Source organism: Ochotona curzoniae, unplaced genomic scaffold (genome assembly GCF_017591425.1).
Source record: "Ochotona curzoniae isolate NIBS_2020 unplaced genomic scaffold, NIBS_Ocur_1.0 contig_4072, whole genome shotgun sequence".
Lineage (NCBI taxonomy): Eukaryota > Metazoa > Chordata > Mammalia > Lagomorpha > Ochotonidae > Ochotona > Ochotona curzoniae.
In genome coordinates, this window is record NW_024466112.1 from 1 (window position 1) to 59140 (window position 59140).

General features: G+C 46.1%; 2 protein-coding genes across 3 annotated transcripts; both read right to left on the bottom strand.

Annotated features, from left to right (window-relative positions):
- Nucleotides 1-9016: 9016 nt before the first annotated feature.
- LOC121159190 (SLAM family member 9-like) lies at nucleotides 9017-18781 on the bottom strand. The gene is made up of 5 exons (XM_040984172.1): nucleotides 18681-18781; nucleotides 13724-14107; nucleotides 12025-12321; nucleotides 10877-11019; nucleotides 9017-10314 (listed from the first exon to the last, which is right to left on the bottom strand). The coding sequence occupies exons 1-5, from the start codon at nucleotides 18751-18753 to the stop codon at nucleotides 10255-10257; spliced, it is 957 nt and encodes a 318-aa protein (XP_040840106.1). The 5' UTR covers nucleotides 18754-18781; the 3' UTR covers nucleotides 9017-10254.
- A 23136-nt stretch (nucleotides 18782-41917) lies between these two features.
- Nucleotides 41918-55300, bottom strand: LOC121159189 (SLAM family member 8-like). Of its 2 annotated transcripts, XM_040984170.1 has the most exons (6): nucleotides 55175-55300; nucleotides 50091-50474; nucleotides 48074-48370; nucleotides 43529-43666; nucleotides 43248-43336; nucleotides 41918-42976 (listed from the first exon to the last, which is right to left on the bottom strand). In XM_040984170.1, the coding sequence occupies exons 1-6, from the start codon at nucleotides 55245-55247 to the stop codon at nucleotides 42884-42886; spliced, it is 1074 nt and encodes a 357-aa protein (XP_040840104.1). In that variant the 5' UTR covers nucleotides 55248-55300; the 3' UTR covers nucleotides 41918-42883. The 2 variants fall into 2 exon arrangements, with proteins under 2 accessions (XP_040840104.1, XP_040840105.1); XM_040984171.1 differs by lacking the exon at nucleotides 43529-43666.
- Nucleotides 55301-59140: the final 3840 nt, after the last annotated feature.

The following is a 59140-nucleotide window of genomic DNA, read 5'->3' on the forward strand; positions in this document are numbered from 1 at the left end:
ACACAGCTCTGCTGCGTTAAGACAACACTACTCACAATTTTTTAAAACAGTGAAAAAAAATAAGTACAGAAATGAAGTAACCACAATGCTATAAAGAAAATTATTAGTGTTTCAAAAGCCCCAGTTTTCAAATGTTATAATTTCTTCTCATAAAACACTGGGGTGATTATCCCCACTTATGGGTCTCTGCTCTGCTGACTGCTGGTAGTGGCACACACTGTGATCAGAGACAAATGCACACTCACAGCACTGCCTGGTGAGATCTGCACAGCAGGCCTAGGACACGTTCCTGGGCAAAAGCAGCAGGAGCTGTGCCAGAGCACAAACAGGGGCAGTCACTTACCATAAACAGAGAGCTGGAAAAATTGATTATATAATAATCCTGATGTGTGTCTGACCTGAGCCTGGTACTGCCCGCTGTCTTGGGAGATCAAACTCTCAATCATAAAGGAAGTGACATTGGGCACTTGAATCCTCCCTTTGAACTTGTCCTGAAGGCCAAGCCATTTGTGAGAATCTGGCCCACTATTGACATGCAGGAAGAATCTGTACTCTGACCCAGAACTAAAGAGCCAAGAGATCTCCTCCAGCATCTCTTCTGACTTCGGGATCACATGGAACCACACGGAACCAGCTCGCATCCCCTTCACAGGAGAGTGGACACCACCAGGATCCACAACTCCAGAGCCTTGAGCTTCAGGACTGTTGGCTAAGGTGCTGCAGATACCTAGGGAATTGGAAAGAGAAAAGGAGAGCATTTTATCAGCAAGAATACATGTGAGAAGCAGAATTTTTTTTCTAACCAAAACCTCTAAACATTTCCTTCATTGTGGAAGGCACATGTCATGGGTGCAGATTTCCCAGCATATACTGAGTGCATCATTGCAGAAGTCCATTTGTGAAACAGCCTCAATGATCTCTTATTCCTCACAGACTATACTTCGATATAATCCCCTCCCTGGAGACTGGCTGCACCAAGGGATGTGTGAATATTGCAAACAGAGCTACAGAGGTACAAGACTGAGACTTTGTGTCTCCCTTGCACCTTCTTTTTCCTTCTGGCTTTGAGGAGCAGCTGACATGTGATGACCCAGAATGGGTTCCATGTGGGAGGAACTGAATGCAGCCTCAGGTCAACAGGTGGTGAGGAACTGATAGATGTTCTTTGTTATGAACTGTCCATAAACACAGCTGTGGGAGCAAGCATGGCCACTGGACCTAAGTGCTTACTAAAGGTAAGGCTCAGAGAAGTAGCTTCTCTTTCAGTGAGGAAGGAGGGCAACTGGACTTACTATAGACAAGTTTGCAAACTCCTCCTGGAAGGGCACTATCCTGATGGATTTTAATTGGTAGTGGGTCAAAACAGAGCCTGTGTTTCTCTCTACCTGCAATATGAAAAAGGAATATTGAGAAAAGGCTAGTGTTTCCTCTAACCAGTCAGAAACTAAGTGAGTCTGACTGAGTCTTTTATTGGCTGCCTTTGCCAGACAAAGCCTGTGGCAAGCTTTGGTCCACAAACTCCCTTGCAAATCAAATTTTCACACAGTAGGGGGAGCAATGACGTCCTTCACCAGTGGGGCTGAGGAAAACAGACCCTGAAGCCGCCCTCAGACAGAGGCAGAGAAGGAGAAGAGCAGGTGGAGGAACAGAAAGAGGAAGAATCATCTTGCTGTGGAGGACAGAGAAAGGGACCACAGCAAGAACCAGGGGCCTCTTTTCCCAAGGGATCCCACACAGGCTCAGCAGCACCATGCAAACATGGGGCACTGAGCTGGTGGCCACGAAGAATGGCCTTACCAGGTTTACCTCTCTGCCTAGTATGAGATTTTAGCAGCCTTAGCCAGTGTCACACTCTAGTTACCAAGGAGGAATTAAACAATCCGCTATAAGACTAAAGTACACTCTGCACATTAGGAGTGATGCTGGCTCAGTAACTTCTAATGATTCTTGGTAATACTGCCAAACAGATCAAAACCTAGTCTGAATATACGTACTCCATGGCAGTAACTTTTCATTTATAATCACAATGAATTCACACTGGCTAGTCGCAAAAGCAGGCTTTATATTTGTGCACACTCACTTGAAGATTACTTTCTTTAGAACATGATTGTCCACAAACTCTGTATGTGGAAAAAAAAAAAAACTATTGGCAAGTTTAAGGAAGTCACTCCTGGAAATAGACCAGGTCCTAGATAAAGGAAAAATGGTTGCTCCCAATTGGTCCCTGTAACAAAGACCATGGGACCCTAAGTGCACATCACCCATGTCAAACACATCTGGTGATTATCAGGCACAGCTCAGCCCAGGCAGCAGTGTTTCTCCTGATTGCCTCATGGGCCTTAGGGTCATTTTTTTCCTCACAAGGCAGAGTTAAGAACTCATTTGAATTCTGCATGAGGTTTCTAAGGGGCTGAAGTAATCACAAGCAGGTAGAGCCACCACCTGATACACAGAATACTATACAAGCAATGGTTTCAGTCCTGGCTCCTCTATTTCCCAATAAGCTCCCTGTTAATGTGCCTGAAAAAGGAGTAGAGGATGGCCTAAGTGTGTGGCCTTGGCACCCATGTGGAAAACCCAGAAGAAGCTACTGGTTCCTGGTCTTGGATTGGCCCAGCTGCAGCCAAAGCAGCCATCTAAGGATTTTAAAAGACTCTCTCTCTCTCTTTCTCTATTTTCTTTCAACCTCTCTCCCTTTGTTAAATTTGCCCTTGCAATAAGTAAATTATCTTTAAAAAGAAAAGAAATGTCTGATACAAAGAACATAAACACAAAGAGCGATGAATCACTCCAGGCTGCTCCAAATAGCTGAGACTAACAGATCCTATGTGTGTACCAAGGTGAAATGACCTGATGGGTGTCATGCACACCTCTTGCCAGCCCAGCTGGAGCTTCTCTTAAATGTTTTGCAGCCTCTTAAGGAGCAGCTCAAGTCTTGTATATGTCATCAATATCATATGCACCCCTGGCTGGGACAGACTTTCACTTTGTTCATTTGGGCTGCACTCTAATTTGGTCCTCTCTACTTTTCACCTGTCCATTTTGTCCACCCCATTTCCATATGATCCCAGAGTCCATTTTCACCATCTCCTGTTTCCTTCCCCATTTTCAACATATTCATCAACACGTCAGTGAAGGGCTCTTACCTCTTGGAAGCTGCTTCTCCCCTTAGAAAGTTAAACAATTTATAGTGTACAGTTTCATAAATCTTTTTCACAAGATCACCTACTTTCACATGGAGGAAATTGGAATCTTCTCCCAAAAACTGGTAATTGTTTGTTATGCACCACTGTACCTATGGCACAGACTCACTGCAGAGTGTTCAGCCATCCCTCTGCACAGTCCCCTGTGTTCTCAGGGTTTTATCTGGCCCACACATGACATAGCCTGCTTTGAACTGAGGACCCGTGCCACAGTTGCATTACATGGTGGGGAGAGTTATTACCAAGGGAAATTAAGGGCACCCCTGTCCTATGCATTATAAAATTAAAGAAAAATTTTGCAGCATTTTCAGGTGAAACAGACACTGAAGCAGAATAAAAACTGGGTAAGCAGTTATAAGAAAAACCTGAGAACTTCAGGCTACTCCCCTACTCCCACCAGCATGAGCTGATGGGAGCAGACCCCCCCAAACCTTCCACTTTCCTCCATGCCAGAGGCACCTCCTCAACTCCCACACCAGCACAGCTGCAGAGGACATCAGGAATCCCTGAGTTCATCCTAGGGAACCCTGCACATGCCTTTCCCCAGGAGCAGGCTTCCTAGTCAGTCCTTGTTCTCTACAGCTGATTCCACCTCCACCTGGTCATGTAGCACAGGAGACCTCATAGTCTGAGAAAAAGTCCCCTCTAAAGCCCAGGGCACTGGCTCCACACCACACCCTACCACCCACAAACACCATCTTCCTCCTTCCCATTTATGTCCACTCTGGGTAGATGCACCTGTCAGTTAATACACTGCAGGTTTTTTTTTTTCTTTTCGTTCTCCACACTACCAGTACCAAGAGCACTACAGGACTCAAGAGGCCCAACAAACTGCCCTCCCCACCTCCCTGTTTCCTTTCCAGTGAACCCAGCACTCACTGAGGAGGGGACTGAGACATGCCAAGAACCCCAAGGCCCAGTAGAGAACAGGGGCTTCTAAGCAAATCCCCATAGCTGCTCCTGCCGGCTGTACATCTGCAGAGAAAGCATCAGCAAAGGAAGAGGCAAGGGAACAGGAAAAACTATGCTCACAGAGCCTATTTGCTCTTCCGCAACCAAGGGGCGGAGCTCAGCAAGTTAGAGTGACAGATCTTGCAGGCACCCCACCCCCAAGTTGGAGGCAGAACAAAAGTGAGTGTGCACTGACCTGAGTCCATGCTGACCTCTCAGACAAGTCCCTCCCTGCGGACACAGCCAGCGTTGTACACGCACACGACACTATCTTATCACTTGCACTTACCTCCTTCCTGGGCTGACATCCCACCTTGCTCTCTATCTTAAAGGGATCTGAATCCTCCATTGTCCAGCATATCAATACTCTGCATGATATCCACATGTAGTAACGTGATAATCATTTTGCTTATCAGATCAACTGTAGAAATATTGTAGTTCTCTGTTCAAAGAACCCATGTGCAGAAGCCTAATGTCACAACTCATTACCTGCCTCATTTATCTCATTTCACATCAAGTAGATATTGCATCATCCCACTATATCACTATAGGACAAGCATAGTACAATACAATACCTAGAGAAAGATATGCCATCCACAAAATTTTTATGATACTGCCTTGCAATACTTGTTTTATTTTATTATGTAATTATTTTCAAACCCTTCTTGTGCCTAATTTAGAAGTTTTATTTTTTCATATGTATACACAGGGAAAATGAAGCATACATCTCCATGGGCTATGACAGTATCTGTAATTCCACACATCCACAAGAGATCCTGAGATGCATCCACTATAGATAAGAGCTCATAACGTTATGAGTTCATGCACTATGAAAATCTCTTCATGTATTTAAAGACTGAATTAAACATATCAATACATGTTAAACTTAGTATGAGGAAGGAGAAAAAGAATTAAGTAAGGACTACACTAATGTTTTATTACCAGAACAAATAAAGGAATAGAGATGACATTTGTTGAAATGGGAAGCTGTGTAGGCTGCAATTTAAGAAGTTGCATCTTAAACATGATAACTTGAAGTGGCCTGTTACACATCCCATTGGATAGTTTAAGTAAATGATTGGCTATTCACAATATGTAGTCCAGAGAATGGATCCAATCCAAAAACTTCAGAGGAAGCAACGCAGGAGTTTGCAACCATGGAATGACACACATCTATGTATGCTTATTGATGCCATAATACAGCAATACCAGTGCTCAACTATAATACTACAAAAATTTTTACTCTATAGTTCCGAAATTTACACTTTTGCTTTAAATATGGTTGATATAAAATAAAGGAGGCTTAAAGCTATTTTGGCCCTAATGGAGAAAATATAGAAGAGCCCAGGTAATGCTGTTGCTAGAATTTATAATGTTGTCCTTGTTCTCTTGTCAACAAGGGCTTTTCCAGGCTGCTGCCTGAGGCCACTCTTCTGTAAATTCCAAATATCCATCCCACCTCCATTATTTTCCTACTCAAGATCCAGAACCCAACTCCTTTAGTAGAGTCAGCACCTCTGCAATGTACCCATGTTAGAGCTCATGTGCTCACCAAGATCCACATCAATGACCCAGACGATTAACTTTGTTCACAGATAGGCAAGTCCTCTGTGGGAAGGCATCTGGAGTCACAGCAACACCAGAGGAAGAGCCTTCAACATGCAGCCATGAGGGTCCTGAGAGGGCAGCTTGGGAATGGCAGGAGGGAGTAATAGGCCTGGGCAGCTGGAGGAGCTGTGGCCATCAGCTCCAGTTAAGGCAGACCAGGACAGCTAGGCTTGGACAAGACCAAGAAAAGGCAGGGCCTACAGGCTTTAGGCTCAAAGTGCAGACCTCAGGAGTACTGAAATCTGCTTCTGATTATTGGATGTTTCTCACAGTACATCCTGGGCTATGCACATTGCTATGTGCAGTAAGCTTGGGCTCCTTGTATTGATCTCCACCCTGAGAATGCAAGACAGAAAGTAAATGCAGCAGTGGAGGGACAGAGAGGCCTCAGGTGACCTGCACAGAAAAAAACAGCAATTGATATGACTATAAATTTCCCCTCAAAGAATTAGGTAGCAATGGTGAATCCCCTTAGTTAAAACTGCTGGTAATACATAACTGTGAAAAGAGGTGGTTATATAAAAAGCAGATGACTGGGAAGCCCAGAGCTAGTCCTTCAGAGACAAATGAGCGTCCAGCTCTCACCGCATTCTTGCCTTCCTGATTCTCCTGCTTCATCAGCTATGCACAGTGGATGCCACCATCATCAACTCCTTGTGCAAGTCTGCATGTCACACAAAGATTAATCATTGGCTCTGTTCCTGGGAGACTGTGAACCCCAAGATTATGTTCACTCATACCATATCCTCTTCTGGGCCTGCTCCCTGTCAGCACAATGAAGCTCTAAGGACCTCAGAGAGGCGGGGAACTATCATAACACAAGAAAAGTGGGGCAACCTGCCTTTTCCAATGTCTTCTTCGTCTCTTGATTTTGACATGTCTGCTAAAAGAGTAGTCTAGTTATCAGGATCAGCAGCACAACCAGAATACCCTCCAGAAGAATTCCATGAAACTAGCAATGAAATGGCAGTGCAAGTCTGTTTGCATCACACAGAATGAATAAGGAAAGGATGAAGCAGGAGAGAAGCTGAGGTACCCATTGCACAGAGCATATTAAAGAGCAAGCAGGCAGAGAAGTTGGAAGGAGCCTAGTTCAGTGGCTGACATGGGAGGAGCATGGAAAAACCATTCACCAATCGCCAAGTTCCTGTTTGATGTCAGGGGAGCTGAGAACCAAATTCAAAGCTTGAAGACAAATATATGGAGTCAGCAAGAAATAAGACATGAACCATAGTCACCAGTTGTTCATAATGGATGAGTCAGGAGGCTGTCTTCCTTATTTACACAGAAATCATTGCAAGCTTCTGCACAGATATTTGATTGTTCTAATTTTTACTTCTTGGTTAAGAAGGTGTTTTCAAAGATAATTCTGAAACATACCATGATCATTTCACTTCAAAGCAAGCCATTATTTATTCTGGGCTCTAGCCAGGAAATCTTCGGCCAGCAGTTACATCTTAATCAGTAATACACTCCTACTACATTTTTATTTCTACAACCTATTTATCACTTAATGGGAGAAATATGTCATAAAGGTTAAAACTTTAACCATTAAATCCCACTACAACTACAGGCCTTAGAACCCCATAAACAATCAAACAATAATTAAAATATGTTTCTATAATATTAATATAAGCATCCTTTAATTCCTCTAGCCAGAGGGTCTTGAAAGGGATTGAAACAGATACATTTTCTTTTTTCATTGCATTTCATTTTAAGACATAGTTTCATGGGCTCTGAGGTTCCACCAACCCCTCTCCGTACCCTCCTCCCATGGTGGATTACTCCACCTTACTGCAGTATTACAGTTCAAATCCAGTCTTGTTTCTTTCATTGCAAGCATGTACCATGCATAGAGTCTAGCATCTTATTGTTCAGATCAATTCAACAGTTTCTTGGGCAGACCATCTCTAGTCTAAAAACAAAGCTGACAGAATATTGTTCCGACTAATTAAAAGTCATAACATAACATCAACAACAGTTTACAACATTATGGGATTAATTGACATGATATTGAGTGACTTTTATGTTAGAAAATGCAAGTTCTTAACCACAGCCTGTGACTACTTCATTAACATTTCAATTTTAGTTTATATACAAGCGACTGCTACACACTTTAAAATGGCTATAGAATACTATTCAGCTGTCTCATGTCTATTTTCATTTTTGTATTTAGCTGTTTATTGTATTGAAGCATAATTTTTGCTGAACTTGGCAGATTTTAGGATAGTCCAAACTGGCTTATAACTTTAATAAGGCATATGTCAACAGTTGAGGCACAGAACAGCTTTGGGAGGGGTCTGCAGAGAAATCATCAATACCCCAGTGAAGAGTAACTTATTTTCATGTCCTACCTAATAAAGTATATGTGAGTCCCCGCTGACCGTTTCCTGTCTGGTTCTAAGCTTTCCTTGTTGTTCTCTGTCTATCTATTCTAATTTTTTTGTTGTTGTTTGCTTGTTTTGTTTTGTTTTGTTTTGTTTTGTTTTTAGGGGGGCTCCGGGGCGACCCTGATGGTCATTGCAGGAGAGGGTGGGGATCCAAAGTTGGAACTAAGCAAGGACCATAGAAAGTTCCTCTCCCTAATTGAAACAGGTTCATCTTCTATGCTCAAAAGAAATTGCAAAAACAGGCTAACCCTTAAGTTTACAGTGACTATATTTATCACCACAATAGTTTTGGCTCATACTCCCATTATTTCATCAATTTTTTGGGAACTTATCAATTCATCTCCAAAAAGGCATGCTACTTACCTGAGCCAGGTTCTGAGGCAATAGTTAGGTACACCATAAGCTGTTCAGAAATGGCATGGGCTCCGTTGTACTCCTGTGTGCATTAAATCTCATAAAAAGATCCACTTACCAAGACATTATCAATAACATTAGTTCCTAAGCCCACATCAGTTGCAGAAACCATCTCACAATGGCAAACAGCAATGCCTCAAAGGATTTCAGAATTTTTTTAAGGGGTAGGAGAGTGTCCAGCAAAGGGGGTGAAACTATGTTGAAGTGGTTGAAGAGACATCTGCCAGGTCTAGCCATACAGCTCAAAGCTCCTCACAGCCTTGCCAACAGGGGGATTGTTTTCTTTACACCTTTATGTCATTCACCCCATCTGCACGGCTCCCAGCAGAAGAGGCCTAGTCCAGCAGCTGGAATGGGAGGAGCATGGAAGGGTCATTCACCAATCACCAAGTTCCTGCTTGATGTCAGGAGACAATGAATCAACTTCCATAAAGAAATTGGGGCCACAGCCGAGGTAGATTTATGTTTATTTCTCTGTTTTGGGAGACAGAAAATTCCCATGCATTTGTTTACTCCCCACAGACCCAGAGCCCTGGGAAAAGCCAGGATCTAAGGACTAAATCCAGCTCTCCCATGTGGATAACAGGAACATGATTCTTGAGTTGTCTTCCGGAGTCTTCAATGGCAAAAGATGGAATCAGGAGCCCAGAGCCAGGAATTAATTCAGGAACTGGGATATAGGAAGCAGGTGTTCTACTCAGCCTTATATTCACCAGGTCAAATGCCCACCTCCATTGTAACCTTTGCACTGTTATAACCCAGTACGCTCATAAGAGGTACTGGGAAAGCTGAATCATGAAAGAAGAGAGGAGGGTTCCCAAATACTCAAGCTCTGGCAGTCTGATTCTGAAGATCACCACACTTAGAGAACAGCTGTGTGTGTCAAAAAGCCAGTGCTGGGATTTCTCAACAGAAAAGGGACAGTCAAAGGAGCAGGAAGGTGTGGCTCAGAAGGCGCTGGGCTCCTTTTCCTACAGCAAATTCTTGCTTTGCTTCCCAGAGACATTCTTTGAGAAAAGACATCTGAGAAAGGCCAGGTAGGTGGGTTTCAATTGATGAAGAGAGGTTAAGGAAGAGTCACATGAGTACACTAGCTGATGCAAACGCTGTATCCCAGGTACACAAATACAATAGACACCCCCCCAAGCACACTCACACATACACACATACACACTCCTCAGCACCCCCAAGTGAGCCCTATGCAAGATTTGCAAAGAAAGTATCAGACCAGTCCTGTTAGAACCTCAAGCACTCAAAGGGCCTCCGTCACCCTCCAAACCAGGAGCCAGGACCCAGCTCCTTCAGCACAGTCAGCACCTCCACAATATTCCTCTCCCAGAGCTTAAGAACTCATAATGTCTCAGAGTGACTAAGCAGAGACAGTAGAGATTAGCTATACATATGCGCAGGCAGCAACTCCATGGGAAGATGTCTGAGCAAAAGATGTCAGGAATCATGGCAATGCCAGAGGAAGAGACCTCACGAGGCACTTGTGTGGATCCTCAGTGAAAGAGCAGTATGAACACGCAACATGTGCCTGGGGAGTTGTAGACACCAGGTCAGGGTTAGTCAGAGCAGCACAACTGAAGCTAAACAACAGCTGCAGATGAAGGATCTGCACACATCAGCCTTGGAGTGCAGGTGCCCCCGAACTGCCAGTTCTGCTTCCTTCATTCAGATGAATTAGGTTAGGAATCCAACTGTAGATGATCATGGTAGGTTTCTTCCAGATGTTGTTGCTCTCCACCCTGGGGACACAAGACCAAGAGTAAGCAAAGAAGTTAAGGGAAAGACAGGCCCAGACAGAACACATGAAAAGCACCGCATGTGAATTTCACCCAATCATCTAGTACCATAAATGGGCAATTGTAAATTTTCTTTAAAAATGCTTGAATCTATATAAAATATGAGAAAACAGTGAAGACAAATAGCAGAGACCACAATTTAAGAAACTCAAGAGTAATGTATATGCAAGTAAAGTGTATGCAAGTAATGTATATGCAAGTATAGGCAAGGCTGGCCACCATTTCCTACTCTCATGTTACCCTTACCTTCCTAAATCTGCTGCTTCATCGGTTGTGCAGAGTGGATGTCACTATCATCCACCCTGCGGTCCATCTGTAAGGCACAACCTGTCATAACCAGACTAAAGGATGCTGCTATGCCTGGGAAACTCTAATCCTTGCCATGTCATGCATCCCAAGTTCATGACCACCACCAACTCTGCAGTGTCCACTACCTAGCAGCTAACACAGGTGAAGGAACCTAGATTAAAGGGGGGTGTAACTGGGCAGTAAAAGGAAAGGGCACCTTGCCTGTTCCAGTCTCCTTCTTCTTCCCCCAGTGAGTCTTCCAAAAGTAGAGTCCAGCAACCAGGATCAGCAATGCAACCAGAAGAGCTCCCCGAATTAATTGAACAAGGATAAAAATGCTCTGTACATGAAGCTTTGATTCTGTCACACAAAAATTAATAAGTTATAATAATAGGATGAGGGAGGAGGAGGTAGAGGTAACTATTGCCAGAGGGAAGAGGAGAGAAAGCAGGTGAAGTTGGGCAAGACCTAGTTCAGAACTGAAGTGAGAGGAACATGGAAGATTTGGTCCTGATGACCAAGTTCCTGCTTGATCCAGGGAAGCTGAGATTCACAAAACATGGCTCTGGCTCCGGAGAAGCTCATCAACAGATAGACAAAGCTTAGAGGATAGCACTAACTTTCAGGCTGATTATGGATGCCAGAAAGGTATGATTTTTTTTCTTTATTGTTTTCTTCCTCTTTTAGGTTTAGAGACACAGCTCACATGCATTAGTTTAACTCCTAGAGTCTGCTGCCGAAGGCAAGCCGGGAGCTGAAGCTGCAATCCTGGTTTCAGGGTACCAAGTCATTGGATGGATCAATGAAACACCTTTGTGAGAAAACTAGGACACAAACTGTGCTTGGAGCAGGAATTTAAAGAAAGTAAGGGATGAACCCTTCTCTTATGGTGTTCCAGTCTATGGAAGAATCAGATGCATAAATGGGTTTTTACTCCTTCAGTTACTATGCCCATTATCATCTCCTTACAAAAAGTGATACCTTAAAAATCTAATAGAGCAGGACACTTTCAGGCAAACTCCTCAAGCAGTTCATGGTGACATGTGAAAAGTGTGGCCAAAAAAAACAAGGACAGAGGAGCATCTGAACACAGAACCCTTCAAGGATTCACTGAAACTCACACAGAGACCACACAGACACAGGACACAATCTGGTTGCTCTCTCAGAAGATGACCCAAAGTAAAATGAGGATGGGGGATAGAACTGGCAACTGACCTCCCTAAATGGCAGAAATGCTTAAAATCAGCAATAAGTGGCAACTTATTCTCAGAATTCTGTAACGATATAAAAGTAGGTAGTGTTGCTTGACATGATAGAGAAAAGGATGAAACCGTTAGACTCCAGTGCACTATCTGTTATACTCACCTTGAACACAGATGTCACCAAGGTCTAAGGTGGCAGTCTTCTGGTCCACCAGGTTGCTGACCACACAGCTGAGGCTGGCATTGGGCTGACTCATGGGGACACTCACAGCCAGGGTCAAGGAGATGGAGGCTGGTCCCAGTGTCCCTCCATGCTTCAGCTCCCTGTTCAGGCCTGTGCTCTCCCAGGTCACATTCAGGTCCTCGGTGGCATCTGTGACATTGCATTCCAGGGTGATGTTACACCAGCCTGACGTCAAGGATGCTGACTTGGCCATGAGGTGAGGAGCAGGCACTGGCTCTGGGGCAGAGGGAGACAGAAGCATGGGGTCTCAGCTGTGTGCAGTCATCACAGGCCACATACTCTCACCATGACCTCGCTGAAGCCCAGACATTACCCTGTGAGGAAGGCAGAAGAACATCACAGAAAAAAGTTTCCCCAAAGCCAAATGTTGAGCAAATGACAATAGGAACAGTAGCCCAGATTTTACACCCCATTTCTCTAGAGTGAGCAAGTTCCTAAAACTTTTATGAGGGTACAGCAAACACTTGATTCCATCTTCCAGACCCCATGATTTCTAGAAGAGTGGGGTCACTCTAAGAAAGAAGAGACACCTGGGGCTGAAGCTGCCGTGATGCCTTCAACTGCACAGCCCTTGGGAGGCAGAATATGAAGCTGTTTCTGGAAGGCTAGGGAGAGGCCTACGCTCCCCATGCTTGTGGGTGATGTAGTGGTGATGACCTAGGAGAACAGCTCTGAGTGTGGGTAGAACATGTCACTGAGCTTGTGGCACAGACAGGAAGAGAAAAAGCAAATCCTCAAGCCCATCTGTGAAATCACATGAGACCCAAAGTAGTTATTTCAGCTACTGGCTCTGTTGCAGGATATTTCACAAAGAGGAGGGGATTTGACAGAAAAAAAAAAAAGGTGAATACTAGGTTCTTAGGACATATTCCAATGTGAACTTTTCTCCTATACCAGGCAGGGTCTTGAAGGCTGAGTTTCTGGAGTGTGGGGTGAGTCGGTGTGATCTGGTGCTGAGGGAAAGAGAGGGGACTCATAGATCTTACATACATGGGGACTCTACATGTATAGCAGCACAGTGGGCTGAGCGATGTCCAAGTCATCATTCTCAGAACATGTGAAGACACAAAGTTTATGGCAAAGGAAAATGAAGACAGCAAATAAGGAGCCAGCATCATGGCATGGCAGGTCATTAAAAAAATCAGAGGTCAAAGAATGCAAAGTGAGATCTGACCAACCCTGGCAGGTTTACATAAATAAAGGACCATGCCTCAGTTATGGCAGCAGCCTACAGGACAGAGAAAAAAGACAAGAAAGGGATTCTCCTTCACATCCCTACATCACATGGGTATAATACATCTTTGCTCTGTTAAACCAATACTGTAAACAATTTTTTAAAACAAAAAAATGCAGAAATGGTGTAACCTCAGTGCTATTTAAAAAGCTACTATTGTTTCAAAGCTTCCTGTTTCATGTTTACCTCATGCAAATCACTAAACTAATTCTTACCATGAGTGGCTCTCTGCTCTGCTGTCTGCAGGTGGTGACACACTCTATGTTCAGACAGGCAAACACACACTCACAGCAACATCTGATGAAATCTGCACAGCAGGCCTAAGACAGCAAACCTGGACCAACAGCAGGAACTGTGCCAGGGACACACAGAGCTGTCACTTACCATAGACAGAGAGGTGGAAAACCTGATTAAGTGATAATCCTCCTGTGCGCATGGCCGCAGCCCGGTACTGCCCCCTGTCTTGGGGGATCAAACTCTCAATCATAAGGGATGTCATGTTGGGCACATGGACTCTCCCCTTGAACTTGTCCTGAAGGCCAAGCCATTTGGGAGAGTCTGGTCCATTGTTGACTCGCAGGAAGTTTGTGTATGCTGACTCAGGTCCAATGCCCCACGTGATCTCCTCCAGCATCTCTCCTGACTTCAGGACCATGTGGAACCATACAGAATCTCCTCGCATCCCCTTCACAGCAAAGTGCACGCCACCATTATCCATAATCCCAGAGCCTTGAGCTTCAGGACTATTGGCCAAGGTGTGGCTGATGCCTAGGGAATTGGAAATAGGAAATGAGAACATGTTCTCAATAAGTACAAATAAGAGAAGCAAACTTTTTTCTTTTTAATCAAAACCTTCCAAACAGTCCCTTAATTGGCAGCCTTGGGCCAACAGCTGGTGGGGAATATATGAATGCTCTGTGTTATATGCTGTCCATGGGTACAAGTTTGGGGACAATCATGGCCATTGGTCATTAAGTGCTTACTGAACGTAGAACTCAGAGAAGTAGCTTGCTCTTCCCATGAGAGAGGGAGGGCAACTGGACTTGCTAAGAGACAAAATTGGAAACCCCTCCCAAGAGAACACCATCCTGAAGGACTTTGATAGGTAATTTAGGTCAGAAGAGTGTTTGCCTTTCAATCTGTCTATATCATGAGAAGGGTCATCGAGGAAGACGCTGATGTTGCTTCTAACCAGGCAGGAACTCAGTGGGTTGACTGAGTCTTTTAGTAGCTGCCTCTGCCCACTAGCCTAAGGCATACCCTGGTCCACAAACCACCTTGCAGATCAATTTCCCACATAGTATCGGAAGCCTTCTGTCCCTGAGGCCACTCTCATGGACAGAGGGAAAGGCAAACAAAGAAGGTGGAGGAGCTTGAAGATGAAGAATTGTCCTGCTGTGGAGGACAGTGGAAGGGGCCACAATGACAGCTTGGGACCTCCTGCTCTTATAGGAACCCCAAACAGACTCAGTAGCAGTCCACTCCAACATAGATAGTGAGCTGGTGGCCAGAGAGAATAGCCTCACAAGGCTTATCCCTCAACCTAACACAAGATTTTAGCAGCCTTGGCCAGTCTCACACTGTAGTACACATGAAGGAGGGAAACAATCTATTAGAAGGATAATGTAAGGTACATTCAGGACAGACTAACAGTGACATAGATATACTGACTCTCATGATCTGGTAACTATCAAACAGGTCAAACCTAGTCTGAATTTATATAATCCATAGTGGTAACTTTTCATTTGTAATCACTGTGATGGGGTGCAAAAGATTGGTGGCTAGAACCTACTCTTCAAGTCTGATAACACAGAGTTTCAGAACCCGCCCTTCCTACCTTCTAACCCACCATTCAACTGATTTCAATGCATGAAACTGGCTCCAGAACCCCTGCATGCCCCGCCCCTCCTGCCTCCTGCCTCCTGCCTCCTGTGCCATTCAAGTTCATTGACAACATGGAAATGGCTCTAGAGTCTCACAGCACCTGGCTTCCTACTACTTCCCACTACGCTATTTTAGAAAAAAAGAAAAAAAAAAAAACCCCGTCATGGAAACTTTGGGATCAGGCAGCTCTCTTCCTGCCTCCAGAAATGTAGTTAATTGAATGCATGGAAACTTTGTCCTGCATGGTCTCAATCATACTGGAGGATGGTAGCATAAAAACTCCTGACTTCAGCCGCACTGCACAGTTGTTCATGGGTTATCACAGGACTTACTCTTGCTGAGCTTGGAAAATAAAGAATCCTCTAAACATCGTATATTGTATACAGTGTGATCTCTTGCAGTCCACAATAATCATAACAAATTCACATTGGCTTGTACCAAAAAGGCAGGTTCTAGAGAAGTGCAAACTCACTACCAGATAGAAATTACCTTCTTTAGAACAGGACTGGCTACTAACAACGTCTGTGGAAAGGAAGCTATTGATGAATTTAAGAACACTCCTGGAAATAAAGAACAAAGGGTTGCTCCTGATTGATTCCTATAAGCAGTACCAAGGGACCCTATATGCACATTGCTCACATCAAACACATCTGGTGAATATCAGGTACAGTTCAGCTGGCCAGCAGGTGTTTCTCCTGAATGCTCCACTGGCTTTTTAGAGACATTCTCTTCTCACAAGACAGAGTTAAGAACTCACTTAAATTCCCCATGAGATTTCTAAGGGACTAATGTTATCTCAAGCAAATTGAGTCACTGCCTGTAACACCAAATCCCATATGAGCACTAGTTTGAGCCACGACTGCTCTAGTTTCAACCCAGCTCCCTACTAATGTGACTGGGAAAGCAGCAGAGCACCCATATGTGGAAGACCCAGAAGAAGCTGCTGGTTTCTGGCATCAGATCATTCCAGCTCCAGCCATTGCAGCCATTTGAGCAGTTAACCAGTAAGGAAGGTCTCTCTGTCTCATCTCGCTTTCACTCTCTCGCTCTCTCTATTCTCTGTCAGTCTCTCTCCTTATATAAATCTGCATTTCCAATAAATAATCTTAAAAGCAAAAGACATTTGTGAGATAAAGAAAAAAAATAAAAGGAAAAGAACAATGGGTCACTCCAGGCTGTTCCAAATAGTTAAGACTAACAGATCACATGTGTGTACTACCCAAGATAAATGCCCTGGTGGACATCATGCACCTCAGCCCAGCCTAGCAGGAGCTTCTCTTGAATGTTTTGCAGCCTTTTCAGTGGCAGCTTGTTTCCACAATATAGAGTTGAAACTCACTTAAATTCTGGATGAGGTTTGGGTATAGTAGTGTTTATGTGTCCAGGCCTGAAGCTGCAGACTGACTTTCTGTAAGGAGGAAGAGCAATTTCCAGCTCAGGTCCAGGTCAGTAACATAGGAGTCAGGCCGATAGGGGACACCAATTTCATTCCTAGAAGTTTCTCATGACTGAAAATAACACTTTCTATCTTTGCTCTAGTTAAGACATAATAAATTCTAGATTTTTATCTTCCTTCCTCTCTTCCTTCTTTTTTTTCTCCCTGATTCCTCACTTCTCTATTCTCTTTTTCCTTTCCTTCCTTTCTAGCACTCCAACACATGGTGAAACTCCATACAATGTAGTGTGTTCTTGTGTCCAACAACACTGCAAAAATGGGAGGGGTCTACATTTGCCTAGTAAGGGTCCATCCCTTCCTAAGATCAGGCTATCTGCTTAATCACAAAGTCATCCTTATTAAGCATCTCTAATCCATAACTCCAAATAATTCTCTATACGTTCAGATAGTAATTAAATTTTAAAACCAAAATCCCTGTATCTGGCATGTGGCACAGCAGTGTAAGCTGCCATTTGGGATGCCAACTCCCCATACTAGAGTGCCATTTCCATCACTGCCTGCTCCACTTCCCATATGATGCCCTGCTGATCCACCTGGGAAGGGACTGAAACATGATCCAAGTGTCTGGGGCCATGTGCATCGTGGGAGACCAGAATGGGTCAGAGGCTGCTAGTTTCCACCGTGCCATAGCTCTGGCTGATGCAACTATTTGGGGAGTGAATCAGTGGCTGGAACCCCTTCTCATCTCTGTGTCTCTTCCTCCTACATCACTGTGTCTTATGAATCAGTAAAGGTAATGTTTTTACAGAAAATATTAATCAAAGCTCAGAGCTATAAAAGCTTCCTCAAAGTTTATACTTAAGATGGCTGTTTTCTCTTTAGTTTTGATGTAATTTCCTGACACTCACAAAGCTCACATCATATACATGTTGTCAATGTCATTTGCAACCCTAACCGGGATGGACCTTCTCTCGGTTCCCTTTGGGCTTCACTCCCAGTCGTCTCTGCTTTCACGTGTCCATTGTGACCATCCCATTTCCACATTGTCCCTGAGTCCATGTTCACCATTTGATGTTTCTTTCTCCATTTTCAACACATTCGTCAGCACATGGGTGTAGAGACTTTACATCTTGGAGGTTGCTTCTGCTTTTATAAAGTTGAACAACTCATAGCATATACTTTCATGCATCTTGTTAACAAAATTCACTAGCCTCACATTTAAGAAGTTGGAGCCCTCCCGAGATGACTGGTAACTTTGTTTCTTGTACCCCACAGTACCTGTGGAATTAAATCACTGCGCAAGTTCAGTCATGCCCCTGGATGGGCCTCCTGTGTCCCAGAGTTTTACATGATGGCACACATGATACAGTCTACTTTGAATGTGGACCCTGGATCATTATTGCACTACATAGTGGGGAAAGAGGTAGCTCCCAGGGAACTGAAGGACACCATAATCCTATACCTTGCAACCAAAGAAATATTTTTCAGCACTTCCAAGTAAAACATACACTGAAACAGGAAACAAACTGGGTGAGCAGCTGTAAAGAAAGCCTGAAACCTCCAGGTGCCCTCCTATCCCCACCAGGATGAGCTGTTGGGGGCAGAGCCCAAACTGTCAATGCCAGAGGCTCCTCCTCCAATTCCCACACAGGACAGCTACAGAGACTCTCTGAAACCCTGAGTTCAGTCTGGGGGCCCTCCACAAGCCTTTCCCCCAGGAGCAGCATTCCTAGTCAGTCTCAGGCCCTCTTGGCATATGACTCCAACTGTGTTTCGCCATATAAAAACAGGAGGTCCCGTGGTCTGGAAGAAGGTCCCCTTTGAAGCCCAAGGCACAGGCTCCATGGCCGCACCTCGACACCAGGCCCCCACCAAATGCCATCTCCCTCTTTCCCATTTATGTCCATCCTGGCCCAGATGAATGTGATGTATTTGTCACTTTCTACACTAAGTTCTCTTCTTGTTCCCCGCACTACAGGTCCCAAAAGCCCTGCAGTATTCAAGAGCCCAAGTCAACCCAGCCCTCCCATAGCCCTCCCTTCCATGCAGCCCAACACTCACTGAGGAGGGGGCTGAGGTACACCAGGAGCCCCAAGGTCCAGTGGAGAACAGGGACTCCTAAGCAGGGCCCCATGGCAGATCTGGCCCGCTGCAGCTAAAGAGGAAGAATCAGAAAAAGGACACGGCAAAGAAACAGGAAAAACTGTGTTCACAGAAACCATTTGCTCTTCCGCAACCAAGGGGTGGAGCCCAGGAAGGTAGAGTGACAGACCTTGCAGGACCCAGCAGGATGGAGGCAAACCAAAGGTCAGTATGCACTGACTTGGGCCCACCACATGCCGACCTCTGCTACAACTCCCTCCCTGCACATGCAGCCAGCGTTGTTCTCACACACATAAATCCCATCTACCCTCTATCCTTACATCCTTCCTGACATCCTACCTCACTTAAAGAAATCTAAGTCCTCCCTTTGTCCAGCATATCCATTGCCTGCATCTACCCACATGTGGGCATGTGGCAATCATTCTGCTTATCAGATCAACTTGAAATGTTGTAGTTCTCTGTTCAAAGAACTGATGTGTAGAAGCCTAATGTCACATCACATTACCTGCCTCATTCACCTCTTTTCACATCCTGAAGTACGTATTGCATCATCTCACTGCATCACAAGAGGACAAGCTTAGTACAGTACAATATTTAAAGATAAAACATTCACAAAAAATGTATTATACTGCATTGCAATACTTTTTTTAATTTAATTATTTTCAGTCCCTTCCTGGACCTAATTTAGAAATTAAACTCTCTCATATATTCATATGCAAAGGAAAACAGAGCATACACTTATATGGGGTTTGACTGTATCTGTAATTCCACATATCAACAGGGAGTGGATAACACAGGTAGGAGTTAGTAATATTATGAGCACATTCACAATGAAAATCTGTAGGTATTTAAAATCTGAATTAAATAGATCAATATAAGCTAAAGAGAATATAAAAAGAAGAAAATGAATTAAGTACAGATTACACTGAGGTTTTATTACCAGAACAAATGGAAAGATAGTGGAATGGGAAGCTCTGTAGGAAGCACTTTAACTAGATGCATTTTGAACATGACAACTTGGACATGCCTATTACACATCCTAAGTAAATGATTGTCTATTCAAAATGTGCAGCCCAGAAAAAGGATCCAAGCCAGAAACTTCAGAGGATCCATCACAGTAGTTTGTGACTCTGAGATGACACACATCGGTATATGCTTATAGATGCCATTATACAGCAACACCAACTAAGCAACTTTAATACTACTAATTATTATTATTCTATATGTCTAGAAGTTACCGTTCTTTATAAATATAATTGGAATAAAACAAATGTGGCTTAAAGTCACTTTGGCCCTTTTGGAGATATTACAAAGGAGCCCACTTCATGCTGCTGCTAGAATTTGGAGGTTTGCAATTGTTGCATTGTTGGATGTCGCATTGCTGGATGTCAATGAGGGCCTTTCCAGGCTGCTGCCTGAGACCACTCTTCTGTAAGTTCCAAATACCCATCCTGCCTCCCTTACCTCCTTACTCAGGATGCAGAGCCCAGCTCCTCAAGCACAGTCAGCACCTCTACAATGTACACACATCAGAGTTCATGTCGTTGTCCCACAGCGATGGACTTGCTGATGCACAGAGCTGATAATAACACGCGTGGACTCTGACTGATGGTCAAAAGCAAAAGTTTATTAGGGGCATCAGACTTTATACACTGAGGGTCATATGGGATAAGGGAGGAAGTATTGAGCTTATCAACAAAACCCATCAACTGTTTCTATACTTTTGTTTGGAACTCCTTTTGTCTTGTTTATTCCACCAAGTATTCTCATATACATACTGCCCACTCAACTCTTCTTATACAAATGATATCCATCAGGCATACAAAAGGTAGCCATTTGGTTGTTCGCATGCAAATATTATCCAATCAACTGTAATCCTGTGCTCACTGACCTTCTAGTGTCACAATGTCCTCCTACAATCACCAATACCCACATCAATGACCCAGCAGAGGCAGTGAGGATTAGCATTGTTCATGGACAGGCAGGTCCTCTGTGGGAAGGCATCTGGAGTCCTAGCAACACCAGGGGAAGAGCCCTCAATATGCAGGCATGACGGTCCTGAGAGGGCAGCTTGGGAATGGCAGAAGGGAGAGAGAGGCTTTGACAGCTTAAGGAGCTGTGGCCATCAGCTCCAGTTAAGGCAGATCAGGACAGCTAGGCTTGGACAAGAGTGAGAAAAGCAAGGGGCCTATAGTCAACAGGCTCAGAATAGAGATGGCCAGCAGTGCTAAAATCTATTTCTGACATTTGAATTATCATATTGGCCCAGCCTGGGTTATGGACCTTGCTATGGACTGTAAGGTTAGGCTCCTTGTTGCTGACCTCCACACTGGGAGTGCCAGACAGAGGGTAATTACAGCAGTGAAGGGATGGAGAAGTCTCAAAGCAACCTCACAGAGAAAATAGCAACTGATATGACTGTGAATTTACTCAAAGCATTAGGTAGCAATTATGAATTCTCTTAGTTGAAACTACTAGAATTGCTGACTGTGAAAATAGGTGGAAATGCTTAAGAAACCCAGAAGTAGGACTTCAAGACAGATAAATGTCCAGCTCTCATATTGTCCTGCTTCTTGAATTAATAAGGAAAGAATGACGCAGGAGAGAAGCTACAGTGGTCATTGCCAGGAGGAGACTAAAAGAGGAAACAGGTGTAGAAGTTGGAAGGGACCTAGTTCAGCAGCTGGCATGGGAGGAACATGGAAGAGTCATTCACTGATCAAGTTCCTGCTGAAGCCAGGGAAGATGAGACACAATGCCTGGCTTCACCCATGGAAAAGTTAATCACTGGGGATACAATGCTGGGAAAAATAAAAATGCTTCCAGACAGAGATTCTGGATGAAACCAATGTATATTTGTTTTCATTTGTTTCAAGAGACAGTTCCTATGCATTGGTTTACTCTGCAGAGACCCACAATCCTGGGCAAAGCCAGGAACTGAGAACTCAATCCAGGTCTCCCATGTGGGTAACAAGGAGGAAATGACTCTTTATTGATCACCTGTGTCTTCCAGGGTCTAAATTGGCAGAAAATGGAATCAGCAGCCCAGAGTCAGGAATTGAATCCAAGAATTCAGGTATGCATAAGAACAATAACCAGATTTGTAACCACTAGGCCAAATGCTTACCTCTGCTATAACTTTTGTACCTTGGTCAATGTCTTCAAGGACAGCTTTTTAGAGAAGACATTCAAGGTACCAGTCATTGACTATTCAATGAAACATCTGTTGTGAGCAAATTTCAACAAGAGGCCGTGTTTAGAGTAGAAATTCAAAGGAGAAAAAGGCAACACTTCCTCATGAAGGTACGCTAGTCTATGGACAATTGAATTCCAATAATGAGGGAGTCACTGGGGATCACAATCTAAGACAACATTGCTAAGCAAAACCATGTGATTTGCTTCTCAAAAGATGATTCAGATCCTTCATGAAAGGTGGATTATGGGAGGCAGGCATCCATGAATGGAAGAATCTTAAAAGCAGAGATGAACTGGATGTAACTTCCAAATATCTATAGCAAGTAACTAAATAGAGAGGGTGTTACAATAGGTCAGAGAGAAAAGCAAGATATCCTCCGATTGCAGTACAATGTTAAACTCACCTAGGAAACAGGTATCACCAATATCTAAGTTAGCAGTTTTGTGGCCCACCTGATTGTTGATCATGCAGGTCAGGCTGGCTTCCAGCTGACTCATGGGAAGACACACATCCAGGGTCTAGGAGGTGGGGGTTAACCAGTTGGCCCTCCCTGCTTCAGCCCTGCAAGGGACCACTGTATTCCCCAGGTCACATTCAGGTACTCAGTGGTCCATACGGCCCTGCATCTAAGATGACATGGCACCATCCTGACCTTAAGGATGGTGACTTGACCAGGAGCTTAGGAGCAGACACTGGCTCTAGAGCAGAGGGAGACAGGAGCATGGGGACTCAACTGTGTGCAGTCATTGCAAGCCATGTATTCTCACCATGATCTCACTGAAGAACAGACACTGTCCTGTGAGGAAGGTGAGAGCACAGCAAAGACAAAACACAATTGCCTCAAAGCCAAATATTGAGCAAATGACATTAGGGATGGCAGCCATTGAGTTCACATTCAGGTTTCATTGGAGCTAGCAAGTCTAAAATTTCCAGGGGACAGTGAAACTGGATTCCACCTTCAAGGGCCCATGGTTTCTAGGAGAGTGGGATCTCTCCACCAAGGAGACACTTGGGGCAGAAACTGACATGAAGGCTGGGAAAACACAGCCCTTTTGAGAAAGGACAATAACAGGGCAACGTTGGTAGGCCAGGGAAAGGCCCAGTTTTTCCCCATTTGTGACTGTTGCAATAGTGCTGACCAGAGCAATCGCTCCAATGTGGGTGGTAATGTGAAACTGAGCTTGTGGTACAGACAGGAAAAGAATTAACAGATTCTCAAGCCCCTCTCACAAGACACATGGAACTCAAAGTTGCAAAAGTCACTGTCCCTGTGACAGTGTTTCCCTACACATAGAGGAACTAGGACAGAAAGTGTGGGTAGAATGGCTTTGCCAGAAAATCATCCAGTGTGAACTCTCTCCTACATCATCCAAGGCTTTGAGAGAGCTTAGTTTCTGGGGGTGGAGTGAGTGAGGGGCAAGCTGGGGCTGAGGGAAGGAGAGTGGACAGGAAGTCCTTGGGTTGAGGTGAATTCCTCACATGTTGGCAACATAGTGACATGAATGACATGTAAGTCATCACCCTCAGAAGGTTTGATTATGAGAGGATATGTGGAATTGTTGAATAAGGTAGCACATAGATTTAAGTCTGTTGAACTCCTATGGTGCACACAGATCCTGCTAGTGAGCACAAGAGCTGGGGCTGGGAGAAGGCTAAGCAGGCTGGGTTGCAGCCCCACTGGCACATGTGTGAGCCAGTTCTGAGACCTTCAATGCAGTGTCAGTCCATTGCACATACTGGCATGAGTGTGAGCCAGGCCAAATTGGACCACAACACCTGCTGCTTCACATAAGGGCTGGGGTAGACAAAGTTGGGGTGAGTTAGGATGCAGCTGTGCTAGTGATTGCCGAGTCTGGGAATGAGCTATCTCAGACTGGGCTATAGCACCTGATGGCACAGCTAAGAGCTGGACTCAGTGAGCCTGATAAGGGAACTTCGAGGACTACCTTGCTGGGCTGCCACTTCCACTGGTGAGCATAAAAGCTGGGACTGGGGATAGGCCAGTCTAGCAGTGGACCAGGCTGGGTTAAGCTGTTGCATCTGCTGGCAAGCATGGCAGCCAGAATGGGTGTGGGCCAGCCAATCTAGGACATAGCACGAGCCAGCAAGTGCCCAGGTAACCTCACATCCAGGGCTGGGAACATGTCTGAGAGAGGAACTGGCCATCCCCTGCTGGGCTGTACCTACCACTGATAAGCATGAGAACCAGGGCTGATGGTGGCCCAGGCTAGACAAGGAAGCAACACATGTTGGCATGCATGTGGGCCATGTCTTGGGGAAGATCAGGCTGAGCTAAGCTTCAGCACCCACAGGTGTGCGTAAGATTCAGCTGCAATGTTGGCTGGGCTTGGCTAGATGGCAGCAGAAGCTGGCACATACAAAACAGATCTAGAGGTGGACCTGGTGGAGGTCTCGGGGATCATACCTGTGGCTGCAGAAACCACTGGTATGAGTTTTTACTGGATCTGTGGCACGTTGGCTGGGCTGAGACTTAGCATTCATTGGTTTGCGTGAGATATGAGCCTTAAATGGAACTGACCAGGCAGTTGCATCCACCAGAATGTGCCTTGGCTGGTGCTGGTGACAGACAAAATCTAAACCTCTACTGGTTGGCACACACAAGGGTCAAATCTGAGGTCACCGGTAAGGTGAGGTTTCTTGGGAAATCCACTGACTAGGCTGCTGAACTCAGATCCTGGTTGCAAGGAGAATCACAGGATGTATAATCCCACCTTGGATTGCATGTATCAGGACTGGGCATCCTCAATTGCTGATGCATGTGCAGTAGATAGCATGTCCAGTTGCATGTGAAGGACATGATGGCCTGCTCATCTAAGCCAGCAGGTGGCATTAACTGCCACATCAGAGGATGGAAAGCAAAACAGGTTGAACAATTTTCCTGACCAAACTTTGCAGCATGTGTCTGGGTCTGTGGATGCACTAAGATGGACTTTGTCAACCAGTAGACATTAGAAAGGTTTTCTCAACCCTGGAGCAATAAACTGACTATGTCTCATGGATATGAAAACCATTCAAGTAACACTCTCTTCACACTCTTCCCCACATCAGGGTCTCTAAGGAATTATCAAACGGCCATCCCCTATCCCAGGGTGCTGATGCAGTTTGACAGCAAGGAGTCACCCTCTTCCCCTCCTTCCCTGCATATACAGGAAGGAAAAAAACAAATAGACCGAAACATGTGTCCCACTCACATCGCTGATAATTGACCTGTAATCAGAGGCTCACACAGGCATACATCCCTCTCAACTATGGAAGCATTTCTTACACTAACATCTTACTAGCACCCACAGAAAGCACCCAGAGGAAACTCGTGGACCCTAGCATCAGATCAGATTATCTCAGCTCCAGCTATTGTAGCTACTTGGAGAGTGAACCAGAGGATGAAATATCTGTAGGCGTGTCACTCCTTCTCTCTGTAATTCTGCCTTTCAAATTAAAACAAAAGATTAAATGTAGTAATATAAAGAAGGGCCCATCACAATGGCTCAACTGGCTTATCCTCCCCCTTGTAAGTGCCAGAATCCCATATGGACACTGGTACATGTTCCGGCTGTCCCATCCAACTTCTTACCTGTAACCTGAGAAAGCAGTGAAAGATAGCCCAAGTGCCTAGTACTCTGTACCCATGTAGGAGACCTGGGTAAATCTCCTGGCTGCTGGCTTCAGATAGGCTCAACTCAGCGTGGCAGCCATTTATGGAGTGAACCAGCTAATGAAATATCTTTATCTTTCCTTCTCTCCAAAAATCTCATCTGCCTGTCCAATAATACACAGCATTTTCATTTAAGAATAAAAAGTTAACTTTCTGCCAAGATCAAGAACAAAACAAAGGTGTGTGCAAACAACAATCATACTGTACTCTGAATTCCAACCAGAACAATTAAGAAAAATAACAAAATCTACTTGGCTTGGATAGGGGAAAAAACTGTCTCAGGGTAGGCATTGTAACATAGCCTCAGCTGTGGTCATTTTGGCCATTGTAGTGAACCAGCAGATGCAAAATGCCTCTGTCTCTTTCTCTGTCTCTTTCTCTCTTTTCCTATAAACACTGCCTCTCAAATGAATAAATGTTTTTGAGTTAAAGACTAAAATTGTTGGGCCCAACACGATAGCATAGTGCTTAAGGTCCTCGCCTTGCACGTGCCGAGATCCCATATGGTTGCCGGTTCTAATCCCGGCAGCTCCAATTCCCATCCAGCTCCCTGCTTGTGGCCTGGGAAAGCAGTGGAGGATGGCCCAACGCTTTGGGATCCTGCAGTCACATGGGAGACCTGGAGGAGGTTCCTGGCTCCTGAATCCAGATCGGCACAGCACCAGCTGTTGTGGCCACTTGGGGCATAAATCATCAGATGGAAGATCTCCCTCTCTATCTCTCCTCCTCTACATATATCTGACTTTGTAATAAAATAAATAAATCTTTAAAAAAAAGAGATAAGAAAGCAATCCTGCTATAATAGACAAAACATTACCCAGCAAATTTAACAAGAGAAGTCCACCAGTAGAGCACCCAAAAATGCAAAATGTTAGTGTAAGAAATGAAATAGAACCTAAACAAAAGAAAAATGTGACATATTGTGGATTAGAAATATAATACTGCTAATATGGCAACATTTCCCAAACTTTTGCATCACTTCATGCAAATTCTACCCAATTTCAGATGAATTTTTTTTGCAGGAACAGGCAAAACAACCCAAAACTCATACCAAAACACAAAAGCTGTGAAATAGCCAAAAATAATCATGAAAAAGAGGAACAAAAACAGAAGACATCTGCATCATGGTTTCAATACATGCTACAAAACTGAAATGACCAAGTCATTATAGTGCTGACCTGGGAGAAGACAGTGGACTAAAACCAAAATCCAGAAATAAGCCCTCACATAAGGGTCAATTGACTTTCTTTTTTTTAATATTATTATTTTCTGTGATACAGTTCCATAGGCTCAGTGATTTCTCTTCCCTCCCTTTCAGGTCACAAGCAGGGAGCTGGATAGGAAGTGGAGCTGCCAGGATTAGAACCGGCGACCATGTGAGATCTCGGCACGTTCAAGGCAAGGAATTTAGCCACTAGGCCACAGCGCCGGGCCCTTCCCTCCCTCTCAATACCCCTTTCTCCCAACACAACTAATTTCTCCTACATTATTGTAATACTATAGTCCTTCAACAACAGTCACAAATCCATCTTTCTACTACTTAAGTATGTCCTGACATACTTATAGGTATGAACTATGTTAGAAAGTCTGGCATCATATTGTCAAGATATATTTGACAGTTTCGTTGGGAGTCCATCTTTTATTTGGGAGTAGAGATGCCTGCTACAATGTATCTTCACTTCTTGGTATGCTAGTCTCCATTGTACATCTCCTCTGGAGTATAAGTACATATAGACTTTCTCTCTTTCTCTCCTTCATCTGCCTTTAAAATAAACAGATACATCTTTAAGAGAGAGAAGAGAGAATACAGGCTTTAGGATCTGACTACCACACTGAATTCCACATTTGGCATTTATTAGCTATTTATTTATCTGCAAGTTCAGACTATTATTTATTTATTAAATAAATAATTTAATTAGACTACAGTTTCCTGGGAACAATAGTGGTATTTACATGTGAAGATCTCTACCTTATACTTGCTTTTTCCACCAGTTTGTCTGTAGCTCAAAGCTCCTAAAAATGCACCCTGCTGCACATCCCTCATAGTGCAATGGAGAGAATCAGAGGAGGGAGGAGAGAGGACACAAGGAGGAGAGTGCAGGATTTTATTCACCCATTTTATTGGGGGTTGGGAAGGAGAAAATCAAAAATTGAGAGGGAAGAGAGAGATAGAAATTACCATTCATTAGTTCTCTCTCCTAAATACATGCAACAGACAGAGTTAAGCCTGGAATAAGAAATCTGGGTTTCCCATAGGGATGGCAAACCTGAGTACGAGTCATCACTTGCTGCCCCCAAGGTGTGCATTCGCAGGACGCTGGATCTGAAGCAGAGGAGCCACAACCAGACCCAGGCACTCCAAGGTGGGCCAGAGTGTCTCAACTGACCATATAACTACTGTTGGTGCGCTTTTAATTGGAGTTGGGAAGCAGTCAAGACTGACCCTACTAATAGAATGACATTTGGACAAAACCAAAATACCCTCAAGAAACAAGACATGCAGAACCTGGAGAAAGAAAATTCCATCCAGAAGAAAAGGTTTTGAGGCAGGAGCAACCCTGGAAAATTAAAGGATCAAGGGAGGTGTGAGACATGAGATATGATACAGGGCCTGGCAGGTGAAAAGGAAGCCATAGTAAACTTCAGAATAAAGAGTGGCATGAAGTAACTTCAATTTTGAAAGATCCTAGGGGTACTATTTTTATAATAAGTATAAACTCTCAGAACAACAACAGGAGTCTATGAGGCTGCTGTAATTGTGTTGGAGAGTAACAGTGGTTGTACTGAATCAAGGTGGTGATGAGCACAGTGGTCACCCTTTATCTGCCATTTCAGTTACCCTAACAAGCCATGGTCTGAAAATACTACATGGAAAACTTCAAAATGGACTATTCATCACTTTCTTTTCTTTTTTCCTCTATTTTGACAATCTTTACATATTTAATTGGGGTAAAAAAAAAGGTTCAAGGCCTAAAGGGGGATATAGAGCAAGAAGCCCCACCCAGTTTCCCACCCACCCTAAGTCCCGGATGTGGGGCATGCTCTGAGATACTCGATCAAGTGGTTCCAATAGTTCACCATTCATGGGTCGCTGCCAGTCTCGCCACTCCAAGCACAATGTGGTCGTTGAAGAGTCCATTGATTGACACAGTCCCTTCTAGAGTCTCCATTTGCCCAGTTTTTTGCTGCCAACAGATAGCTGAGGTTGTTGCTTGACTTGTTCTGTCTTTTCTTGGTTAGGACTCTGAGTCCGCTGTCTCTACTGGGGAGATCCTCAAAGAAATTTTGAGGTATTCCCAGTCCAGATTCCTGCGTGTTCCAGCAAGCATAGGGCCCGGCACAGTCCATTGCCCCGATCAGCTGGTGGTTGCAGTTGCTGGGTCGGTTCTGTCTCCACCCGTGTCCTCTTGTAGTCCGGCCTGGTTCCGCCCTGGACACACTTGGCCCTCACACATACCAGTAGGAGCTGCAGCCCAGTCAGGGCGGCCCACAGTAACCCCAACCAGGCCCACCCCCTACCCTGGCTTGCCAGTATGTATGGCATACTAGTCCAGTCTGTCCCAAATACCCTTCTGTTCATATACTTGCCAACGGGTGTTGCAACCTACTTCCATCCAACCATCTCATCCAACCGGCCCTAACAGATGTTGTTGGGTGTCTGTTTAGCCACCCCAGCCCCTGTCCTAGTTCCCATGCCCTCCCGTGGAAGGTGATGACCCAAGAGGGAGGAGCCCACTATTTCCCTCCCAGGTCGCTCCCATTCCAGTTGTGCCCTCTCCAGTTGGCCCTGTGGTTGAACTCGACATGTCTAACCCTTTGTACCAGCTTCCACCAGCTGATGCTACAACCAAGCCCCAACAACCCTCTCCTACTCTGATTGTAGCTTGCACCAGTGGGAATAGTCAGCCCAGCCTGGCTTTTACCCAATCTAGTCCACATGAGGTGCGCAGGTGCTGTGACCCTGCCTGGTCTGGTCTACCCCCTACCCAGCTCACGCTCCTCAGTGTAAGTTGCTGTTCAGCTAGGGAACCACCCCTTATTCCCCTGTCAGCTCTGCTTCCTCCCTTCCTGGTTCTCCCGTGTGTTGGTTGGGTGCTGCGGCTGCATCCGGCTCAGGCGACCTCACCTTGGCATTCCAAATTGTGTGTTGCTTTTGTCACGACCGGACCTGGTTCGACCCACACTCTGTTCTGGTAATCAGATTTACCAGTGGATGACATGAACAGATTCAGCCTGGTCTGCCCCCGACCCATGCCAAATGCATGCCAGTGGGACACTTTCCACGACCTCTTGGCTGTTATCTTCCATGTTCCTTGCGCTGAGCTGCAGGGTCTGTGTCCTGCCAGAGGAGTTGCCTGGGCTCCTCCATCAGAACCCCTCCATGTGCCAGGTTTCGTGCATACCAGTGGGTCCATGTGCCAGTTCACCTCCTGTCCTAGCAGGAACAGTGGCCTTTTCTAACTGGCCATCATCCCATTTTGGTTCTTGCTGTAGGGTGTTTCAGCCCAGCCACGGTCGTCCACACCCCCACATAGCTCTTATATGGCTTAATTGGGATTGGGACCTAGCCTAGTCTGTCCCACATCTACCCTGGTATTCCAAAGCGCCAGAAGGTGTTGCGGTCTGGCCCGGCCCGGTGCATCTTTTTCCAGTCCACACTTGTGCCAAGGGAGATGACAACTGCATCCAGACCCGATCGCAGCCCCATCCACCTGTCACGACCCCTGCCTTAGACACCGTGGCTCAACTCTGTGCTTAATGTGGACCAGTTGGAGCCAAAACCAAGCTGGGCATGTCCTGAGCTGCACCCTGTGTTCCAGTCATGTTAGTGGACTAAGGTTTGCTTACTCCGAACATTTAGGTCTCAGTCCCACACTTGCATTAAGGTTTTATGTCCCGGGTCCTGGGAATCACCAGAAATTAGTGTCTCACCTACGCTAACGCTGGTCTTACTTTTGGGTGTCCCAAAGCAGCTATTTCATATCATCAAAACCCCAGAGCTCGCCGCTGGACGGCCAGCAGGCAGAGCCTGGCACCACTTGGTGCACTGGTCTCCCAAGGCTGGGGTCTCTGTCCCCGTATTGCGGCGGGGGCTGGGGCTGAGACCCCGGCAGGGTTCCTTCCGGCAGGGGCGCCCCCGACAAGTGCCACCTTGATGGGGGGGTTAAGCCTGCTCCTTGTCCTGAGACTGGGACCCACCCGACCTGTCCTGCGACCAGCTTTTGGCTGGCGGGGACAGGGAAGAGCTAGGAATTTACCCCCAGCTCCCAGCCATCTCCCGTGGGAACTCACCCACGAGGGAGGCTTTTGTTGCTCCTGGGCCAGGAGAAGGCTGGGGTCTCTGTCCCCGCCTTGTGGCGAGGACTGTGTTATTCATCACTTTCAATTTGTACGTTATTCAGATTGCATAATGAAAGCCACCATCCTGCTGCTTCTCACCTGAGCTGTCGTTCATCCCTTTGTCTAGCATATCCTTGCTGTGTATGCTACATGCCTGTTGGTAGTCATGGTGATTATCAGGCTGACCAATGCAAAACTGCCATATTTGCATTCAAAGATCCCTTATGAAGAAGGCAAATATTACATCACAGTGTCTACAGTGAACACCTGACTCCACATAATCATCTAAGTTTGTCATTATCTCAATCATCACTGAGGATAAACAGAACATAATGAGACATGGAGAGAAAAAGAAATCAAAATCAGGAGAGATTCAAGATGGTGGAATAGGATAGGGACATGTTTAAACAGATGGAGAAATATTAGCAAGTGTGAAGCAGAGCAGGTACATTCCAGGAAATAAAAGAGGACAGAACAACAGCAGAAGGGTACCTGGAGACTGACAGACACAGGAAAGCAGTGGACGCGACATTGTGGTGTTACAGTGACTGATACAACAGCAGCATTCAGCCAACGGTGATATGAGCTCCACCAGCAACCAGAACTCCACCAGCAACAAGGTGGGAAGGGACAATTACCAGGAGCTCCAGAGCTAAGCCCAGACAAAGAACTGCCTGTCCTGCTGGTCTGTTTCATTTAACCAGGAGCAGAGACAGAGCAGCAAGTCCCAGATGGGCAATGCAGGAACAGGGTGTATTTCCTAGCTCAGTCCGTCCCCTACAGCCATATCAGGCACCATTTTGCTTATGGAGGCAAGGGCAATGGGACAGGACTGCACATGCACCTGAGCTGAGAGTGAACTCATTTCTGACTCAGTGAACTACAACCATGTGCATCCTACTGGTTCCACCCAAGACAGGTGTGGGTAGCTCTGAGACCTGAAAGCCAGCAGATCAAGAACTCTAGTAGTGGCACATCAGGTGCCATTTCTTACAGTGTGGCAAAGAATTTAAGGCTGCAGGGAACAACAGAAAGCTGCACATATGCTGAGCTCAGTGACAAGTGCAATGCACTGGTGCCACAGGAAAGTTATACCAACTATGGCATTGTACAGGTCAGAATAAGTCTGTGTGACCCTGAGAACTAATGGCCAACAGGTTCTGGCAATTTCAGCACCACCAATAATCTAGCTATATAAGACACGTGTTGTCTCTCTAATCCTGGGACCTGCTCTAACTGAAAGGGGGAGAAAGGATGTACAGACAACAGTGCTGCCTCAGCACAGTATCACAAGAATTGGAGACTGATGAGCCAGGAGCTGGAGCTTTGGAGACCAGGGTAGAAACCTAACATAAGAACCCAGACCTGGAATGTTCTGGAGAGAGTGACACAATCGACTGCAAACAAAGAGCCGTGTAGCAGGTGCACTAAATAAAATCAAACTTTTGACCTGAAGGTAACAAAGCTTTGAAACCTGCCCCCAAGGAGAACAATGTGATAACCAGAAGCACAATGACCAAGAGCAAAAGAAGAGACAAAGGCACAATGAATATTACTGAAAACACCCCTGCAAAGGAGCAAAAGCCTTTGCCAACTTCAGAGTGAACTGAGGCAGACATTGAGAAAATGGGGGATACAGAATCCAAAACACTTGTTATGAAGCTTCTTATCAACAACGAGAAGCATGTAAAGCAGGCATTCAAGGATTATGTCACATAGAAAATGAATCAAATGAAAGCTGATATATCAGAAATGAGGAATACAGTGAAACAAATTAAAAGTGCAGTGGAGAGTCTCCAAAAGAGAATCAAGGAGGCAGAAAAAAAGAATCTCAAAGTTAGAAGATATTTTCTGTCACCAGGGGGAAACAAAAAATTGGAAGCAGAGCTGGGTCAGACCAAAAAATCATTCAATCAATCAATCATTCTTTGTGGCTAAACGGGCCCAACTGGAAACTATAATGCTAAGGGAAATGAGCAAATCCCAAAAGGTTAGACACCACATGTTTGCCTTAATTTAACCTGTATTTTTTTTTATCCTGTCATTGATACTGTCTCAACACATGTGTTTTGAAAAATTGAACTTCGGGGGCCGCTTCCTTCGGGGTGAGTAGACCGAGGGGGGGAGGCCTCCGGGACTGGGCAGGTCCGGGGCCCACCCGCCGCCTTCATGGGGCGGTGAATGGGATTTGGGAGGGGCGCGACCTTGGGCCTGGGTTATTTAAACCTCCGGCAGTCTCCTGGCAGCTGGTGGGTCTCAGGACGGGGCGTCTCATGCCTGGATCCCGGACGGCCGCCATGGGCACATGGTGAGCCGTCCTCCCTGGGCGGCCAGCGCGCCATTGGTGCCAGGCTCTGCCTGCTGGCCGCCCGGCTGGGGAGCTCTGGGGATTTGGTTCTTTGAATTGCTGCTTAATTAGCTACAGGTTGAACCCATTGTGCTTCTTGGACCTGAAACAGGCAGTAACTCTTCCTTAGCAAAACTTCTAATCACTAATAATGCTGAGCACCAAATACCAGTCATGCAGAAGCTATGGCTTGGGGCTTGCCCTGCACATGTAGCTCCAACAGTTGGCCAATGTGTCAACTGGTAATGGAACAGAGTAGATTAGGCACGACTGAGCAAACCTTAGCCCACAAGTAAAACTAGAAACCAGGAGGGAGCAGAGGTCATGCCGAGCTAGGCTCTTGTACCTGCTGGTCTGTGGGAGCCTGGGACGCTAAGCCACAGTGTCTAAGGCAGAGTTCGGGACAGGGGAGGGGCTGTGCCAAGCTGAGTCAGAGCATCCATTGGCAGGCATGTGATCTATGCCTGGGAACGGACCCGGTTGGGGAGCAAAGGGGACAACCCTAGCTGGGCTGAGGTTCCCACCAAGAGGCACGTGGCCTGGAAGGGGGCTGCGTTCTGATCTGGAAACAGTTGTAGTCTCCCTTGGCACAAGTGTGGACTGGGATTGGATGCACCGAACTGGGCCGGACCCCGACTCCCCCTGGTGTTCTGGAGGACCAGGGCAGATGTGGGATGGACTAGGCAGGGTCTCAAACCCCTACTGAGCCATGTGTGAGCCATACGTGGGTATGGACAAACCATGGCTGGGCTGGAACATCCAACAGCAAGAACCAGATTGGGTTGAAGGCCAGTCAGGAAAAGCCACAGTTCCTGCTATGACAGGAGGTGGACTGAGTAGGGTTGGCTCATGGACCCACTGGTAAGCGTGAAACCTGGCATTGGGAGAGGTTCTGATGGAGGAGCCTGGGCAACTCCTCTGGCAGGACACAGACCCAGCAGGTAAACGCAAGAAACATGATAGGAAACAGCCCAGAAAAGGCCATGAAAACCTACCCACTGGCATACAGTTGGCAGACGTGGGGGCAAGACCAGGCTGAATCTGTCCACATCATCCACTGGCAAATCCAGGCACCAGTGTGGGTCGAACCAGGGTCGGTCGCAACAAAGACTAGTGCACAATATGGAATGCCGAGGTGAGGTTGCCTGTACCAGAAGGGACCGCAGCGCCCAACCAGCCTGAGAACAAGAAAGGAAGTGGGCAGAGCTGGCAGGGGAATAAGGGAGGGTTCCTTTGCTGGACAGCTACTTCCGCAGGAGAGCATGGGCTGGTATGGGGGCAGACCAGACTAGGCAGAGCTACCACACCTGTGCGCCTCATGTGGACTAGATCAGGGAAAAGCCAGGCTGGGCGGATTATTCCTACTGGTGCAAACAAAATTAAAGTGGGCGAGGGTTGTTTGGGCAGCATCAACTGGAATCTGGGAGTGGGAGAGGCCTGGGAGGGAAAAAGTGGGCTCATCCCTCTTGGGTTACCACTTCCGCGGGAGGACATAAAACTAAGACAGTGGCTGGGGTGGAATGGGATGTGGGACAGACTGGATTACTGCTACACTTACTGGCAAACCAGGGTAGGGGGTGGGCCTGGTTGGGGTTATTGTGGGTCGCTCCAACCTAGGCTACAGCTCCCGCTGGTTTATGTGAGGGCCAAGTATGTGCTGGGCAGAACCAGGCTGGACTGCAACACCCATTGGTTCCAGTGGAAGTCGGGAGTGAAAACAGAACCAACCCAGCAATTGCAACCACCAGCTGATTGGAGCGATGGACGGTGCCAGGCCCTGTACTTGTTAGCACATACAAGAAGTTTCTTTGGAGATCTTCCTAATCTAAATGCTGGACTCAGAACCATAACAAAGAAAAGAGAGAAGACAGAACAGGTCAACCAACCATCTAAGCTATGATGGACTATTGTCAATCAGTGGATTTTTCAAAGACCTCATAGTGCTTGGAGCGGCAAGATTGACAGCGATTCATAACTGTTGCAATATCAAAACCACTTGAGCAAGAACCTCAGAGCATGCCCTACACCCGGGACTTGGGGAGGGTGGGAAATTGGGTGGGCCTTCTCCCTTAATACCCCCCTTTTAAACATGAAGGTGACAATATGGAAAACATATTAGTATTATCCACTTTCCTGTAGCCCTTGAACCTTCTTACCCTAATTAACTATGTAAAGAATGTCAAAATAAAATTTATTAAAAAAAAAAAGAAAAATTGAACTTACATTATTTTTAACATATTGTTTACTCAATACTATGTCAATTCCATAACACTAAAAAAAAAAAAAAAGAAGTCCATGGGGGCGGGGGGGAGAAAGAATTGAAATACATTATTAAAAGGCCAAATATAAGAGTTATGGCAGTCCCAGAATGTGCAGAAAAATAAACTGGTTTTACAAATATATTTAATGAAATAATAAGGGAAAATTTCCCTAACCTAGAGAAAGAATTGGGAAACAACATCCAGTAGGGGCACAGAACTACCAGCAGGTTTGACCAAAAGCGATCTTCACCACGACACAAGATACTCAAGCTCTCTTCAATCGAACAAAAGGAAAATATCCTTAAATGTGCACATGAAAAAAAATCAACTGACATATAAAGGAATACCAATTAAACTCACAGGAGATCTCTTACAGGAAACTCTATAGGCAAGAAGAGAATGGAGCGACATGTTCCAGATTTGAAAAGAAAAAAATTGTCGGCCCAGGGTAATGAACCAAGCAAAATTTTCCTTTGTCTTTGAAAATGAATTAAAATTCTTCCACAGTAAAGAAAAGCTAAAAAAATATACCACTTCCAAACCTGTCCTACATATGATACTGAAAGATGTTCTCTTAACAGAGAAAAGGAATAGCACCTACCAAAACCAAAGGCAATTACGAAGAACATTCCAGTAAAATAACAACAGAAGACTAAATCAATGAACAACCCATTCCTAAAATGACAGGACCAAATTATGGCCTATTTGTATTAACTCTGAATGTAAACAGCTTAAACTCATCAATCAGACGTCATAGATTAGTAGACTGGATTAAAAAACAAAACCCATCTATTTGTTGCCTACAGAAGACATGTTTCACCAACAAAGATCAGCGGAAACTGTATCTCATGGATTTTGAATTTTTTGCTAGTTTCATCTCTTCAAAACACTTGCTTATTAAATTCTTCAATGACTCATAGAGCATAAAGTAGCATCATTTTCTTCAAGAAGGTTCTTGACTTTCTTTTCCATTTCTTCAGCGACACATTAGTAATTCAGTAGAATGTTATTTTTCATTGTGTTGTTAATTTCTTTTTTCTTCCTGTTGTTTATGATTTGTGGTTTTTTATTTAAGAGGATGTGTAGTAACTGTGTAATGGAGACTATCATATCAAGATGTAAAGATACAATGCAGTATGTATCTCTACTTCCAGACAAAGATGGACTCCCAATGAACCTGGTTACTCTATCTTGGCAATAGGATACTGGATTCTCTGCCATTGTCCATGCCCACAATGATGGACATATGACTGTGTGAAGAACTATACTACAGCAATTATGTAGGGGAACTCAGTGAGGGGCAAAGGTATTGGGGCAGGTGTAAGGGAAATCCCATGATCTATGAAACTACATCATAAAATGATATTTAAAAGAAGCAAAAATTTTAAAAAGAAATCAAAATTACATCACTTTTATTTCCATGTATTACAGTCATTGTTCGTTTCTATGATAATTATTTTCAATCTTTGTGCACATTTTACAAAGTAAACTTTTTTTTTTAAGATTTGTTTATTTTATTACAAAGTCAGATATACAGAGGAGGAGAGACAGAGAGGAAGATCTTCCGTCTGATGAGTCACTCCCTAAGTGACTGCAACGGCCGGTGCTATGCTGATCCAAAGCCGGGAACCAGGAACCTCTTCAGGTCTTCCACATGGGTGCAGGGTCCCAAGGCTTTGGGCCGTCCTCGACTGCTTTCCCAGGCCACAAGCAGGGAGCTGGATGGGAAGTGGAGCTGCTGGGTTAGAACCGGGCCAATATGGGATCCCAAGGCATTCAAGGCAAGAACTTTAGCCGCTACGCCATGCCGCCGGGCCCACAAAGTAAACTTTTAACAAATGAGTGTGGCTAGGAAAACCTTGCTTACACTCATAGAGAGCCAAAACTACCTGTAGTTCCACACATTCACATTAGTCCTAGAATATGTCTACCACAGATAAGAGGACTTCTGCAGTTATATTATAAACACTTGCACAATGGAAATCTATATGTGGATATATACACTGAATTAAAAGATATCACTAGGGTGTCTCTCTCTCCCTCCTCTTTCGAGAGGCACCCCACCTCCCGGCTTCCTTTCTGGAGGTGTCTTCTCCTTCCCTCTCCCTTCCCTGCTCACCTGGTCCCTTCGCAAATAAACTTTTCTGTCTGCAAAAAAAAAAAAAAAAAAAAAAATCACTATTTGCTAAATAGAATACAAGATGGAAAAGAAGAAAGAAGTAAGAATTATACCATGATTTTATCACCAGAACATACATTAGGATAGAAGTGGCATATGTTGTGATGGGAAGCTGCATAGGACTCATGTTTAAGGATTTAACTGCAGATATGTGAAAATGGAGAGGCCTGGCAGATACCCAAAGGGGTCAAAGCAAATAGTTAAATATTTAGAATATTGAATCCAGGAGACTTATGCAAACTAGAAATTCAGAGTACTCACAACATGTGTTTACAACCATCAGATGATTCACCATAATGTGGTTCATGACTACACAAACAATAAACAAAATGTAGCCATTCAGGAGAATGAAGGGAACTAGTGCTATTGTGTAGCAAACTCAGCAACTGCCTGTGACACCAGCATTCCATGCAGTGCCAATTCATGTCCCAGCTGCTCCACTTCTAGTTCAGCTCCCTATTTATACACCTGAGAAAGCAATGAGAGATTTCCCAAGTGCTTGGGTCCCTTTCACTCATACAGGAGACTCAGAAGAAGCTCCAGGTTTTGGCCTGGCCCGCCTTTGTCATTGCAACTACTCTGGGAGTAAGCCAGCAAGCAAGAGAGCTATCTGTGTCCCCTTGTCTAAATATAACTCAGCCTTTAAATAAGCAAATAGAGCCCTGGGGACAGTGGTCCTGGTGGGACTCAGGTCCCTTGGCCTGAGTCTTTTGACAAGCATGCAGGCAGCCAAGCCAGGTAGCCCGAGGGATGTGGGGGCCTGGCCGGACTCAGGTCAGGTGGCCCAGGTATCAATGGCACCTAGCAAAGTCCTCTGGAGGCCCAGAAGCCTGCTCTGTGGTCTTGGGTGTGTGGTCTTACAGGGAGTCTGGGGGATGGCACAGATGAAATGAGCAGAGACTTGAGGGTTCTTGTTCAGGTGAGGAATGACTACTGAGAGAATTCCATAAACAAGACCACTATACTTACAGATAATCAAGGGGACTAAGAACAAGCAGTTTGGAGGATGCAATGGGAGGACATTTAAAGATCAGCCCGGTGTACTAGCACACACAGGAGAGCTGAGCTGGGCTAGTTAGCATCAACCATCACTGAATATCACTCACTGGCATTCACTAAAGCCAAGGATAGGGACCAGTCTTTAAGTGCTAGATCACAGTATCCACCAGTGAGAGTCAGAACAGGGAACATGTTAGGCTGGGACATGACACTAACCAGCATGTGAGAGATTCACATCTGGGGGCAGAATCTGAAGGTTGTGTGTGGGCTCACCCTTATGAAGCATCAATCTCTGTTGGCACATGCAAGATTCAAGGCTGAGAACAGTCCTGGTTAGAGAGCTAAGGAGACACCCCAGCTGGGATTGAGTTATCACTGGTAGAGCACAAGAGCCAAAATGGGTCAGCAGTCTGGACTTGACATTGTTGCAATCTCCCTCAGCATGGGTGTGGACTAGGCCTGGGGAGCTCAAGACTGAGCCAGACTCCAGTGCTCACTGGTACTCGTGAGAGGTAGGGTGGGTGTAGAATGGGCTGGGCTAGGTCTCGGCTCCCACTGAATCATGTGAGAGCTGTGTCGGTATGTGGGTTAGCTGTAACATCAAAGTAAGAACTGGGATGGGTGTGGGCCAGTTGGGCAAGGACATTGCTCCAGCCAGGACAAGAGGCAGACAAAGTCAATCTGGGCCAAGAACTCATTGGTGCGCATGAGATCTGCCACTGGGAGGAGACCTTATAGAGGAGCTTGGAAAACTCGTTTTTTAAAACAACACAATCCCTGCAGATGAGTCCAACTACCAAGGCAAGGAGAAGCCCAAATCAGGTCAGGTTACAATATCCACTAGCATACATGTGGGTCAGGTATAGGAGCAGGCCAGGCTGAGCCAATGCCACTGATCCACAGTTTTCAGATCCACTGGCAAATCTGAGAACCAGGTCTGGCGTGAGAAGGGCCAGATTGGACCACAACACCAACCAGCTCACATCAGGGTCAGGACTGGGGGCTAGCAGGGCTGGGATAGGCTACAGCTCCCACCAGCAGGAGCTGGAACTGGAAGCTGACTGGATCAAGTCAGGCTGCAGCACCCTCTGGTGGATGCTGAGGAGAAGCAAACCATGCCAGTCTCAGGGCAGTGGGTGCCATGGTCCATGTACTCCAGGAGCAGGGAGTCTGGCAGGGCCTGGGTCACCTGGCTCAACTTGTTGGGACCGCCTGAGCAATGGGTGCCAGGTCTGTGAGCCATGGAAGGAAGGGGTAATGCGGAGCTCAGGTCACCTGCCCAGTTCCTCAGTTCCCCCTGCATGGTAGATTTTGGGTCCATGAACCACAGGGACAGGTGCCAGTGTGGGGTCTGGGGTTCTAACCTGGGTGCTTGGGCCCACCTGCAAAAACTGGTCCTTTTCACTGGAAAAGGCAAAGCAGTGGATGCCAGGCCCTGATGCATATGGAGGATATGGCAGCCCACTGGGGCCAGCAGAGGACATCTGGTACCATAGTAGAGGAAAGAAAACAGAATAAATTGGACAACTACCCCAGCCAAACAATGAAAACAAATATCTGGACAAATGGACTGTAAGGTCAACTGTGTCAACCAATGGACATTGGAATGGTTTTCTCATCCTTGGATTGGCAAGATCTACACTATTTCAGAACTATCAAAACCACCTGGGAAGAACCTTCAGGAACCCTGGGTCAATACCAGGTGCCCGTTCCACAGACCCAGGTAGTGGCACTGTTGGGAGGCTGGGTATGTCTTCTACCCTTATCTCCTCCCTTCCCCCCAGAAACAGGAAGAAGAATTAGAAAATTTGGAAACAATGATCACATCCACTCACCCCTAATCCTTGATCCTTCCCACCCTGATCAACTATGTAAACGTCATCTAAATTAAAAAAAAGAAGATAAAATAAAAATGAGTAAATAAATCTTCTTTTTAAATGAAAATATATCAATATTCTCCTTTAAATAATATCAATTTATTCAATGATACAAAGTTTGAATTTAAAGTGCTAAGTGAAATAAATCAGACATGAAAAAAATCACTTATTGCAGAAATGTATTTGTATGAAATGGGAAACTCATGGGCAGATGCCATCTCCTGCTCACTCAGCTTTCTGTTCAGTGTCTAAGGGAAGGAGTAAAGACAGAGCACTGAAATAAATCCTCTTCCTCCCTGCTCATCCAGCATTTGGCAGGCTCCTAACACAACTTCATCATCCTGAAGAGTTTAGCAAGGTTCAGAACTTCACTATTCAAGGTCAGAGGAGAGCAGCTTAGCTGAAATGGGACAGGGGTCTTGTCCATTGGATAAACCTGGGCAACTTTACATCCTGGGTTGGTTCAACCCTGACACAAGATCAAGGGCTCAATACAGGAAGCACAAGTTATGAAGAGCTGAGGACCCCAGGAAACAGAGGGGCATCCATATAATGTCGCTGTAATGGCACCAGGTCATCAAACAATGTTAATGTGGAGTGGGAATCCCCAGTTCAGAATTCCAGGAAAGATAGTATCATAGAAGATGATCTTGTCTACCCCTGCATGCAATGGGACCCAAAACCAGCAAGACAGCCTCCGTGCTCTGTTTCCATTTGAAGACACCCCTCGGGATGCATGGAAGAGAGCCCAGATCCTTCACACCAAGAACTGCTTGACTCCTTCCTCTTGACCTCTCACAAGGAAAATACACTGCTGTCGGTATTGCAGGTTAGTCAAGCAGGATGACTCATCAATACAGGGCAGACCACCGCAACATCCTTAGCATGGTCATATGTATTCTTAAAGGTCTGATGTGGGAAACCCTACTTCAAACCATTGGAGTATTGATCCTTCATGGAATATGAAGCTTGGAAAAGAGATTTTGGCAGCCTGCTAGGATTCCACCCGATGGAGATGGGTGTGAGCTGGGAACATCATTTTAGTCATGGGATACAAGTGAGCAACAAGATCAGCTCTCAGTTTGGGGTCAAAACGGCTGAGATGCTGAGGGCCAAGAGATAGCTCAAACATTATTTCCCTCAGCATCACTCCATTCTGAGACAAGAGCAAACTATGGCCACTGCTGATGGATTGATCCAATTATGAGTCTAAGGAGCTCATGAGCTGACTGTCCTCTGCTGAACTGTGGGAAGAGGAGTCCCGAAATGTAACTTCACGGGGATTATAAAGGCAGAAATAACCAGGGCAGGGTCACAAAAGTAAGTTCTCATGAAATAACTTTAATCTTAGTTTTTCTTACAGAAATTTTATATATGAGAACAGATACAGGCCTACCTATACAACATAAGTTAACACAATGGAATCTGTAAATTTTTCATCTCACGACAATCCATCAAATCCACAGCAGCCCCAACCAAGGGACATTGGATACACAGCAACACATTTTACTAACAGGCAGACACATCATAGACCAGGGTGAGCTGAAACTGTTTTCCTAAAGTAACTCCTAACTCTGATTACAGCATCATTTTTTAGGAAACAGACATGTGGGAAGGTCCAGGGATAATACCAATTTCACTTCCCATGCAATGGGAGGTGGGTTTGTGCCAACAAGCTAGAGTTGAGGCAGAGTCACCTTAGCAGCCATGACTGCAAAGAAAAAGGGATCTAGTACACACATGTACACACACACACACATACACACACACACACACACACACACACACACACACACATTGCTCAAGAGAGCACTATAAAAGATCAGCAAAGGTATCTTCAGGCCACTCCTTTGAAGGCTCCCAACCGTCTGGGTTCTCTCCATCACCTCCAACTCAGAAACCAGAACCCAGCGCTGCAGCAGTCAGCACCTCTGCCAGGTCTCCATGCCAGTGTTCATGTACCCACCAAGACGCACACCAGTGACCCAGCAGACAGTGAAGATCAGCAATGTTTGAAGTCAGGCAAGTTCTCTGTGGCAAGGCATCTGGAGTCACAACAGGAAAGGAAGAGCCCGCGCCTTGTAGATATGAATATCCTGAGTGCAAATGCAGCTTGAGGATGTAGCAGAGGACGTAACAGGCCCTGTGAGCCTGGGAGTCATGGCCACCAGGCCAGAATAAGGCAGATCAGGACACCTGCTGCTAGACAGGAACTAGAAAAAGCAAAGACCTACAGGCATCAGGCTCAGCATACAGGTGCTCAGAGGGGCCAGGCTCTGCTTCCTCCACTCAGATGATCTTCATGAGCTGGCCTGTGTTGTGGACCTTACTGTAGATGGTCATGACAGATTCTTTCTCTTCCAGATGTTGTTCATCTCTACCCTGGGGATGCAAGGCAGAGGGTAAGTGGAAGGGCTGGGGAACAGAGAGGTCCTGAGCAACCTGCCCTGGAACAGTACCCTGGAACTCATGCTGCTTGTGATTATTTTTTCCAAGCACTAGGCACCCTAGTGACAGTTGCAAATTTTTCTTTTTTAAAACTGTTTGTTACTAAACACTGAGACAAACAGCAGGTGCCTGGTCTGGGAAAGCCCAGGGTTAAGCCATGAGAGGCTCGTGAGTGTCCTCTCAGATCACTACCCCCAGCTCTCACCTTCTCGCCTCCCTGGGTCTCCTGCTGCGCCAACTGTGCATAGTCAATGTCATCATCATCAGCCCCGTGGTCTTCTTTCAGGGCAGCACCTGAGTCATACATAGACTGAAGGTTGGTTTTGGGCCTGAGAGACTGTAACCTTTCCCATTCTTGAAGCCCAAGTGCATGGGAAACCACACCCTCTGCTCTGCAGGGCCCACTCCACCACAACACCATGATGATGTAGAACCTTCAGTGCAAAAGGGAAGAAATCTGGACATGCAAGGAGAAGGGAAACTTGCCTCCTTCAGTCTCTTTCTCCTTTGTGTTCTTTTTCTGCTTCCCACGTTTCCTCCAAAGGAATATTCCAGCACCCAGGAGCAGCACAACCAGAAGAGGCACCACGATGACTCTCATGATGTTATCCTGTCTGTGTGACTCTGTTTCTCTCACATGGAGAGAGTAAAGGAAGGATGAGACAGGAGAAAAGTTGAGGTAACTATTGCCGGGGGAGATGAAGAGGGAAAGCAGGTGGAGAAGTTGGGAGAGGGCTGCTGGTTCAGAATTTGGGTGGAGGAGCATAGCAGAGACATTCACCAATCACCAAGATCCTGCCTGGTGACAGAAGCTGAGATGCACAAAGCTGGGGTCATCCTGGGTGAAACTCATCACCAGAGAGGGAAAGCTGAGAAAACACTGACAGGGCCCAGACAGGGTGTGACTGCAACACAGGTGAGTGTGTTTAGGTTTTTGTATGTTTGCTTCTTTTTCAGAGACAAGCAGTTTCCATGTGTTGGATCACTGGCTTCTCCACTTCCCATTCAACTCCCTGCTAATGGCTTGGGAATGCAATGGAGGATGTCCCAAAGTACTGGGACCCTGCACCCACATGAGAGACCCAGGAGCAGCTCCTGGTTCTTGGCTTCAGATCAACTCAGCTCTGGCCTTTGCAGCCATTTAGGAAATAAACCAACAGACAGAAGATCTTTCTCTCTTTTTCTCCATAAATCTGATCTGCTTTTATAAAAACCATAAATAAATCTTAAAAACAAAAAAAGAGAGAAATGTTAGTGCCATTGTGGTGACTGAAAAAGCTAATTCTCCACCTGTAGTGTCAGCATCTCATAGGGCAATGGTTCATGTCCCAGCTTCTCCACTTCTCATGCTTCTCCTTTCTTATGATCTATGAAAGCAGCAGAGGATGGCCCAAGCCCTTGGGACCCTTAAGAGAACCAAAGAGACTCCTAGTCTTGCTTTAGGTCGTTTCAGCTCTGACCATTGCACCCATGTGTGGAGTGATCCAGTGGATGGAAGATCTCTAGCTCTCCTTCTCTCTGTAAATCTTTCAAATAAAAATAAATATTTTTAAAGACTTTTAAAAAGAGAAAAGATATTCAAAGCAGAAAAGACATGACCCCTTTCCTTAAGCTATTCAGATCCACAGGAAAATCAAATTCATAAATGGATTATTACTACTTCTGGGTTGACCCTGTGCAGCTCCTAATAAGAAATGCTACCTTGAGTCTGGGAGGGATCCAGGCCTTGGGGTTGGGAACAGCTTGCAGCTCCCTGCAGTGTGGCAGCTGTGGAGGGTGCCCCTGCTGGGCCAGATCCAAGGCTGGGGACTCAGGCCAAAGCCACTGCCAAAAGCCAGTGACTGAGTCCTTAACTTTCTCCAGGTCCAAGAGGTGCCAGGACCAGCCTGCTGGCTGCCCATCAGCAAGCCCTAGGGTTTTTAGGATATGAAATTGCTGCTTAGGGACACCCATGAATAAGGCCAGCTTTAGTGTAGGTGAGAAATGAATTCTAGGTGATTCCCAGTAACAGAGTCATGAAATTTTCAGCAAGCGTGGGGGCTGAAACCTGATGGTTTGGGTGGGAGTGTCCATAAGATCTATTTGGGCCAGCAAAATTAGGAATCCCGAGATGGGCTGTTAGCATTGAGCATCACTGATGCCACACACCAGTCTACACCAAAGTTATGGATGGAGGCCTCTCTGGCTGGACTAGGAACCATTACTTGATTGGGTGGTAAAATAGTGGACTGGTCACATTTGGCAGAGTCAAGACACTAACCAGCATGTGAGAGAACTTGGTCCAGGGATAGACTCTGTGGGGGAAGTGTGGGCCCAACCCTGTGGAAATACAAGTCCTACAGGTTAGCTCGCGAGCTGGGGTCGCAATGGGCTAAGCTAGGAGTGATCATGGAACCTACCATCACTTACAGGTAAAGGAACCGATGGTAATCTGGATAGATTAAGTAAGGCAGCAACACCTGAAGGTGCATCCTAAAATAGGATGTGGAGTGGGCTGAGCTGCAACTGGAAGGGGGCAGATCAGGCAGGGTCAGGCAAACTTCAACTCACAAAAAAAGGAAAGAAACCAGGATGCAGCACATGTCATTCTGACCTAGACTCTTATCCCAAATGGTCTTCATGAGGCTGAGATACTTCGGCACAGCACCGAAGGCAAAGGCTGAGACAGGTGAGGGGCTAAGCCAACTGGGTCAGAGCACCCACTGGCACGCACGCAATCTAGGGTTGGGAATAGATTCGGTTGGGGAACTGTGAGAGAGTACACCCTTGCTGGGTTGGGATTCCCACAGGAGGGTGCAGGGGCCAGAGTAAGGGCTGTGTTTTGGTCTAGACATGGCTGCAATCTCTCTAGGCACAATTGTGGACTGGGGCTAGGCACACCAAACTGGGCTAGTTTGGTGCACCAGCACCATCTGGCACTCTGGGGCCCTGGGTAGATGTAGGACGTATTAGGCTGGGTCTATGCCCCTACTGAGCCATGTGTGAGCAGTGTCTGGGTATGGACAAGCCTTGGCTGGGGTGAAACAGCCAACACCAAGAACTGGAATGGATTGAAGGCCAGCAATGAGGGCTGGTCCATGGAACCACCAGTATGCGCAAGACCTGGCATATGGAGAGGTTCTGATGGAGGAGCTTGGGAAACTCCTCTGTTGGAACACAGCCCCTACAGGTGAGCACAAGAACACAATATGGCACAACCCAGACAAGGCCAAAGGAAGATACCCAGCATCATACATATGGCATAGGTGGGGGGTCAGACCAGGCTGAACCTGCTCACATCAACTAATGGCGAATCCAAGCACCAGCATAGAGTGTGGGTCAAGCCAGATTCGGTTGCAACACATACCAGTGCACATTGTGGAAAGCCAAGGTGAGGTGAGTCGTACCAGATGTGATGGCAGCACCCAAAGAGCACACGTGAGAACCCAGGGGGAGGAGGCAAAGCCGGGAATGTGGGCTCCGCTGCTGGACAACCACTCCCACTGGAGAGCATGAGTTGGAATGGGTGCAGACCAGACCAGGCAGGGTCACATGGGCCTCATGTGAGCTAGATTGGGGAAGGGGCAGATCAGGCTGACTGTTCCAACTGGTGCAAGCAAAAACTAGAGTGGGTGAGGGTTGGTTGGGCTTTGCCACGTCATCAGATGGCAGAGGCTGGCACTGGGGACTAATTCTGTTAAGTTAAATGCCAGAACCACCTGGAGAGTGCATAATCCAGAAGTTGGAGTGGCCTAGTAGGAAGATAGTGGGCACTTCCCTCATGGCTAACCACTCCCACTCGAGAGCATGAAAACCAGGACAGGGGCTTGGGGTGGCTAGACAGAAAGGCACCTGCTAGTATGTGTGTGGGCTGGATAGTAGGTTGGTTGGGTTGAACTAGGCTTCAATGTGCATTGACAAGTACAAGAGCTAAATGGGATGTGGGACAGACAGAACAAGCCTGCAGTACATACTGGCATAATGGCATGACTGCTCCAGGTTAGGGAGCAGGCCTGGTGGGGGTTATGGGGAGTCGCCCCAACTAGTCTGCAGCTCCAACTGGTTTGCATGAGAACCAGGTATGAAGTGGGTAGGATCTAGCTGGACTACAACAACCATTGGTTCAAGTGGAGGACAGGGCTGGAAATAGAACTAACCCAGCAACTGCAACAACCAGCATGTGCATAAGATGATTGGAGCAACGGACTATGCCAGACACTGTCCTGGAAAGAATCAGATTTGGATCATCTCAGATGAAGTTTCTTTGGAGATCCCTCCAACTGAACTGCTGATCTCAGAACCCCAACCATGAAGAGACTATGTCAGCCAGTGGATTCTGAATAGGTTTCATCGCGATTGGACCTGTGAGATTGGCAGCAATCCAGAACTGTTGAACTATCAAAACTGCTTGAGCAGGACCCTTGGAGCGTGCCTCACATCGGGGACCTGGGATGGGTGGGAGGCTAAGTGGGGCTTTTCCCTTTGTTTCTCCCCTGGCCCCAGATACAAGGGAAAAAATGATATTAGTGTAGAAGCAATGGTATAACCCACTTTCCTGTAGCCCTAGACTCTTTATACCCTTATCAACTATGTAAGATAATTTTTTAAAAATAAATAAATTATTTTGGGAGGGGTGGGGGGAATCCCCAGTGCCTATAAAATTGTATCACATAATACAATGTTAATAACAATTTAAAAAAAGAAAGAAAAAAAAAAGAAGTGCTTCCTTAAAAACTCACCATAGCAGGACACTCTCAGAGAATTACAGCAAGCAGTTCCGGGTGAAGTGTGTAAGTGAGATCAACAAAACAGACAGTGGAGCATCTGACACAGAACAATTTTTTTTTTCAAGACAACTTGTATCCACAAGGTAAAAAGGCCTGGGGGAGAGACACTCTGACTGGCCTCCATGGATGAGAGAATTTTAAAAGCTAAAGCCAGTTGGATGTTCCACACTTCTGGGACAAGTATAAAAGTAGAGATGGTGTCCTTGGCATGACAACGAGAAAAGGATGAAACCCTCAGACCCCAGGGCCCACTTGTTACACTCACTTTGGATACAGATATCACCAAGCTCTAAGGTGGCATTCTTCTGGTCCACCGGGTTGCTGACCACACAGCTCAGGCTGGCATTGGGCTGACTCATAGGGAGACTCACATCCAGGGTCCAGGAGATGGGGGCTCGTCCCAGTGTCCCTCCACACTTCAGCTCCTCATTCAGGCCTGTGCTCTCCCAGGTCACATTCAGGTCCTCCATGGCTTCTGTCACCCTGCACTCCAGGGTGACATTGCACCAGCCTGACATTAAGGATGTTGAACTGGCCATGAGGTGAGGAGCAGGCACTGGCTCTGGGGCAGAGGGAGACAGAAGCATGGGGTCTCAGCACGTGGAGTCATCATGGGCCACGTATTCTCACCATGATCTCACTGAAGCCCAGACACTGCCCTGTGAGGAAGACAGTAGCATGTCACAGAAAAGTTTTCATGCCTGGTGCAGTGGCCTAGCAGCTAAAGTCCTCACCTTACACGCACCAGGATCCCAGATGGGCACCAGTTCTAATCCCAGCAGCCCCACTTCCCTTCCAGCTCCATGCTTGTGACCTGGGAAAGCAGTTGAGCACAACCCAAAGTCTTGAGACCCTGGATCATGTGGGAGGCCTGGAAGAAGCTCCTGGCTCCTGGCTTCAGATCAGCTCAGCTCCAGCCATTGCGGTCACTTAGAGAGTGAAGTATCAGATGGAAGATCTTCCTCTCTGTCTCTCTGTATATCTGACTTTCTAATGAAAATAAATAAATATTTTTTAAAAGAACACACACAGTTTCCCCAAAGCTAAATATTTAACAAATGACATCAGGGACAGTAGTTACTGAGTTCACACCCAGATCTCATAGAAGTAAGTAAGTCCTAAAACTTTTCCCAGAATACAGTACAGACTAGATTCCACCTTCAAGGGCCCATGATTTCTAGGAGAGTGTAGTCACTCCAAGAATGAAGAGGCTTCTTGCGGCAGAAACTGTCATTATACCTGGGAAAGCACAGTCCTTCTGAGAGAGGACAAAAGTGCAGGATTGGTAGGCCAAGCCCAGTCATCTCCCATTTGTAGGTGATCCAGTGGTGGTGTGATGCATTTGATGACAGATCAAAACTAGGACAGAACATGCAGCTGAGCTTGTGGTACGGACAGGAAGAGAAGGAGGAAATTCTCAAGCCCCTCTTAAAAATATTGTGGGATCCAAATTGCCATCTCAGCTACTGCCACTGTGGCAGGATATTTCACAATGAGGAGAGGATTTGACAGAAAAAAAAAAAAAAAAGGTGAATACTAGGTTCTTAGGACATATTCCAATGTGAACTTCCTCCTATGCCAGTCAAGGCTTTGAGAGCTGAGTTTCTGGAGTGAGTTGTAAGTGAGTTGTGAGCTGGGCTGAGGGAAGGAGAGGGGACAGGTAGATCTTACATACGTGTGGACTCTATATGTGATAGTAGCACAGCGGGCTGAGCAACGTTCAAGTCATCCTTCTCAGAATATGTGAAGATGTAAGGTTTATGGCAAAGGTAGTAAATAAGGAGGTTGCCAACATGACATACAAGGTTAGAAAAAGAACATTTCAAAGAATGCAAAATGAAATCTGACCCATTCTTGCTGTTTTACATAAAGAAAGGGACAATGCACCAAGTAGCAGCCTATAGCACAGGGAGAAAGACCAGAAAGAAATTCTCATTCTCAGCCCTACATCACATAGGTATAATACATCTCTACTGTATTAAAACACAATGTTTATAATTTCTAAAAACATTTTTTTAAAAAAATGCAGAAACAAAGTAACCATACACTACAAAGAAATTGTTACTGTTTCAAAATCCCATTTGCATCATAAAACACTAGGATGATTTTCCCCAAGTATGGATCTCTGCTCTGCTGTCTGCAGGTGGTGACACACTCTGTGTTCAGAGAGGCAAACATACACTCACAGCACCATCTGATGAAATCTGCACAGCAGGCCTAGGACAGCAAACCTGGACCAACAGCAAGAACTATGCCAGGACACACTCAGAGCTGTCACTTACCATAGACAGAGAGGTAGAAAACCTGATTATATGATAATCCTCCTGTGTGCATGGCCTGAACCCGGTACTGCCCACTGTCTTGGGGGATCAAACTCTCAATCATAAGGGATGTCATGTTGGGTACATGGACTCTCCCTTTGAACTTGTCCTGAAGGCCAAGCCATTTGGGAGAGTCTGGCCCACTGTTGACTCGCAGGAAGTTTGTGTATGCTGACTCAGATCCAATGCCCCACGTGATCTCCTCCAGAATCTCTCCTGACTTCAGGATCGCAGGGAACCATACAGAATCTCCTCGCATCCGCTTCACAGCAGGGTGCACGCCACCAGGATCCGTAACCCCAGAGCCTTGAGCTTCAGGACTGTTGGCCAAGGTGTGGCTGATGCCTAGGAAATTGGAACGAGGAAATGAGAGCATTTTCTCAGCAAGAACACATGAAGGAAGCAAACATTTCCTTTTTAGTCAAAATCATCCAAAAGTCCTTTATTTTATGGAACCAACCTCGTGCAATACATTGGAAGAGAATCTGAAGCCAAGAGCTTGTCCCAAAGGAGTGTACCGTTGAACAGGTGCCATCCCCTTGTCACCTTCAGTATCCTTCCCAACATGATAGTGGGAACTGCATCAGGTCATGGATGCAGATTTCCCAGCACACACTGAGTTAGTCACTGCAGAACTCCACTTCTGAAGGAGCCTCAGGATCCTTCACTACTCACAGACACACTTGGATATAATCCACTTCCTGGAGAGTGGCTGCATGGAGGGAGGTGAGAATATAACAAATGGGACTGCAGGGTGCAATACTGTGACTTTGTGTCTCTCTTGTACTCTCTTTCTCCTTTTGGTTCTGAGGAGCAGCTGCCGTGCTGGGAGCTGACCTAGCATTTTGTCCATGTGGCCAGGGACTGAAGGCAGCTTCAGACCAACAGCTGGTGATGAACTGATGGATGCCCTGTGTTATATGCTGTCACAATAAAGTCTGGGGGCAAGCATGGCTACTGAACTTAGCTGCTTACTGAATGTAAGACTCAGAGAAGCAGCTTGCTCTTCCCATGAGAGAAAGAGCACAACTGGACTTGCTGAGAGACAAGTTTACAAACCCCTTCTTGGAAGACACCATTCCTGAAGGACTCTCATAGGTGACTAAGGGTCTCTCTGCAAATCGATTGCAGATCAAGATCAAGTTCTCACACATTGGGGAAAGCAATAACATTTGTCAGAGGTCTTGTTTTCTTTCCTTAATCACTTTCCTTCCTATTATTCCAACTTAAGTGCATGTGGAGATAACATTGTACAATGTGACTTACTCTATTATTAAACAATGCTGTAGACACAGAAAGGCCTACATTTTTCCTATCCTAAGACTGTCACCTTGTAAGGATCCAGCCTTTTGATCTGGCCAGGCTCATTGCTTACTCAGCATGTCCTGGTGACAAGTGCTCTCTGATCTAATATTTCACCTAAAGTCTCTGCAAACTCAACTTAGTATTTGGACCCTAAAGCAAACATGACAGTGATGGCAGCATTCCCTGGCTCTCAAAATCAGTAGAGCTTATGGTTTCTTCTTACAGTAGTGATTACATCTATTGCTTCATTTCCACATGCACAGGAAGATCAAATCTTACATATCTGTTCAATGTGGTATGTGCTCCTGGCTGAGACAGACCATCTCTCAGTTTCTCCTCTCTGCTTTCTCCACATCCATTTTATCTGCCCCTGTTTCCCAAGGTTCTTTTTTTAAATTATTATTTTGTTTCGATAATCTTTATATAGTTGATTTGAGCACAAAGAGTCAAGGGCTACAGGAGAGTAGGTAAGACCATTGCTTCTACATTCCCTCTCTTTTTTTTTTTTTTTTTGTCCTGTATCTGGGGTAAAAGGAGAGATAAAGTGAGAAGTCCCACCCAGCCTCCCACCCCTCCTAAGGTCCCCAATGTGGGGACCCTCTGGGGGTGTTGCTCAAGAGGTTCAGCAGTTCTGAATTGCTTCCAATCTCATAATTCAAGGCACAGTGAAATCTCGCCAGAATCCACTGGCTGACACTGTCCACCTTAGAGTCTCTGCCCAGATTTTCACTGCCAACACATGGCTGGAGCAGTTGATTGATTTGTTCTGTCCTCCATCCTCTGTTGTGATAACAGGTGTCCTCTGCAGGTTCCGATGAACTGCCATATCCTCCATGTGCACCTGGATATGCTATCCACTGCTCCATCCTGAGTCTCTGAAAAGGCCCAGCTTTAACACATGGACTCCATGGTCAGACCATGGAATCTGTACTTCTCTTCATGGTTGGGGCTCTGAGATCAGCAGTTCAGTTGGAGGGATCCTCAAAGAAACTTCATCTGACATGATTCCAAACCTGATTCCTATGTGTGCATTCCTGTACAGAGTTTAGAACAGTGCATCATCCCAATCAGCTTATGCCTATGATAGTAGTTACAATTGCTGGATCAGTTCTGTTTCCAGCCCTGTCTTCTACACAAACCCATGAGTGTTGCAATTCAGCCTGATCCTGCTCACCACACACTTGACCCTCACATAAACCAGTGGGAGTTGCAGCATAGTCGGAGTGACCCCAATAACCCCACCCCCAGGCCTGCCCCCTGCCCTGGTTCCTTGCTTGCCAGTATGTGTGGCAAAATCCCCTAGGTCCCTTCTGAAGCAAGATGGTGGCAGCCAAGGTCCACCTTGTTCCCAAGAGATCCCCTCCCAGCGTACTCATCACAAAGGGAGAAACTTCTTGGGCCCAGGCAAGCCCTGAACTCTCTCACCATGTGGCAACAGTGGCTATAGCCAGGGTCCCAAAAATTGAGTCCAACCTGGCTAGGGTATCCCAGCAGCCACCAGGCTGCTAGAAGTTCTCTCCACCAAGGCCCCGAGGTCAAACTCCCCAAAGTTCTTTGGTCTATGTTTTCAACCCCCTGTTTCCTTCCATGTTTTCAATATGTTGGTCAATGTGTGGGTGCAGAGCTCTGACCTTGGGGAGGCTGCTTCTCCACTTATAAAGTAATGATTCGTGGCATACAAGTTACAGAATCTTGCTGAAAACCACCTAGAAACCACACTCCAAGGAAATAAGAAATGGCTCCCAAGCAAATTATACATGTGGTTTTATTGTTGCTGTTGTTGCTCTGTCAATCATCAAATCTTCATGGAAAAAAAAAAAACACCAAAATAGGAGACCATATTGTAGATGTTTTGAATTAGTCCTTGTTGAATAATCTCAGTAGAGTCAGTAGAATTATTTGACTTAGGATAAGAACTTCTGGGAAAAAGCACCAGGAAGAGCTGTCTGCCTTAAAAGGAACAGCCTTCAGTGAGTGTGGTTTCCACCGTAGGCTGGCCCAGCATGCCAGAACACAGGCACTAAGATCCTGGCTCCACATTGGGGTCAGCGTCCATCAGCCTGGACACTTCACATCCAGAAGACAAGACTGTGGGCCTTGAACTAGCTGTTTCATTCTGTTGTCGCTGCTTTATTTGTTTGTTTTTACTTCATGTATTTATGCAGTGAACAAATTCCATATATATATGGCAATACACATTTAGGACTTTACTTCCCACCCCTGCCTCCCTCCTGCCCACATTCCCCACCCAACCTCTCCCTTCCTATCTCTTCTTTTCTCTAGTTTTTACATCAGTCCGGTTTCATTTCATTCCACAAACCCATGTTAAACACAATATTAGGCAAATATATAAAGATAACAATACATTAGCCATTTCTTTTTAAGTTATCTCTTTCCTCCTCACTTTGTAATCCTGAAACCAAAGGCATAGTGATGGTTCCCAAGCCCAGAGCACCTGACTAGCTCTGGCACTGCCCAGCCCAGAACTCAGGGTGGGTTTGCTTCTTACGCTCCTGCGGAATCAATAGCAATGTGTTCAGTCCACAATGTGTCCAGTCTCCCCTGCATCCTTGGTCCCCTGCTGTCCTCAGGAATTTAGGTCCCCAAAATTTCCCCCTGACAGCACACTCGACTCAGCCTGCTTTGATCTGAGGACCCCAGGGCTGGAGCTGCACTTCAGGGCACAGGAGAAGAAGCAGCACCCAGGAAAGAGAAAGGGCACCCCATCCCATGCGCTATTTAACCAGAGACAGATATTTCAGCATTTCCCAGTGAAATACACACTGAAGAAGGACACAAATTGCATGAGCAGCTTGAAAGGAAGCCTAAGACCACCAGGCCCACCCTCCCCTGCGTCCAGCCCCACCCCAGGATGAGCTGCTGGGAGCCGAGCCTATCCACCCCTCCCCTCCACACCAGAGGCACCTCTCCCAGCTCACACACCACACAGCTGCAGAGACCACGGGTGGCAGGTTTGGGAATTTCAGGGTACAAGGAGAAGTGGCTAGTTAAAGTAGAGAACACTTGACATTAGTGGGACAGAATGAGTAGGGGAAAGAGAGAGTAGGACTGAGCTCCCTGGACAGAGAGCTGGGAGTTGATGCCAGAGTACATGCTGTCTGAGCAGCAGGCAGGGTGACTTCTTAAGCACCTTGCTGGGGAGATGCAGAGTACCTCCTGGACCCTGAGAAGGTGGGTAGGGGTTGTGCAGTGGGGAAGTGCACAGTGCATTGTCTTGGCTGTTTGGAATGTCTCCGATGTGGGACTTTCCAGATCTATCAACATTCCAACATTCCACTAGCCTCTAGATTAACTAGCTCCACACAGTTGTATCAGGCCTGGGAGTTCAGGCCCAGAGTTCCAACAGCAGGGACCCAATGAGCTCCAACCAGGGCATCCTCCACACCCCCTCTTCCCCAAAGACACCTTTCCCAGCTCGTGTCTGTTCCTCCATCCAGGTGGTTCAGCCTCTTCCTGGGAAGAGAGCACAAGGAGGCCCCAGACCCTGAGAAGGGTCCCCTTCAGTGTTCCCAGGCTCCCCCGACAACAAATGCTGTCTCCTTTTTTCCCATTTCTGCCTACCCATGCCCTAAACAAACGTAGAACATCTCTGAGTCGGAATTCCATGGTTTTCTCTTTTTGTGCCCCAGAGTACAGGTCCCGAGAGCCCTGCAGGACACAAGACCCCTGCCAACCCAACCCTCCCAACCTCCCTCCCTTTCAGGGAGCCCAGCACTCACGGAGAAGGAGGCTGAGACACACCAGGAACCCCGAGGCCCAGCGGAGAACAGGGGTTCCTAAGCAGCACCCCATAGCAGCTCCTGCCGGCTGCACAGCTGCAGAGGAAGCATCGGAGAGGGAAGAGACAAAAAGAGGAAAAGCTGTGCTCACAGAGCCCATCTGATCTTCCCCAGCCCAGGGGCGGAGCTCAGCAGGGTGGAGTGACAGACCCTTAGGCAATCGCCAGGCTTCAGAAAACAAAGGCAGATGTGCAAAGATCTGAGCCCACCACGTTCTGACCTCTCATACCGGACCTCTCTACAGACTCAGCACATAAGTCATTCTCACACACATAGCCACCACCCTTACGCCCACACTTACCTGCCTCCAGGGCTGACCAGCACCAGCCTCCGCTATAGGACACAAGGATCCTGCTCAGGTCTTCTCTGGAGTCTCCCTCCTTTCAACAGGTCACATTTCTCTCCTGATTTCTAAATTTTCAACCATCAGTTGCCTGAGTAAGAAGCCAGGAGGAGTGGGCCTGGTGGCAGCAGTTGATGCAATGACAAATGCATCCCAGCCTGTTCAGAACCAGCTGCTCCTCTGCAGAGCCAGCTCTCAGCCAATGCATCCCGGAAGGGAGCAGCTGCATTGCTCAAGCATCTAGACCCCCAATATCTATCCAGGAAACCCAGGGAGTTTACTGAAGTTCCTGGTTCCACCTGGCTGAGTCCTGACCTTTGCAGGAATTTTAGGGCAAGCCAGTAAATGAATGATATATCTCTCTCTTTCTCTCTCTGTACGTGTGTGTCTGTCTCCTCTTTCCACGTTGCTTTGCCTATGACAAAAACAAATAACACAAAATTACCAACCTCCTGTTCTTTAAACAATATGAGAAAACAATATGATAGAGAGGGCTGACTCCCCACACCCCAATTCAAATATTGACCTTCTTTGCCTGCTGACAGCAGCCATCTGGCCTTTAGAGCTCTATTTAACACGTGACTTTCTTTCCACAAGCTCAGAGCAATGACCCCCACAGAAGCCTGTCCTGCCCTGCATCTGGGGGAGGGGTGGACACCTGCACACTCCTCCTGCCCCACATTACACCCCTGGTATACACAGGGCACTGGGGACCTGCACACTCATCCTGCCCCACAGCCTCACCTCCCTAAAATCATCACCACCTCCAGACTTAGATACATCTGAGGGTTCCTCCTCTCACCACCCTGACATTTCCAAAAGTCCAGCCAACCTGGCAAAAAGACAACACAGTAAAAGCACATGCACGTCCCCTCAAAACTGCAAGAACTGTTTTCTACACCACTCCCTGGTGCTGGTCCTACTGCGGAAGTAGAGGAAGCTAGCAGCAGAGGGGGCACATCTCCAAGTGCCAGTTAGGAGGAGACATGTCAGGGTCAGAGAGGTGGTGGGTTCTGGAAGAACAAGAGACCAGGAAGTAAGCACACGAGAAGAAGCACTCAGGAACTGACAGCACTTGCAGGGAAGGCTTTGGAGCTCTACGGGACATCATGGGTGACCATGTTCATTTTGTTTAAAAGCAAAAGATTGGAATGCCCCAACTGAGACTTGGGATGAAGAATTATTTTACTGAATATCTACTAGGCCCCAGAGGTTTCATAACGCTACTTCAGTAATGCACAACCCACATTAAATTCAATCCTCAAAGTTGTCCATTAAGCATCCTAGTACCTCGTTTTCACAGGAGCATCTTCCATCTAATAATTTGCCCACAGTCCCAATCTCCAACAGCCATTAGAATCACAAGAAGCATCAGCTGGAGCCCAGCTACAGACCTATCCCCAGCGGGAAAGTAGATTCAGAAAAACTCAGGTCAGACGTATGAGACCCAGGAGAAGACAGGAAGGTGCTGACCTAAGAGAGATGAAGTAGCAGCCTGAGATCTGGAAATCTGCTGCCTGGCAGTTACCAGCAAAGATCCCTGTCAAACCTACTCCCAGGGAACTGTCATGATTTACACTCAGCCATAAACAGCCTTATCTGTGGGCCAGCCTGGGGCTCACCCAAAAGGAGGAACAACTGACCCAGTCTAACTTATCATCAATGACAGGTCATTAACTAACATCGTGACTGAGGCAGTATATAACACTGAATGTAAACAGTAACCTAATTAAAACCAGAGTCAAGAGTGAAGAGAGCCACCTGCAGGGTAAATTCTGGGTTCATGAGCCCTGGAAATGGGGGATCTGTTGGGTCTCAGATCACCTGGCCCATGTCTCTTGGACTCACTCTCAAGAATATGCCCTACTCAGTAAAAAAAAAAAAAAAAGGTGGAGCAGTGGATGCAGACCCTGATGCACATGGAGAATATGGCAGCCCATTTGGTGCCACAGCAGAAGAAAGAACAGAGCAAATTGGACAACTACTTCATTCAGACAATGACAGCAAAAATCTGGATGAATAGAGACTTGAGGTTCACTATATCAGCCAATGGACATTGGAAGGGCTACATCATCCTTGGATCCGTTAAGTCAACAGCATTTCAGAACTATCCAAACCACCTGGGCAAAACCCTTGGCACATACACACACTAGGACCCTGGGTGGATATCAGGGGGCGGTTCCCCATCGCTGAGTACTGGGACATTTGGAAAGCTGGGTGCGGCCTCTCCCTTTATCTCACCCCTTCCCCCAGAAAAAAAGAAGAAAAAATAGCAAATTTGGAAATAATTATTTCACCCACTTATCCCTAACCCTTGATCCCTCCACCTTGATCAATCATGTAATCAACATAATTTTTTTTAGTTTTTTTAAAGAGTAAAGACAGGCACTGTGGTACATCAGGTTAATCTCCTGCTTGCGAGTTCAAGTCCCAGCTACTCTGTTCCTGCTCCAGCTTCCTGCCAATGATCCTGAGAAAACATTAAAAGATGATCTAAGAGGCTCTGTGCAATGGCTCAGTGGCTAAATCCTTACCTTGCAAACACCAGGATCCTATATGAGCACCAGTTCCAATCCTGACATCTCCACTTCCAATCCAGCCCCCTGTTTATGGCCTGGGAAAATAGCAGAGGATGTCTCAGGTCCTTGGACCCCTGCACCCATGTAGCAGACCAGAAAGAAGTTTCTGGCTCTTGACTTTGGATCAGCTCAGCTCCAGCCATTACAATCATTTCAGAAGTGAAGCAGAGATGGAAGATTTTTCTATCTGTCTCTCTTCTGTAAATATACATTCTCAATTAAAAATATTTTTGGGGGGGGGCCCAGCGTGGTGGCGCAAGTGGTTAAGGTCCTCGCCTTGCACACCCGGGATCCCATATGGACGCCGGTTCTATCCCGGCAGCCCCGCTTCCCATCCAGCTCCCTGCCTGTGGCCCAGGAAAGCAGTCGAGGACGGCCCAAAGCTTTGGGACCCTGCACCCACATGGGAGACCCGGAAGAGGCTCCTGGCTTCAGATCGGCATAGCATCGGCCATTGCACTCACTTGGGGAGTGAATCATTGGACGGAAGATCTTCCTCTCTGTCTCTCCTCTCTGTATATCCGCCTTTCCAATAAAAAAAAAAAATAAAAAAATAAATCTTTAAAAAAATAAATATTTTTTAAATCATCATTGAGTATATGTGTTTCCACAATCTAACACCAATAATATATGCAATTAAAATAGTAACTGGGGCCCGGCAGTGTGGCCTAGTGGCTAAAGTCCTTGCCTTGAATGCGCCGGGATGCCATATGAGCACCAGTTCTAATCCCAGCAGCTCCAGTTCCCAACCAGCTCCCTGATTGTGGCCTGGGAAAGCAGTCAAGGAAGCCCAATGCTTTGGAATCCTGCCCCCACATGGGAGACCTGGAGGAACCTCCTGGCTCCTGGCTTCGGATCAGCACAGCACCAGCCGTTGCACTCACTTGGGGAGTGAATCATTGGATGGAAGATCTTCGTCTCTATCTCTCCTTCTCTCTGTATATCTGACTTTGTAATAAAAACAAATAAATCTTTAAAAAAGAA

Excerpts from the sequence above, each read along its gene's own strand:
- LOC121159190 (XM_040984172.1), bottom strand. The coding sequence starts at position 18,753 with ATGGGGCCCTGCTTAGGAGTCCCTGTTCTCCACTGGACCTTGGGGCTC. Across the intron at positions 14,108-18,680 it reads GTACCTCAGCCCCCTCCTCA|GCATCAGCCACACCTTGGCC; the intron begins GTGAGTGTTGGG and ends CCAATTCCCTAG. Across the intron at positions 12,322-13,723 it reads TTTCCACCTCTCTGTCTATG|AGCCAGTGCCTGCTCCTCAC; the intron begins GTAAGTGACAGC and ends CCTCTGCCCCAG.
- LOC121159189 (XM_040984170.1), bottom strand. The coding sequence starts at position 55,247 with ATGGGGTGCTGCTTAGGAACCCCTGTTCTCCGCTGGGCCTCGGGGTTC. Across the intron at positions 50,475-55,174 it reads GTGTCTCAGCCTCCTTCTCC|GCATCAGCCACACCTTGGCC; the intron begins GTGAGTGCTGGG and ends CCAATTTCCTAG. Across the intron at positions 43,667-48,073 it reads TGGTGATATCTGTATCCAAA|AGTCACACAGACAGGATAAC; the intron begins GTGAGTGTAACA and ends TGAGAGAAACAG.